This window comes from Leiobunum rupestre, chromosome 5, assembly GCF_980474605.1.
Source record: "Leiobunum rupestre chromosome 5, qqLeiRupe1.1.hap1, whole genome shotgun sequence".
Classification (NCBI taxonomy): Eukaryota; Metazoa; Arthropoda; class Arachnida; order Opiliones; family Sclerosomatidae; genus Leiobunum; species Leiobunum rupestre.
In genome coordinates this window covers 68,852,834-68,924,922 of record NC_143388.1, presented here as the reverse complement: position 1 = coordinate 68,924,922, position 72,089 = coordinate 68,852,834, and the positions used below count along the sequence as shown (strand labels likewise).

General features: G+C 37.3%; 2 protein-coding genes across 2 annotated transcripts; both read left to right on the top strand.

The window, feature by feature from the left end:
* The first annotated feature begins 7,158 nt into the window (after window positions 1–7,158).
* On the top strand, window positions 7,159–9,736 carry LOC149945682 (glutamate receptor ionotropic, kainate 5-like). The gene is made up of 4 exons (XM_090176676.1): window positions 7,159–7,254; window positions 7,531–7,745; window positions 8,317–8,594; window positions 9,493–9,736. The coding sequence occupies exons 1-4, from the start codon at window positions 7,185–7,187 to the stop codon at window positions 9,734–9,736; spliced, it is 807 nt and encodes a 268-aa protein (XP_090032802.1). The 5' UTR covers window positions 7,159–7,184.
* An 18,346-nt stretch (window positions 9,737–28,082) lies between these two features.
* Window positions 28,083–61,581, top strand: LOC149945681 (glucose dehydrogenase [FAD, quinone]-like). Its single transcript, XM_090176675.1, has 11 exons — window positions 28,083–28,164; window positions 38,858–39,047; window positions 39,115–39,246; window positions 41,422–41,543; window positions 42,591–42,764; window positions 42,891–43,023; window positions 43,512–43,574; window positions 56,633–56,778; window positions 57,446–57,620; window positions 60,283–60,505; window positions 61,433–61,581. Exons 2-11 carry the CDS (start codon window positions 38,912–38,914, stop codon window positions 61,572–61,574), a joined length of 1,446 nt encoding a protein of 481 aa, XP_090032801.1. The 5' UTR covers window positions 28,083–28,164; window positions 38,858–38,911; the 3' UTR covers window positions 61,575–61,581.
* The last annotated feature ends 10,508 nt before the right edge of the window (window positions 61,582–72,089 follow it).

The following is a 72,089-nucleotide window of genomic DNA, read 5'->3' as shown; positions in this document are numbered from 1 at the left end:
CCAGCTGCTCTTGATCCTCTCAACTGGCCTGAGGGTACCGTCCTATCCCGCAGTGTTAGAGCAGTCAAAAATCGGGATCCAGCCCTCTGGGGACAAAAAACTTATCCAACACACGCCCACCTTGCGGCGAAGGTGGAAAGACGTCTGGTAGTCTCCCATGCTCACATCAACACCACTGTCACCCAAGTTGAAACCCACCTACACCAACTTGGCCTCCATCCGCTCGCTAACACATTGGTACCGGGCTCCGGGCGGCAAAGTCACGTCTCTTTCCAGATAACAATTCCGGACCACGAAGAAAGGCAAGCTTACAAGCCCGAAAATTGGGCAACTGGCATAAAAATTAGCGCTTATCGCCCTTCCCCGAGCCCTCAGCCTGCTACCCAAACCCAGGAGGTATCAAAGCCCAGTAAATGACCTGCTGCGGTGGGCCAATCTATCCTCTATACCAACCTAAGTTCCATCTGCAACAAACTCTATGGTCTCCGCGCTTATGTTGAAGTCCACCAGCCCTTTGTCGTTGCAGTTACAGAAACCAAGGCTGATGACTCCATCTCCTCTTTCGAAATGTTCGGCCCGTATTGTACTGTCTACCAAAAGACAGGAACAGGCACGCTGGCGTCTCTGCCTTGCTGTCAGTTCAGCCTACAAACCGTACCCCATAGATCTCAAGACTGCAGTGGAAGCCGTGGCAGTGAGAATCAATATTGGTTCGTCCTGCTACTGCATTTGCTGCATCTACCGCCCTCCATCTGCTAAACCTACCTACACGAAGCACCTCAACGATCTAGTCACCCGTTTGATCACCATCTCCTCCTGCTAATCGGCGATTTAAATTTCCCTTCAATCAATTGGAGCACCCTCATGAGCTACTCCTCTGAAGCTACCAGTTTCATCCTCACCACTGTCGCTGCTAACCTTGCACAGATTGTGCTGGTCTCTGATGCCAATCTCATTGACCACATTGATCATCTCTCTGGTATTGGATCATGATTTCCTTTCATTGACTGTTCGTAAAGTGAGCGCGCCCCCAAGCAAGCCCCCACGCCTTGTTCACAACTTCAATAAGGCCGATTACCCTGCCATCACCGTTCCATTGTCAAATTTTCTCTCCGTGCAGCACGTACTCACAACATGGACCGGGTGGCATCGGTCCTCACTTCCAACAGACGACAGTCTTACCAGCTTGTCTCCCAGAAAACAAGTCACCTGGTATCCCCGATCTAAATGAACCGGAGGGTGTCCTCACCGGCGCTGGGGCTAAAGCAACGCTGCTGGCCAATACCTTCCAGCGCACATTCCCAGTTCACCCCTTTGAAACGGTTCCTCTCATGCACTCCCGAGCCCCGGTGAGGCCTCCAATTATTTACACGATACAGGGCGTGCAAAGTCTGCTGCAGAAAGGCAAACCCTCTAAGGCTGCGGGCCCTGATGATATTCCGGCCAACGTTTTGAAAAACTGTGCCGTGGGTCTGGCGGCTCCCCGACGGAGCTCTTCCAACTCTCTTATGACTGTGTGTCAGAATTTATAGCCCGGTGTACCTAGTAACAAAGACCATACCACCGGAGGCCTATCATCATAGTACCCTACGCCAGCGTCTACCTACCCCAGACAGGTGACAAATCCAGCATGGGTAGAGGAACCCTACTACTGATGGTCGCACCTTTGACGCAAGCCACTTAACCCAGCAGAAGGTGCAGCAATGGGTGGACCAATCCCCACTTCGCACACAGCAGTGGGATTTAGAATGGATGCTATAGCAACTCCAGCCGACACCCTACCTACGTAGGTAAGGAGCCAAACCCTTTGGAGAGAGCTCCTAAAGGGGAACGACGAGCACACAGCAGTCCAAGTAACCCGGCACAGCTGGCACCGGATATCCCGGTGGGCCCCAAAAGGCCGGGAAACAGGACCGCCGTGCCCGCATATGGAGGCTCGCCGCCCCACAGCAGGCTACCCAATCCGCCGAGGCAACCAGTTTGCCTGGACCCTCTCCGTTAGCCTGAACCGAAGTTCAGTATCCAGCCCAAACCTGACCGAAGTCGGAGGTGGAGATAGGACCATTTGATCAGAGCTAACATCTCCCATTGCGCCACCGCCCTTATGGGTTACAAGAGCCGGACCCCGACTAACCGGTAAAGCCACCAGTTATTGCACACTCTAACCCATTTAGGGCCCCTCGCCTACGAGAGGCAAAAATTCCCTCTGCGCGCGCTCTCCTCTCACGTCAATTTGGTTGTTTGTTAAGTTAACATAGGGACGTCAAAAAACCATCAGCCAAATCGAGACTGATCCATCCGTAGATCGCCCGATTGCGCTACTCTCCCTAGAGCTCAAGACCGATGAACACATCGTAGCCCATACTATAACCTCCCACCTTACAGCCCATGACATCCTTCAATCGTACCAACACGGCTTTCGTAGTGGCTTTAGTGCGGAAACTCAACTTCTCTGCTGCATTGAGGCTTGGTCTGTCGGTCTTCAACAGACTGGCCGAGTCGACATTATCCCAAACAGTTCCGTAAAGAACTTACTGTGTTCCTAGGATAATTAATTTATGTGTATTGCCTTTACCTTCCGTGGTATGAAGTTCCTCTACTCCTGTATATATTTTTCTCCGCTGTCTTAACGTGATGGGTCTTTGACCTTTTGTTATGCAATAAACGATCTTAAGAACTTAAGAATTCAGGTGGCTGGGTTACAATGCGTAATATATATATTATATATATATAAGAAAAACGTTGGTTGAAAAAACTCATTTCCTGAAGTATATATATAAATGAGTTTTGTTAACCAACGTTTTTGTTACGAGGGATAACTTGGAAAATTGCATTTAGGAATTCATATTGCAACAAGTGTTAGACAATTTCCATTTTGTATGCAAAACCAAGCAAGCGAAAGTAATAACTAATGCTAATTCTTCAATGAAACTGATTAATGATAACCTACTCTTTCACATTAAGGAATGAAATTAAAAAATAACAGGTCAGCGCATTGTTTAATTGTTCCATATAAAAAAGTTCTAAACGAAATAAAAAGTTCTTTCGTTTCCCCAGTTAATTTATAAAAAATTTCAAAATCAATAAAACGTGAGAGAACCATAAGCTTTTCAACTGCAAATAACTTGAACACATACCTAATTTTAAGATTGATGAAAATTGAGTTACATATAACGTTGCAAACTCCTAAACCGTTTAATTTCTTTAATGTTTATACACCATTATAATTTAATACAAAAAACCATGATAATATTAGCTGCGTTCAGTAACGCTCAACGAAATATCTAAATAATTATTTTCGTTGAGACCGTTGCCAAACGTGACGTAGGATCTTGTTGAGCGCTTTTTACGCTTGTTGTTAATTTAATAAAATATCGTTTGTCACGCCGTCTGCAGCTAGCCTTACTCCATGCTGTGACGTCACGTGGCCGTTCAGAACCTTACTATCTGCTCTTACAACCGATAACTTCGTTGCTCAACGGACGGACAACGTGAAGCAGCATACAGTACTAATCCGGACTCAAGGTTTACTCTACGGCGAGTCCGTTGAGTGTTACTGAACATAACAACTCATTAAAAGTTTAATACACGAAAATTATGAGAGCAAAATAAATAAAACAGTGGAGCAGACGACTACCTGATTGTCAATTGACGCCAGATGTAGAAATGTGGGCAAGATGAAGTTTGACATCTGAAAAACCCAGTTCCACGATGTTTTTACCCCCCTGGTGTTCAAACTGAGTTAAAATAGGTTGCCTAATATATATACCTGGATGCGAAATTTATTTTATGTTTTAAAATTATTTGCAAAAATCTGTCTTAATCTAAAATATCGTCAATATCTCGTTTTTTATAATACCAAATACATTACTTAACATGAATTACACCCGTATACCCATCACGGCAAATAAAAGAAGAACTCGCCGGAAAAGTGTCCAGAATGGAGGCGGCGTTCCCACGTTGGATGGTGATTGCTATCCGTTGAATGAGAGTGATTTACCGCCGGCCTAAGGCACAAGTGTCATACCATCAGGACGTTTACCGTCGTGCCTGGATAGACCTGGGGGTTCCCACACGGAAGGCATATCAACGGAAACTAGTGCACGCTTTAGAATGTCATTGATGGCGTCGTGTCTAGACAAACAACTCAAGCCACGCGTATCCATGGAGCCACACTTACAGTTGTGAGGTACACAAATTTTAGCACCCAAGCTTAATCCGACAGCTATCTTAAAGGTGTCGTTGTGCCAAGGGAAGAAGATGGCAAGGCGTTTAATCAGGCTCTAAACTCTTTACACGTGATATAGAGTAAACGGGCTTTATCCTGGTTATCGGATGCTTTTTCCAGAGTTGAAATAGCATGTTCTAACAGTGGGTGCTCCCATGCCCGTTGCGTGTCTTGGTGATCCCGGGAAGGAAGCTCTTCTTGACAAAGCTCAAGCCACTTAGCAAGCAAATCATTGCAATTCTTTAAAGATGTCGGAATAATTGCCTGCACCAAAGATTCGACACTGGAGCTCAAGGCTAGAAAGGCGACAAGGTGGGCTTCGAAGCGTGCCGAATTCCCAAACCTCTCTTAGAGACAGGAAGAGCCACTTGTTCCCAAGATACACCGTCCATCTAAGTTTTAGTTATGGTCTACACGCTCTGGTGCAAAACTTCGTCAAAAGTCGCGGCGCCAAGTTGGGGAACAGCGTAAGAGATACGCCAGTTTTGGAATCAAGTAAGAATTCTTCGAGAGGAAAAACCCACAATGATCGGGTATCAAAGTTTTTGACCAAGATGGTGATAACCGTGGTTTTAGAAGATAGCGAGGCACCAGTGTCAAGTAATTCGAGAGAGAAAGGAGTGTAATTCCTGGTCCTTCGACTTCGAAAAGAGACTTGAAGAAGCTGTCGTCTTTACCATCGTTGTTAAAGGGGCTCCAAAGCTCGGTGGCAAAAAAAAATGACCATGCTTTTCCTTCCCCCCAACCCCTCACTGGGCCTCGGCAGAGTCGGTTAGAGTCAACCCTAAATTTCGCACTTTACTGACTTTACACACATTTTGTCACCGAACTTTGGAGCCCCTTTAATTACTAAGAGCTCGCACTTTGCTGGGTTTAGAGCAAGGCCAGCCTCAGCCGAGAGGTGTTTTAAACTAAATCAATCAAAACTTTTTGAGGATCAGCTACTAAAGAAGAGTCATATTAGACGCCATGTTATGCACCAGCAGGCAAAAAAGGTCCGGGTCAAGCGGTCCCCCTTGTTGGACAGCGCGTTTAGAACCAGTGAGGTTCTCGTCGGAAGCCAGGTGCGAGGGTGACTTGTAACACTGCCGAAGGAAAAGGTACAGCTCTGAATTTCTTTGTAAACGCATTCGAAGGAGTGATAGCGTTAAGGAAGTCTTTTTTCAGCTAAACTTTCTGTCCTTGGTGCGGGTGGTTAACATAGCGTCTCGTGGCCAAGCGAGGACATGATGCTAATACAACCCAGCTTAGCCACCAAGCGACGGTTAGTATTCCCCACGGCAATTGGCCTCCGTCTTTCATTCGAAGAGCGCAAAGGGAAGCGCAATAAAGAGTTTGGCAGACCTGAGGAAGATGACCTCCGAGCATTAGGTTGTATAATTTGGTAATCGATCCCAGCAAACAATCCCCCGAGTCTGCTTTTAGATGTTGGGGCTTCAATGAATCAAGGCCGCCGGCGGGGAAAGACAGCAAAGCAGATCGGACTTTGGAGTCGGAAACAGTTAGGTGCGGCGTAGAAGACCAGGTAACGTCGGCTTCAAATGAATAATCAATGTGGTCCAACCCGGATGGATGTTTACTCAATAAAGTTGACAGAGTAGCAGTTGTAGGTTGAAAAAGAGTCATCTGAGAAAACGACACGGAAGACGCTGGAAATATCACCGTCCGCAAGTTTTGCCTCGCGGCGATTGCATGTTTCGCTCTTTAAGGGTTTTCGCAGGAGGCTTAGACGAACGCGAAGCGGTAGGAAGAACGAAGCCGTCCGGGATCTTGCTGGTATTGGATTAAATACGAGTGGCAAGAGACTGCTTTACCTTCGGATACGGACGATTCGTGCGGACAAGCCGCTGGGAAACAAGTGGAGAGAGCTCTAGCAGCCAATTGAATTCGACGCAAACCACGGCGAGAAGATTTTAAATTGGCAAGGAGGTCTATAAAGGGTACCTGGTTAAGGTCGGAAGACTCACCGTCATCTACGTTGGTTTCTGTGTTTGGTTTGGAAGTTGTTGAAGATTTACTGAAGTGGCTATTTATGATCTTGAAATGTTTACCACACTGGGAACATGCCGACATAGAAACTTGAGAAGACAAGAAATTTTTTAATGTTAAATTTTGTGAACCCCACCTCACCGAAAGACGAAACAATGTAAAACATAACAATGGAGAATACAAGGCATATAACCATTAACACTTCATAAGAACAAAATTAAAATTTAGTGGTAGGCTACGAAAGGGGAAACACGCGAAAATGAAGGCCGAAAGAGGACCACACTACCGTGCGACCGCACCCAAAGTTCGTAAAAATGCTTGCCACACTATAAGGTTGGCTCACGTGGACGCGCCGGGTGCCGGTTTGGGGGGGGACCTTTGGGGCGGCAAGAAAAGACGTCCCTCGAGCTTTTGACGTCCCAAATTCCAGAGAGAAAAGAATCAAGATTCCCCGCGTAAGGAAAATCCCTGTAACTTTTGGCGCGAAGCAAGGCGTGCAAAATTGTTAGGTACGCTGAATGCACCCCCCTTGGACCGCACCTATCTTTATATTTAAAACTTAGATATATTATACTATGTTATTGACAGAAAAAATATCGGTAAACTAAAATTTACACTAATAACACTAAAACGAGCGATGATTTAGCAATGAGCGTGGTCTTAACACTACTATGTATTAACAAATGAACAAAAAGTCCATATCTGGTCTTTGATTTGTCTCAATTCACCTGCCTTAAACCTGCTTTTCTACTGCATTAATAGAAGCATTTTTAAATTAATTTATTAATATTCCAAGAACCCATTGAAGTGATCACTTTTATGCTTTATCACTTGCCATTTATAAATATCATTTTCGAAAATCTTTTTAAAGGTATGGATTGCTTTACTTCTGGCTATTTTGAGTATAACTTTTACATTGTTTTTAACTGAAAACTGGTCAATTAATAATACATGGAATGAATGTAAAATGAATAAGAGGAAAAACCGATCACTAACAGTCTACAGCTGGATAGCTATCTCAGTGCTACTTCAACAAGGTTTGGACATTTTTGATTATTTGCAATTACCCTATTAAGTAAATAAGTATATTTAAGAACCCTAGCTAGACAGAAATGTTAATTGTAATTTGATCACGGTTTTGAATTTTAATTAAAATCTTTCTTGGAATTAAATAACTTTAAGTATAATTAATTAATCAATCAAACAAAGGTTAAATAATTCTGTTTTTTTAACACTTTACTATTGTTTTATAAAAAAAACAAGATCTGAAATAACATTTATACTCCAATCTATTAAATTATTTTGATTCGCAGAAGAAACCTATCATCCAGAAAGAAAACTTTCGAAGTTTGTGTTGATATTATGGTACTACGGAAGTCTGATAACGGCAATGGGTTTCTCAGGAACTCTGATTGCGCTGTTCGCCTTGTCCAGGGACGTCAAAATTGAAAACTTGGAGGATATCCTAGTAACTCCCAAAATAAGAACAACGGTTCCAAAATCTAGTTTATTTCAAGATTTTTTCCAAGTATGTAATTATCCTAACTAAACGTTGACATTGAGTGTTGTACTAATTTTACTTTTTAAAACCAAAAAATATTTTACAATGATAAGAAATTCACAAAGATTTGGAATATTCAAATTTTAAGTTAGTTTTAAAAATGTGACATGCAATTGTTCGTTATTGCACAGTCAACCATTTTTACTGTTTTAATAACTGGGCAATAATCAGCTAGGCTAATACCCAAGGCAACACCTTAGACCAAAGTTATCTAGCGACTAATAATGCCTTTAAACACGTGGGCTGGTTACAATGCGTAGGAGGGTGGTGCCAATCCCTTTATGTCACTCGAGCCAACAACTCCCTACACCAACTATTACCGTTAACCTCTACAAGTTCTTATGGTAAGGGGAAACCGGTGCGATAAAACTTTCTATTAATTATCGGTCAAAGCGTTCCAAAACAAACTATAATGAAGCAGATAACTCTAACTTCAAGCATAACTCCCCCAATTTTCAAAATATAATAGTGTACACCTTATATTAATAAAAACGGTATTCAAAAGGAATGAATAATTCTTAGTTTTTTTTAATTTTAGTTTTCACCTTCAGAAATACCAATGAAGGTATGGGAACAGATTGAAAGAACGAAAGGTTGCGTGAGTGTGCCACATCTGCTGACCGAGCAAAACATGGCGTCTATCAGAGCGGGGAAAACCCTGATGATCTGGGAAACTATTCCTGTCCATTTTCTAATTGCAAAGTCGTGCTTTTCGAATCAAATGTATCAAGTTTCTCCGCCATTGTTTTGGATTCCTCTTTCACTCGGTGTCAGGAAAGGTTTACCGCAACATCAGATGGAACAAATTAACTTTTCGTAAGTCGAATGCCGTAAAAGTGAATTCTTGCAAAGAGTAATAGAGTATATACTAGTGATAGGCACATACGCTAAGTTTAAGCAGTGCTCATTTAAGCAACGAAATCAGCTCTTCGCTCTGCTAATTTCGTTTTAGGAAATCGTTGTGAGATTTCCTATGACATTTTTAAACAAACATCAAAATCAATTGATTTAATATTTAATTATGCCTAAAGTAAGATCCTTCAGATTTCCACATTTTAATTATTTTATTGCTCATTTGAAATGCGACAATTTAATTGAAAGACAGCATATATGTCTTCTAGGCGATCTAAATGCTAACATTTAATTTGAAAATATAAAGGTGCGTGAATGCGTTAAAAGGTACGAATCCATAGTTTCTTTGAAATATTTTCGTGGCTTTCTGAAGTTCGATTAAACTAAAGCTACTCTTTACTATTCCATTCTTGAACTACGGCGCTCCACTCCTTACCCGATCATTTGAGCAATGAATTCGGCTCTCCTCTCCTTACTCGATCAATTGAGCAGTTAATTCGGCTCTCCTCTCCTTACTCGATCAATTGAGCAATTAATTCGGCTCTCCTCTCCTTACCCGATCATTTGAGCAATTAATTCGGCTTTCCTCTCCTTACCCGATCATTTGAGCAATTAATTCGGCTCTCCTCTCCTTACTCGATCAATTGAGCAATTAATTCGGCTCTCCTCTCCTTACTCGATCATTTGAGAAATGAATTCGGCTCTGCTCTCCTTACTCGATCAGCTGAGCGATGAATTCGGCGCACCGCTCTTTTCCGTTTCGCACTTTTAGTGACGGAAACCATTCTGGCCAATAAGGCTTGAAAAATTGCTCAAAATTACCTAATGATTACCGATTTAAACAATTAATTTTTGGTTATAGAATTTTGAATTACGTGGAAACTCAACAAATTTGGATCATTATGGAAAAGTTGTTTCAACCAGCTCGTCAATGTGTTTGGAAAAAGCAAGGGAAGTCAGTACTCCCACTCGGATTCAAAGAAGTTTCTGGAATATTTTACATCATGCTGATTGGTCTATTATTGGCGTGTTTTTGTTTCGCCTTGGAAAACGCGTTTTGCTCCATCTCAAAATATAAATATATTGGAGTTTCAGTAAGAACTTGAGTTAATAATATAGGGATTTTTAACTATAAGTGACACATTATGACTCGGCTTGCATCCAATGAAGTTCGAAATGAGTTACACTTTTCGCCACAATGCTAGTCCAATGCTGCGGGTTTAAAGTCCATGGTATTTTGATCGCTTCGCAGATCAAAGAAAAGCTTTAAAAATCAAAGAGTACTAAAAAATCAATTTTATTTGGCTGTTTTAGATTTTTTAGAAAAATTTTCATGTTGAATGACAATAAAATATAAAATAACTTTCCATTTGCTAAATTAAAAACTGTAAATTCTTTTATAATTTATTCTGATCAAAACTTCAATTGCGTATATTGGTGGTTCGTATATCAATGAGTGTATTATTTAGAATAATATTTCACAATAAAAAAAAATATCAAATTTACTGAAATTCAACACATTTTACCACTTAACGATTGATCGATCCTTTTAAATCAAAACGTAAGCACAGCGCCGGCGCTAGGGTAGAACAAGTGGAGCGGTCGCTCTAGGCGCCACGACAGCGGCCAGGTGGAAAGGGGCGCCAAAATTCCCTTTGAGAGGCGCGGGGCGGCGTGGCAACAATAGAAAAAAATATCTCGCTCTACCCTGACCAAGGGCTAGGGCCGGCGCTGCGTAAGCATTGCCAATAACTTTTATTTGGCACTATGCAAAATTATAAATAGCTTAAATAACTTTATAAATATAAGTCCCAGACTCCCAGTTCTTCAATTGACTTGATGTTTATGGAGGCTTATTTAATAAAGTGTGTTTTTCTGTTCCCATTTCAAATTATATATTGCACTACTCATTTGGTGCGCTAATGGACAAATGGATCGAAAAAGCGTTGTATATAGCGTTAAGAATTTATATAAAAGAGCTATACTATTAATTCTGCAGAAATTTAAGTCTTATTTTATAGCAATTGTAGCTTTAAAAATTTAAAGGCGATTTACTGAAGATAGGCACCCCTACGTTAATTTACGCGCTTTATTATTTGGGTAAAAAGTCAAAAATGTCTAATGAACATAAAGTGCATCATTTCAACTTAACTCTTACAGTCCTTACGCGGTGCCAGTTTTGGTATCATTATGGTAAGTACAATGTTAAGTATGTTTTCCTTTACGTCTAGTTGAAAGTCTTGCGCTCTTCTGAAAATCTGATTTCGTATAGCGCAAGGTGCACGAACGTATTTAAAGGTAGATTGTGAACCTACACACGTCTAACTAGTGCGAACGCAACTTTGTTAATTAATCTGAAAGAATTTCTCAAACAAAACTTGAGTCGTTACCGTCGATCAAATATATTCGTAAATAAAATAAATAAGGCACGTAACTAAAACGATACAACAACCGAATCAAGGGCTCAGAGATAATATATGAAAATACGATGCAACATGTTGACAGAATAGTCCTGTAAATGTTACCGGGTTTTGGTATTTGTTAAAGAGAATATTTACAGGAATAACGTATATTCTTTAAGAAAGGTATTTACCGTAAAAAGTATAGAAGAGGTACGTAAAAACCTTTAGCACACTTTAAATCTGTGTAAATTACAGGGAAAATGTCTGTGAAATTGTCAGTGCACATTGCAAAATTAACATAAATATAATGCTTTCGCTAAGTAAGTTAGCTTACGTTAAAAGTACAGTTTGATGTCGTAAATACGTTTTATGTAATTGAAAACTGTATGTTTTACATATATGGGAAGCTAAAATATACATGTTTGAAGGGAAAAATTCACAAGTTCAACAGAGCTGTCACAATTGTGAACAGTCGGGGGTAATATTTGCGCTCAATAAATGATTTTTAGTGAATGTGAGATTCCTTTTTCCATCTAAAACACTGCGACCTGTATAAATCAAAATTGCCACGCATATATGGTTCTTTTAGGTTCGTAGCCGTTATAAATCCTGAAAACCCCAAGGATGTGGTTAATACCAAAGTTATAGGATTAATAAATAAGGTATTAGCTCTCGAGTGGACCCAGCCTACGAGTACCAATATTTAAACGTAATGTTTTGAAATACTTCATGGTAGAAGTAAATGCATTTAAAGTGTACATTGTTTATACCGAAAAGGTTCCAAGCTGAACTTTTGCCGAAACAATTGAATAAAATATGAAAACATTATCATAAATGATTATTTTTTAAATAAGGTAGTTCACGTAAAAACACAGCTCCGAATTGTATATTTTACACATTCTTCAATATAATACACATACCTACCCGTAAATTATACAGTACTTCCAACTGTATATTTTACACATTCTGCAATATAATAAACATGACTACCCGTCAAATATGCAGTACTTCAAACTGTATATTTCACATATTCCTCGATATATTAAATATATCTTACTGTACAATATACAATTATTTGAGCTGTATATTTTACAAATTCTTCAATATAATAAACATTACTTACGGTAAAATATACAGTACTTCAGACTATATTTCACATATTTTTCCATAAAATACAAATAACTGTAAAATATACTGAGGGGCGAACTGTAGTTTAAACATTTTTAGCTAGAAACTGTACTACAGTGTATGTAAAATGTATAGAGTTAACTACTGTTATGTTTACATATCGTCCTGTAACAACAAAAACCTCTGCAGTAAACTTTTTAATGTAAAATCTACATATTGTTTATGTACATAAATTTCACGAAAAGATCCAGTTCAATCTACAGTAACGACATGGACACCCTTGGGTTCAAAATATACCTGTAAATTCGACAGCATATTTTTCTCTCAGTGCACTACGCAACTCGAAAGGAAGAAACCTGAAACATCACCCCGTTGGTGGGTACTGCAGCCTTCCCTTAAAGGAGCCCAGATTCACGAGGCCCGCGAAAAGTTTTGCGCTCGCCATTCAAAGACAAGAGATGAAAGAGAGATAATAGGGAAGGGCTAGTTAAGATTGGAAAAATTCGAAGTGATAAATTAATCTATGAAAGTGGTGTGCATCAAGGTACAGTGCTTGGACCGCTCCTTTTTCTAACTTATATAAATGCAATTTGTAAATGTAACCATTCTGATCACTCAGTCTCATTCGCCGATGATATGGTTATTCTATATCACGACAAAACGTGGTTTGATGTATTTAAGAAGGCAAACATTGGAATTAATAAGATAAAACTATTACTAGATGATCATTTATTAAGTTTAAATTTAACAAAAACATGCTACATAACTTTTTCGATAACACAAAGGAAATGTTAAAATCCATAGCTCAAATTGTAAATTTATTTCAAGATGTAATTGTAATAACTTGTAGAAAGTATCTTCTACTAAATATTTAGGCATTATTGTTGATGAGATTCTAAAATGGAATGACCAAATTTCTTATACCATAAAATCTTTAAGATACTCTATGTTCAATATATATAAACTCAGAAATATACTTGACTGTAGTACTTTACGCTCGGTTTACCATGCATCTGTAAACTCAATTTAATCCTACGGAACCATATGCTGGGGCAGCGCAACAGATACTGCCTTGCTACCTTGCATAATCGAATAATACGTGTTTGTCTGAAAAAGCCATGGTATTACTCTACTGCTAAACTATATAGTGAATACGATGTACTTAATATCAAACAATTATATATAATAGTCGTAGTTTCAACATATTTTACGGAGGCTAATTCTAATAGTATTGAACATAAATCTAATTACTTCACTCGATTTTTTATGAAATCAGAATGTTTGTGTTACGCGTAGGCGTGTAATATATTTAGGTCCAAAATGGTTTAACAATTTAATTTTGAACTAAAAGTGAGTACTTCTCTTAATTCATTCAGAATTAGCTTAAAACAATTTGTAAAAAACAACAACGATATTTTTCCTTAAGTAATTAATCATCAAACTATATAAATATATTTTATACACGGTCGAAATAACTTTGTGATCCACAAATTCCCCCTAAATACAAGCCCTGCTTAGGTAGGGTAAATATGCTGTGCGCAGCTTTTTATCTACTGTTTGTTGTAAAACTAAAATTATTGCACAATAAAGAAAGAAATAAATAATAATATGAAACCCATTAGAGAGCCTTTTTGAAAAAAGCAAACATAGGTTACAAGAGATAATATACAACTGCGTTGCCCAACATTTTGACTTGGTGCACGAGACTCAATCGTTGCTTAATCTTGATTTAAAAAATATCTTCCGCTAAAATTATGATTATTTGAGTAGATGCGAGTGGTGCAGGCCGTTTTTCTGGAAAACATTAATAATATTTTCTTTCTATTTATTTCTGTGGAGAACTTGGCCTTCTAGCCTCGCTTTCTCTTAGTTTTAGAAATCTACGAGCAATTGCCAATTGTACAAGTGCTACGACTTTACTGATAAAGCTCTGTCTTCCATAAAAACGTGTAGAGGTTAACGGTAATAGTTAGTGTAGGGAGCTGTTGGCTCGCGTGGCATGAAGGGGTTGCCACCATCCTCCTACGCAATGCAACCCGGCCACCTGTTTAAGGCATTTTAAGTCGCTAGATGACTTGGGCCTAAGGGTGTTCCTTGGGTTATTATTTTTATTAATTTAAGACCAAAATTTGAATATTTCTACTTTTAATTATCTTATTTTATTGAAGAACTATTCGATTGGAAATTAGTTTCACAACGCGTTACTCGGAAGCGTGTTATATAATTTTATTTATTTACTTTGTTTTTCGTTTATTCAAGATAAACATTAACACGGTAAGACATTGTTAAAGTCTGGTAACTTATTGTTGTTGGGAAATGTTTCATTTATTATATAAACGATAAAATTTTAATTTAAACTTAAAAGGTTTATATCCACTGCTATAGTTGCAACCCTAGAAAGTATTACATTCTAATAGAGAAAATACTTTTAAACAATACGCAGATGATTTAATTTTCTTGAATAAAACGCTATTAGAAACTGATAAACAGAAAACCAATCATATCTGGTACTCATATATTTTATGGAAATTGTACGATAATTTTTCACTTGTTTAAGGACCATTTTACAGTTAGGAGAAAAAATATATTTTCGGAATTTGGTTGTTTCATTGATCCATTTTAAAGGTCCTCATTTTTGAATTTGAGGCTCCTTATTTAATTATTTTAGAACCTATCTAATACTCAAGTAGGTATCAGCCTATCCCTGCCTATTGATGACGCTATCGCTGATAACTCAACGACAGATTGAACCATTTCAGGAAAGGTGATTTTACGAATTTGCACCTTGAAACAGGTTTTGACTTCAAGGGTATCTTTTAAAAGAATTGACCTAGTTAGAGATAGGTTTCATTATTTAGTTATTTGCCAATTTTATCATTAACTATTAATCTTAAATGTGAAAAATATTTAACCCAAGACCTGTGATCCCGAAAATTCCATATGTTTAATTGATTTTTTATTTCCTATTATCTTTGAAAGATATAAACATCATTAATACAGCTCTCAAGTACTTAGTTCCAAAGCTTAATAGAAAGTTTTCGGCCTTATATCTTTTGGGGGTCGTCCGTAAATATTGTCATTTTCTAAAGGTCAATAAAGGTTGCTTGTAGAAAACTACGTTGCCGAAACTGATCCAAGTGACGGTGAAGTTCATACTTTGAAAGCCGTTAGTTACTTCGACGGGTGTACTACCTAGTTGGCATTTGACCTCTAACTCTCCACTTGGCATCGTAAACGCCTGGCCAAAATTATGTAAAAAAAGACGCAATAAAAGGAATTATCCTTAGAGCTACTGCATCGCAGAATTATGAGCCGAGTTCGAACAAATTTCAATATGGATAATAAGGATTAAAGAAAATGGCAGCAACAAAGAATGGCGCGTAATCGTGTTAATATTTTTTTAAGGCACGGTAAACACATAATTTTAAATTGAAACCCATCGAATGTTTGGCCACTTTATGGAATATGAATTTGACTGAAAACTTTAGTCTACAGTTTCCATAATGATAATGGAGCTGTACATGCAATAAATATGATCCATGGCCCTTGCCAGGCTTTGCTTTTATATTATAAATTCGTTACTCTTAAAAATAACTGAAGGCTTCAATGAAAGCTTGTTGGATACTTTTCCGTTCTAAACCTAAAACACCTGTAAAGTATCGCTCCTATCGTAGATAACAGCGCTTAATATTTTCAAATATCACCCGACCAGAAGCACCGGCGATATCTTAGTTTAACTGGCCCAAAAATTACTTATAACTTCAAAGAATTTTTCTCACTAGAATCTCTGTTGTTAATCATAGCGGCTGTCCCATGGCAAAACCTTTTAACCAACACGATCATAATTTTGAGATATTTGACTTTTTCAAAACCTAAGTTAAAAGATTTTAACGTGGTTTTTAATGCGAAAATTATAAAATCCAAAACCATTTTTTAAGTCATAAATAGTTAAATATTTATGACTTTTTCCTGTAACTTTTACAGTACTTTTGTACATGTCGTAGTAATACTGATGCGTAAAAATCTAATTTTTCCAAAATTTGTTGGTTAGAAGGTTTTGCCATGGGGCAGCCGATAATGTTTAGCTGTGAGCATTTTGACATTTTAACTTTTTTTGTTTAAACGAAAAGATGTTTATTATAAATTACTATTAAAAGTTTACAATAAACCTTGATCAAAGACGGTGAGCGTGTTAAATTTGAGAGTCAAGAATTTGAATAAGAACGCCGGGTGCTCTGTCCATTGCAATTATACGGCAGTTATGTAGTCCCAGTTCGAAACTTTGGTAATCTCGCACCTAATACTCCAGGTTAGAGGAACTGCGCCAACGACATCTATCGTACCTTCCGGGTACTACACTAGAGCTGCTGCTTTCTATAATCGAAATGGGCAAAATATTGGTGTATTTATCGCTTTGGTTACACACTAGTTTAATTTCAACCAAATCGGTCGACTATTACGAGAGTTCTATAGGCCATTTTAAAAGATGGCGTCGAACCTAAATACAATCTCTCATATCTACTGGGTGTGACCAACACGAAAAACACGTACCAGCCAAAACAACGAGATAATGAAAGAATGATAGCAAACACTACATTTCTATTTCAATACAATCGACCGAATATAAATTTAAATACAAACTTTTAAAGATAAACGAATATGTTTGTCTTTTCTATCATATTTTGTTAAGTACACAATCAACAACCTTTGACTTTTAAAATACTTAGCTTTATAAGTAGTAGAGTAGTAATAAGTAGGACACCATATATGATTTATTTACAGTGCCAACTAACCCTTTCGAAATAGCGCCACCTGAGACCAACCACGCTCTCAGGAACTTATTAACTGCTTGAAAATTAAAACGCTTTCATTTCAACGAACTGTTGAATAGGAATGTAAATTTCAGTATTACGAAAACTGGGTTAGGTTATAGTTAATCGAATTTGCTTAATTATAACTAAAATAACACTGCCTAGCTCGCGCATGAACGATTGGTAATTTTGTTACTCATTTATTACTAGAAAATTTAATAGTGATAAGATAAAATGCAAAAACAAGGCTACAAATGACATTCTTAAAGATATTAAGTTACTTATGATACTTAGAAGATAAAATAAAATCGTTTTATTTGCTTTTCCGTTTACTTAATTGATAAATGAACATGTGCCCGAATTCAAAAGAATTTCGTATTTCATTAAAATGCGCAACACTTAAAGGAAACACCCCGATATACTTCCTTGTTCTACCATCGCTATAAACCAGATAGATCGGACTTAATAACAGTTTAACGTACAATATAAATCTTCGACTACCGGCGCTTTTAAAGAACATCTTTACCTTTACGAGCGTTGCACTTTGAATCGAAACTGTGGTACCGCTGTATTTTAGTGACAGCTACTTATAGAAAGAGCAGCGATGGCTTCGATGTCGGTTGTCGTTCTTCTTTTAGCATACGCTGTCTTCGGTGATTGTTTGAATACTATCAGAACGGAATATGACTTCATTATTGGTATGTCTGTCTGTTTACTTATTATGAAGAGCTAGGCTAACGTTGCGTGTTAAAAGATTTATCAAAACTAAATTATAACAGAAGTATATAAAGGAAACAAGAAGTGTACTACTTAGAATTTCCGTGCGCCATGTAATATCGTTTGCCTTCCCCCTTTCGCGCGGATGGAAATAGTTCGGTAACGCGGCTACAACGATCACGTGACTTCATCGGCCAATTTACTAGGTACATAAGAAAAGTAGTGGGGATGAGCCAAAAAAATATTCCTCGGACGAAAGGCGATTGGTCGATGGATGGTTTTTTTTTTAGCAGACCCCGGAATTTAGAAAAGTCGTAGTAGCCGCCTTGGATATATGTTAGAACTTGGAAAAAGGTATGTAACGGTTATTTTTTCTTATTTATATTTTTTTTATCAAGAGATTAATATAATAGTAATATTTGTATGTATATTATTAGGGAAATATGTTTGACCAACCCAAATTAGGCTCAACATTTCCTGTAGACTTACGTTAGTAAATTATGATGATGAATTTCTTACAACTGATGTCGATGATCTTCATTGTGGTTTATTAAATAAGTTAGATTGGGTTTTTGGAAGTAACAGAAGTTGTGCTGGATTGTTTTTACGTGGCATTTTAAATCGTCGAGTCTTAATGGAAGAATTAATTATGACGTAATTTTCATGAAAACTAACAACTAGTTTCAACCGGTTATAAACCACAACTTTACCACCAAGGCTTAGAGATTAGTTTGAATTAAATAGCGGGTTAAATTCCATTCAAAATAAAACACCGTGACAATAAAAACCTTTAAAATATAAAACGTGATTAAAATTAAGTAACACGACTTTTAAAATTATAACAAATTTTTTAAAAACCCTGTGACGCCATTATACGTGTTTACTGACCTCGGAACACTACTTTTTCTAACCTCTGTTCTCATTGGTGACCTCTATTTTTACCGTCGTCTGCTTCCAAAATTTCATGGAATGCACGGGGAAGGCTAAAAATTAAGCTAAGTAGTACACTTCTTGTTTCGTTTATATACTCCTGGTTATAATTATAACTTGAGTTGTTGTTGGGGTGGCGGAGCAAGAGGAGCCGGGTTCGATTCCAGCTTGTGGCACTGGGTGAAAATTACGAGCTCTTTGGTTTCCCCTTCCATAAAAATTGTTGATGCTTGCGTGTAATAAAGGTTTGCAACCACCCTCCTACGCATTGTAACCCGGCCCCCTGAATTAAACGTCCCATGATGACTTAGGCCTAAGGTGGTGCCTAGATGATGATGATTATTATTTTCCGGAAAACATAAAAACGGCTTCAAAAGTCGTTTGATGACTTAGGCCTAAGGTGGTGCCTTGGGTATTAGCCTAGCTGATTATTATTATTATTATTATTATTATTATTATTATTATTATTATTATTATTATTATTATTATTATTATTATTTCTTAGTTTTATCCATCGCTTTAAGATGGCGCCAGGTCACCTTTCAGTAACTTAGGAAACCGAACAGCCCAACCGTTCTCTATAGAATTCCCGCAGGCTTTTTTCCTACTAAGGCTTATGTAAGAATTACGAAAATAAACGATCCGTGATATCAAGACAGAAATTAGTCGCGATAACCGTTCCTAGGTGGCGTTATGGACATTAACAAAATTATTTTTATAGAGTTCTTAAGTCTAAACGAATATAAAATGATTTTCCTTTAAGTTTTTCTAACAGTGCCGTATTTCCGCCTAGGCCAACCTGGGTCGTGGCCTAGGGGCCCATCCTGTTAAGGGGCCCTCAAATGACCGTAATTACTGTATTCGAATGCATAAATCTATGATATCAATCGTAATTTATATAGGAGTAGATTTTGTTTTAAAATTAGTAAAATGTCTGCCTGGCAGTTTACGGACGCAGCATTAAATCTAATTATCGCATATTTAGTCGACGATTGTTAAGATCTTTTTTTTAGTAATATAACCGTAGAGCTCAGACTTCTACGCTGAATCAGGGAAATTCAGGCACAGCCTAGTTCCAGGGATAAGAGTAAATGCAGCGCGTGAAAAGGCGCCCAGACTCCTATGGGCCCAGGATCTCTAAGTCCAGCCCTGTTTACTAATTTTAGGCCAGGACAGATAAAATAAAAATAGGCCATATACGGGGAATTTTAGGTAAAAGCTGGATTTGGGAGTAGAAATAGAACTTACCATTCGAAACAATATACTGAAAGTCCCAAGCTGAAGGACGCTTGCGTTCCAAGATGGCAGACGCGCGATTTACTTTATTGCCTATAATTTCGGTTCTAATTGTCGGAATGATTCGTAATATATATCAATTAAATGCTACAACCATTCACTATATTTCATTTTCTATAATGTTATTAGCTGTCTGTAGCCATTTTTGATATTCCACGCTTTTTAAATTGACCCACCCACTTTCCTTTTGACAATTTTGAATATTATTCAAAACCCACATACAAATTAAAATATTTGTGTTCATTGACAAATATATTTAAAACATATCTTTCATTCGAGATATTGTGGAAGAAAATCCAACTAACAGGAGGAAAGATATTTGTAATTTAATGTTTCGAAATTTCAAAAACAAGCTGGTCAAGACCAAAATAAATAAAGCCGGTTGATTAATTAAATAACGAATTTATCCTCCTAGAGATAACAATGACGAAATAAATGCAAAAATTGACATTTTTATGTTAAGTCTTTAGCCTTCAAGTTCGCATCGTCGCCTTTTTCCAATATGGACGCCAATTTACAAAATTTTTGTAATAAATATATTTTGGCAACGAATTCGCTTAAAATACAATTTCAGCTGCAAAAGCATTTTTTTTTTCTGATTTCTACCAGATAAAAAATATCGAAAGATCCTCGCGGCGCCATTTTCCAAAATGACCGACTGATATTTTTGGAAAATTGATTAAAATGTATTTGTCAATAATGCAAGTTTATTGACATAAAAAACTAATTCTATAACATTAGTATGAGTTTGAATGTTCTAAATTTTCATAACCAAAATTAGTGCACTATCTAAAATTTTACATTATCCTCGTCGTCATAAGAAATTGAACCCACATTGTTGCAACTGTTCCCACGACAGTGTGTGCACATTGCTACGCACACAAGTCCACCTTTTTTGCATATGCAATTCGTTTTGCACAATTTTTCGCAAAAGATTGTCTGGAGCTGATGAAAGAGTGCTAACAATTGGTCTTAAGGTACCATTGGATGTCCGTTGCCATCGTCATTCTTCAGGATTTAAATCGGTACCTTACCATTTCCGTACTTGTAAATATACCCTGTAGGAGTGATGTTGTGCGGCCGCACTTGTTGGGGGTACTTTCGCTAGTTCAAACTATGATTTGAGAGCTAAGCGTGCTAAAGAACGATTATAAAACCATGTTAACACTAGACACTTTGGAACCGTTTTTAAACGGTTTCGAAAGATAAAATTGAACATTTTCGGTGTCAACTGTATTAATAGCCATACGATAAATACATTCGATATCAAAATTTTACAATTCGATCTTTTGAAATCGTTTTAAAACGGTTCCAAAGTGTCTAGTGTGAACGCGGCTTAAGTGTAGTACCTGCAGTCGTTTAAGGTGTCCAATTTTTTACCACCGTAAAACGAAACTAAAAACCTTTCTCAAGCTATGGCTATATCACTGTGTCCGTAAAGTGTAAATATTGAAACTGCTTTTTGTAATTATTTGTTAATTTCCAAAAGTTTGAGAGTGGATTTTTTACCCTTGTCATATAGCGCTGAGGTAGTGTCACCACGGACTGTACATTTTAGAGGACGAGTAAAGCGTTGCCTTCCCCTGTAGAATTTTGGTTTCCCCGTACATCAATCACTTCGAAATAGAGAGAGAGAGTCCGTGAAGGTCATTTGTACCAGGCATAGAGCTAGTCCCCCCCCCCCCACGCATGTTATCTGGAAATCTGGCCGACCGAAAGACGAGCGCTTTAGTTAATGACCTTGAGCGACTTCCGTTAACCTGATCGGTGAACGGGGCGTAAAATACCTCGGGAATACCGGTCCTCTAAAATTTACAGTCCGTGGTGTCACAACCAGTTACCGCGTGAACCAAAGAATATAAAGCCCCAGGAATGGAAGGATTGATATTAGAGGCCACGTCAAAGCAAATCAGAGTAACCGGAAACGGCTAACCCAACCCGGTCTCTCTTTAAAAACGAGAGGCGCAAAATTTCCACTAGACGGAGCTACACCTTCCATTCCTGGGGCTTTATATTCTTTGCGTGAACGAAAAGAAAATGCTCTTTAAGATTACCCAGTCGGTTTGGTATATTATAAATTTTAATTATGCCGCGTTCACACTAGACACTTTGGAACCGTTTTAAAACGGTTTCGAAATATCGAATTGTAAAATTTTGATATCGAATGTATTTATCGAATGGCTATTAATACAGTTGACACCGAAAATGTTAAATTTTATTTCTCGAAACCGTTTCAAAACGGTTCCAAAGTGTCTAGTGTGAACACGGATATAGTGTACTATAAATAGATGTCCGAATCGGTAAGTGATACTAAAAGTAGGAGCACATCCGTGTCTTCAGAGACTATGGTGACAGTGTCAGAATTTATACCCCGGTGTACCTAGCAACAGGGGCCATACAACCGGAGGCCGATCATCATAGTGCCCTACGCCAGCGTCCCCAAGCAGTGGCGGCGCCAGGATATTACTTTGGGTAGGCTACTTAATTCTTTAATTCCCCCCCCCTCCTTTACATACACTAACTAAACAAAACTGTGACAAAACCGGTTTATTTTTAATAATTTACAAAAGAAATGTACATGACTGTTTAAATTATAACCTCTCTCCGGCGCAGCGTTTTGGTGATTAGATGGAAAGTAATCAAATGATGTTAATAGTCCGGTGTTATACGCTCCCACCGAAAATGATTATAAAAGGGGAAACGGAAAGGGGAGGTTGTGGAATCTCAGACGGAAAATCTGTATGATCTCAATCAAAATTATCTTTATTTAATCCTTTTAATTTTAAGTACACTCTTAAAAATAATGTAATGTGGACATAAACCACAATAATGATATAATACGAGGGGACCTGGCAAAATCTTAAAGGGAACTTACTCTTTTCTTTCGGTTCTCGGCCTTAGTGACTGATAGCTCGGGAACTCGCGGGTAAAATGGAAATTTACGTAGGGTTAGGGGACTTGATTGCTTTGTTTGATTGGGTCTTAGAAGGGAAACTCTAGATTTGGGTTGATTTTGTCAGTTTGAAGGTGGGGGACTTTACTTGACTCGCTATTTGACCCAGTGAATTTTTAGAAGGAAACTTAGGAGAATCTACTACTTATCAATTGTCCTTTTGTCCGGCGTCTTCGTTTTTCTTTGGAGAGGAGGGATTTCTTCTCTTCTTTCGCGCGGGGGTCTCGTTCACACAGTCCGAGGGGGGGGGACAAACAGTCACAACACTTCGTTCAAACGCACGCGGAAGGGTTGCACGTTCCCCGAACGGCAAGGGATGAATCCAGGCAGCAGATCGCAGCGGCTCCCAGAGCCCTCTTTCTCTCCTGGTTCACGATGCGTCGCTTGACCCGAAGTTGCAATGGAAGGCTGGGGACTCTTTCTCTGGAATTTGACGACTCTGCTGTAGTCTCTTCGGTTTACGGGGTTCCGGGTTCCGGGATTTCCGGATTACGCAAGTAGGCTCCCAGCAGTCTTCGTCGGGATAACTCTTTCGGACATGAACGGGATTTTTGAACTCTGGATTGGATTTACGTCTCTCGCTCTCTTGGGATTTGTATTGGCCTTCTTTCTGGATTCATTGATTTTCGTAGCTGGATACGTCTGGGGACTCGCTGCACGTCATTATTATGAATGTTAAATGATAGGGGACCTCATGATTTCATTTCGACTTCGCTAAATTTCTAAGTTTTGGTTTAAAGTTTCTAAGTGAAAGGTCGGGCCATGGCGGAACAGAGCTTCCGCCTGCAAGTCTCTTGGGGTTCTCTTCTGGTTTCTTTTGGTTTTCTCTTTTTTGTTTTGAGGGTGCGGGGTCCTTTTATACCCTCGGTCTTGTCACTCATTCCTTACTGATGGTGCTCTTCTTGGCATTGGGTATTTGGGACGTATGGGGGTGGCTTACGCCTTTGACTATGCTTTTTTGGGGTCTACGTGACTTGACGAATTTGAGATCTTATCGCGTCTTTGGTAACCTTGACCTTGTTGCTGAGGGATCCAATGCACGATTTATAGTATGGCTATTTTTAGAAGTTTATGATAGTTTCAAGGTTTTTTGCGTGGGGCTCTCTCTAAGTGACAATAAAAACTCTCCTCCCTGCCTCCTTCTATTGAATTCTTTGGGGCTTAGGCTTAACACTGAAATCTACATTACTTTACATTTAACTTTAATATTTGACTAAAACTTAATATAGATCACACTTAAATTACATTTCTAATCTTGGGCCATCAGGTCATATAGTTCCTTAGGGATTTTAAACTTTAGAAATGACTAGGGGGCCAACCTTTATTATATACATGACTTAAACTTAAATTTGTACTTAAAATAGTTAACCTTTCTTAGATTTAGATATTTCCATATTATAACAGGGGGGTACTTTAGGAAACTAATTTATTATATCGATATTACGTTAGTTACGTCAGCTTAACCTTAAACACATACTAACGAAAAGTTCGAGGGGACATTCATAAAGACTTACTTCGCTTACCGGATTTCGAAATAAGGTGAGGAGTACGGAAAACCTAGAAACATTTGGGGACTTTACATAAAATATCAAATGGAATGAATATCAAAAAATATTACTGGGGCGGTTACAAAATGTACTCGGAAGTAATTTTTTTTAGTCCATGAGCATAAAAATGCACATATGGGCGGCTGGGCCTACAAATTTCTCCATAAACCTTGCATATGGGCAACATACTCCAATAACATTCTCCATTTTCACTTACAATTGTTGCAAAAACACTTGCCAGTTGCCACGCTTTACTTTATCTTTAAATTGGAAATTGGAACTTGGAGAGTCGGAAAACCGCTCAATTTATTATCTGTCTAACGACGCAACACTTTTTGAAGTAGCTAGTTTAGCAACTAAAACGAATCAAGGCTGCGTTCGAAAAAAAATTAGAAATCACTGTTCAGTGTTCGCAACTTAAAAACAGCAGGCTTTTAATTCGGATTTTGATATTTCTAGTTTCGCAAATCATTTTTCGGGGCCCCTTCATCTAGATTTGGGGCCCCTACAAGCAAAATAAAAGTAGGCTGTAGCCTGCGTAGCCTACCCCTGGCTCCGTCACTGTCCCCAATTTATTGCCCGGTGTACCTAGTAACAAAGACCATACCACCGGAGGCCTATCATCATAGTGCCCTGCGCCAGCGTCCACCTAGCCCAGACAGGTGACAAATCCAGCATGGGTAGTAATACCATACTATTGATGGTCGCACCTTAGGCGCAAGCACCTCAACCCAGCAGAAGGTGCAGCGACGGGGGAACAATCCCACTTCGCACACAGCAGTGGGATTAAGAGTGGATGCTATAGCAACTCCAGCCGACACCGTACCTACGTAGGTAAAGAGTCAAACCCTTTGGAGATAGCTCCTAAAGGGGAACGACGAGCACACAGCAGTCCAAGTAACCAGGCAAAGCTGGCCTCGGAGATCCCGGTGTGGTTCTAAAAGGCCGGGAAACAGGACCACCGTGCCCTCATACGGAGGCCCGCCGCCCCACAGCAGGGTTCCCAATCCGCCGAGGCGGCCAGTTTTTCTGGACCCTCTCCGTTAGCATGAGCCGAAGCTCAGTTTCCAGCCCAAACCTGACCGAAGTCGGAGGTGGAGATAGGACCATTTGGTCAGAGCTAACATCTCCCAGTGCGCCACCGCCCTTATGGGTTACAAGAGCCGGACCCGACTCCCCGGTAAAGCCACCCGTTATTGCACACTCTAACCCATTTACGGCCAGACTATGGTGACAGGAATATTATTTTTTTTTGCACTACGCTAATTGCAGTAACCACAATAAATCGGTCGGCTTCCTCTTGTGCCCCCCCCCCTTCGATGGCCGGTTAATTTAAATGAGGTTCTGAGCGCCAGACGTCACTAGCGTGCCGGGAAGACGTCACGAAAATCTACTCCTTTTAAAAATCGCAAAACCTTGGAAAAAGAGACCCAGCTAAAAATAAAAAAGCCGTCGAAAAATTATTCGATAGTAATTTTGCAGCTGAAATTGTATTTTTAGCAACTTCCGCTGCCCAAATATAAGCGTAAATTAGCGTCCATATTGGAAAATGATGACGACTAGAACGCTAAAGACTTAACATAAAAGTATAAATATTTGCATTTATTTCGTCATTGTTATCTCTAGGCGGATTAATTCTTTTTTTTTTCTTGACATCCACACATCGGTGTCGACCCAAGGCCTTAGACACCAGCACACAATAACTGATTAATCAGGGCGAGATATGTGTAGCGGCCACGCCAACGGGGGGATACGGGGGGACAGGGGTGGGGACACCCGTGGCGGAAGTATTCCGATCACCCGTTGTGGGATTGGTCGTCGTCCTCACACGGCCATCCACAAACTCTGCCTCCCGGACGCCTGGGATTACAGGAGTGAGCCACTACTCCCGGCTGGCGGATTAATTCGTTAATTAATTAATCAACCGGCTTTATTTATTTTGGTCTTGCCCAGCTTGTTTTTGAAATTTCGAAACATTAAATTACAAATATCTTTTCTCCTGTCAGTTGGATTTTCTTCCACAATATCTCGAATGAAAGATATGTTTTAATTATATTTGTCAATGAACACAAATATTTTAATTTGTATGTGGGTTTTGAATAATATTCAAAATTGTCAAAAGAAAAGTGGGTGGGTCAATTTAAAAAGCGTGGAATATCAAAAATGGCTACAGATAGCTAATAACATTATATGAAATGAAATATAGTGAATGGTTGTAGCATTTAATTGATATACAGGGTGTCCACTAAAAAACGATCCAGGGCGAATATCTCAGAAACCGTTTTCTCTAGGAATTTAATTTTTTTTATGTTACGTACCACGTGCAGGGGGCAAAGAAGAATGATAACCTCGATGACCTTGAACCATGTCTTCAAGGTCATCCAAAAACTATCTCGAGAACCGTAAGCGTTAGAAAGTTGGTTCCAATTAGAAAAGTGTTCCCCGTCACGTTTTATGCCTACATAGCGTGAACATGACCAATAATAAGTCGAGAAAATTGGTTTCAATATCACAAAGGTCGTAAAAGGGAAAATTGCAAGACAGCGCTATCAAGGTCATACTAAAATTATCTCGAGAACCATTAGGTTTAGAGCAAAAATTCCGAGGGGTGGGTCACTCCACGAACTCGGTGTACACTGTCGTACCTCTGTCTTTGCTAATAAGAGTAAGTGAACTCTTTAAAATCCGTACCTTTAACAGTACTAAGTACGCGAACTCGGTGTGCAGGTCATCAGATAGTGACTTACACCTCGAAAAATTCCAAGTATAAAGTATAATTTAAAGTTATTAATACATAAAATGTGACGAAGAACAACTTTCTAATTTGAAATTTTGCTCTAACCGTAATGGTTCTTGAGATAATTTTAGTATGACCTTGAAGACAATGGTTCAAGGTCATTCAATTTTCCAAATATTAAAATCTCCTACCATGATGCGGTTGTCTAGCAAATTTCGATAATCTAGCACGACTTGTTTTGGAGTTATTAGCTATCTTGCAATTTTCCCTTTTACGACCTTTGTGATTTTGGTAAAACATTTCTCGGCTTACTATTGGTCGAATCCGATCATGTTCACACTATGTAGGCATAAAACGTGACGGGGAACACTTTTCTAATTGAAACCAACTTTCTAACACTTACGGTTCTCGAGATAGTTTCTGGATGACCTTGAAGAGATGGTTCAAGGTCATCGAAGATATCATTCTTCTTTGGCCCCCTGCACGTGCTACTTAACATAAAAATTTTAAATTCCTAGAGAAAACGGTTTCTGAGATATTCGCTCTGGATCGTTTTTAGTGGACACCCTGTATAGTAAGAATCATTGTGACAATTAGAACCGAAGTTATAGGCAATAAAGTGAATCGCGCGTCGGCCATCTTGAATGGCCGCTATCTTGGAACGCAAGCGTCCTTCAGATTGGGACTTTCAGTATATTTTTTTACGGTAAGTTTTATTTACATGCCAAAATCCAGCTTTTACCTAAAATTATCCGTATAAAACTATAATTGCACTGGCCTATTTGGTTTTATAAATATTTCTTATTTCAGTTGGTGGTGGTTCAGCTGGAGCGACTTTGGCAAACCGGTTATCGGAGTTCCGTAGAGTGTCAGTCTTGCTGCTGGAAGCGGGCGATTCCCCACCTCTCATCGCTGAAATTCCAATTATAGCCCCATTTGTCCAATCAGGACCTCTGGACTGGAATTACTCTCTGCAACCTCAAAAATACGCTTTTAGAGGATTTGTGAATAATGTAAGTTTAACGATAATGAAAAAAACAGTATTATGATAATTGACGAACGCATTCCGTCGTGTAATTTGAAGAGTTCGAAGCTAAATCTGTTGCGAATGTTTAGTTCAGGCGTCTGACACTAGATGGGATAAACGTGTCTACATCTTCGCGCTGAATTGCCGTTTTAGGATGAAAGACTAGAGGCGTTTTAGAACCCTATTCTCGTACGCGTCTAAAACATCAAATTTTAAATAATCCAAATATTCACCGAAAAGAAATGGGCCGTTGCTAGAGATGATTGGGACCTGTTAAGAAATGCTATGTGGAATATTAAATTATAATTTTTCATTCGATGCAAATAGATGCCCAAAGTGTACTATTTAATAATAATAATAATAATAATAATAATCAGCTAGGCTAATACCCAAGGCACCACCTTAGGCCTAAGTCATCATAGGTGGTTCTTATTAACTTACCATTTACATGCCAATTTAAAATATAATACTAAAAATAAAAATAAGCTAAGGTAATACCCAAGGAACCACCCAGGGCTTAGTCAACTACTGACTTGTGAAGCCGGCTTAAATTGCGTAGGAGGATGGTCAGGAATCCATACCTCTACTTGGAATTATCGCGTTGGTAAGATCACTATGACGGTCCTGCCCCCCTCTCACGTTGCTGTTTGTTAAGTTAACAAAAAACCGTCGGCCACATTGAGACGAAAATCGGCCGCGATAAGCATTCCAAGTAGATATATGGATTCCTGGGATGGTGGCAAGCCCTTCATGCTACGAGAGCCAACAACTCCCTACACTTACTATTACCGTTAACCTCGGCAAGTTTTTATGGAAAGGGGAAACCCTTCTAACCAGCAGCGAGATAACTTACTTATTACTTCACAAATTAATTTTAAGGGCCTAAATGGAAAATGTAATTACTCTCGATTCTAGTCTATTCCAGTGGCGTAAATAAGGCTCCAGTAGACCCCGCTGTCATGGGGCTCCCAAATTGCCTATGGAACTGTTATTTTTCCTCTTTTCAGCTCAAATTAATATTTTGCTTGTCTCAAATATTTCTCTAGCTTTTATAATCCCATAGTAACAACAGGTGAGCCCAAAATTTTATAAATACAACAATAACCATCGCATAAATATCCAAACAACGTACATAGTGAAAGTAACATAGAATAGGGAGTTCTACTTTACTCAATTGTTAAAATTATAATGAGCTGACTAAATGAAAAGGCTGTCATAAGCCACAGTTTAGTTTTGATTGTTTCGCAGTTTTATCATTCTCTCACAGTCTCAGTCTGTTTCCCTATTATAACGTCGCGAGTAACATGTTACTTGCATTTTTATTATTGGGCACCTAATAGCCTGAGCCCGTTGACAAGTTGACAAGTAATATATTTAGGGTTAAATAAGTAAAAAATACACGTATCAAAAGTTAAAATGCCGCCTTTGCCACGTAAATATTCAAACGGTGCGCAGAAAAGAAAACTAAAAACAATGAAGGAAGAAGAACAGACACTGCAGCATTAAATTAACTCTTTGTTTCAAGCTACACACGCAGAACAGTCACGGAAGAAAGTAGAATCACCAATACCTAAAAGACGATTTACAAATCGGACCTGAGGTAGCATTGTCTCAGGTAACGATGAATTTAAACTTCGCTAGCGAATCTTCGGAAAATAATCGCCTTCGTGGCAATGGTGATGCGTTGTCAACAATTTACAAACTTGAAGGAGTTCAACGGCAGAAAATATCCACTGAGAAACTCCTATTAAGTACTGACATAGGCAAATACTAAAAGGCCTACCAACGAAAAGGCCTACCAGTGGCCTACCTTTAGCCAAGATAATTGCGAATTGAATCAACTTTTTATGATTGTTTCCTTTGCATTTTACGCTATGTTTTAAAAGATTGGCTTTATTTAAATTAAATTAAACTTATTATTACTTAATATTTTGTATATTTAAACAACGCATTAACAATTTCAAAAGGTAAAATTTGCGATACCTTTAAAAGGGCCTACCAGAGACATACCGACGATTAATCGTTTTTTTCTTCTGTTCGTCGATTGTTTTAAAATTTCAAACGAATTTTCTCTATTTATGAAAGGATCTACCAGTGGCCTACCTCCCGTTAATCAATTATTTTCCCATTTTAAACGAATTTTCGCTATTAAAAAAAGGGCCTACCAGTGGCCTACCTCCCGTTAATCGATTATTTTCCCATTTTAAACGAATTTTCGCTATTAAAAAAAAGGGCCTACCAGTGGCCTACCTCCCGTTAATCGATTATTTTCCCATTTTAAACGAATTTTCGCTATTTAAGAAAGGACCTACCAGTAGTACCAGTGGCCTACCTCCCGTTAATATATTATTTTCCCATTTTAAACGAATTTTCGCTATTTAAGAAAGGGCCTACCAGTGGCCTGCCTCCCGTTAATAGATTATTTTCCCATTTTAAACGAATTTTCGCTATTTAAGAAAGGGCCTACCAGTGGCCTACCTCCCATTTTTAGTGTTGTTGTGGGCAAAGTTCATTAAACAATGCAGAAATCAAATTAAATGAACCAAAATTTATTGAAACCGTTTTGATTCCATCATTTTTGCTTTTTCTTTTTAAAAACCAAGAATCCCTCGTGCTTATAATTTTATTAAAGCACGCGATCTCCGCGGGTGGCAGCTCCTTGTAATTACGAGGTTAGAAAAGAGTGATATAAAATAATATGGTAGATGTTACATTTCTACATTTTTGGCGAAAATAACATTTGGTTTAACAGGTTATTTGAAGAGGAAAAAAACCAAAACTAAAAACCAAAACACTTTTTCTTTCCTCGTCCTTTTTTATGAATTAGGATGGTTCGGCGATCTCATGTTTACTCTTGGGCGAAGTGTAATTCTCCCATCGCAATTTCTCTGCATTTCAGGTGCGATATGTTTCGACGAGGTCGCCGTCCTTGAATTATTACACCCTGAGCGTGTGGGTTTTGGTGTACTGGTGCTTGATTCCGTTGTGGGTTTTGATGTACTGGTGCTTGATTTAGATGCCGTTGAGGGTAGATTCGTGGCAATCCTTTGGGGTCATCATATGCATTCTGATAAATGTCAATACATGGTTGTTCGTTTTGTACAGTTGCGGTAGACTTGAAGGGTTTTAGCAAGGAACAATTCCTAATTAGACATCTCCCTTGGTGTTTTATTGTTATGCTTGATCCTCTGATTCAACACTTTTCCACGGTTTGGTGTCATACAATGGGTGAAATTTATGTCGGGGAATGAGTTTAGGGAGGACCTTATCTCCTAGATTGAAAGAGTGTGCAATTGATCGCCGGATTACGTCGGCTTGGTTCATCATTTAGATCGGTGTAAGACATGAAAAGTTGCTTCAGTAGATAGAGTTAATTGAAATTGTAGAAGCGAATGTGCCAAGAAGCGGTAAGGGTTCCTAGGATGCAAATGGGTTAGCCTTGAGTTTTGGCGCATTAAGAGTAGGTGGTGGTGCTAGCCTCAAATATTAGGGATAGTTTATTATATTTACTGAAGCATCGGTATCGATAAGTGCCTCCATATCTATATTGAAGATTTTATTCAGTTCAGACTTCGTGGCCACTGGACTATGTACCATTTGATTGGTAATCAGAGTTTGGATCAACGCTTCCTGGGGTAATTCCCGGACAGATTCACCGACTTGTTCGCCCTACCATCGCCAATTTTTGTGAAAACTTGTATTGCAGGTTATTTGGGCCGTAGTAGTCGAATGTTCAATTTTCAAGAAGATCGGTTGAGCGGTTGTAGAGTTACAGAATAGTCACATTTTAGAAAATGACCTTGACTTCTAAATATAATCTCTATGTTGGTTCAGTTTGGCTTTTTTTTTCTTCAAAGTTATTCAAAATGGCCTAGTCGTCCACACCAACTACAGTTTGTAGTTCTCAGTACTGGCTGGGCAAACTAAACGGCTTTGTGAGTGTAGAAATGGTCCGCCAAGTTGAAACATTTGTGAGTTGTAAAAGGCATACCTCCATCAGTTTGTTGTGAAGGTGTAGTTGCACGATAGTATTGCCCACACGATGGTGTCTGTTGAATTCGCGCCGTAAAGGTGCGGTTGCAAAATAGCTGGTTACTAGGTTCTGCGAAAATGGTGGTTGAAGGGAATTAATAGGGACGTAGGCATTTTTTAGAGCATTATTTCTTGCAGTTTCTTGCCTATCCCGCTTTTCCATCGTTTTTCGTCCATTTTTTATTTCATGATTAGCGATCCATAGCTACTGATTTTGGGAGAGTTTCGTTTGGCCGACGTCTCATTTGGCCGACCACAAAATACACGTTACGCCGACTGTCCATTTGGCCGACTTCTCAGAGAAGTCGGCCAAATGGGCAGTCAGACCAATGGACAGTGCATTTGACCGACTGATCATTTTCCCGACTAGTCAATTGGCCGACTGCTCATTTTCCCGACTAGTCAATTGGCCGACTGCTCATTTGGCCGACTGCTCATTTGGCCGACTGCTCATTTGGCCGACTGCTCATTTGGCCGACTGCTCATTTGGCCGACTGCTCATTTGGCCGACTACTCATTTGGCCGACTGCTCATTTGGCCGACTACTCATTTGGCCGACTACTCATTTGACCGACTGCTCATTTGACCGACTGCTCATTCGGCCAAATGAGCATTCGGCCAAATGAGCATTCGGCCAAATGGGCATTCGGCCAAATGGGCATTCGGCCAAATGGGCATTCGGACATATGAGCATTCGGACATATGAGCATTCGGACATATGAGCATTCGGCCAAATGAGCATTCGGCCAAATGAGCATTCGGCCAAATGAGCATTCGGCCAAATGAGCATTCGGCCAAATGAGCATTCGGCCAAATAAGGACTCGGCCAAATGCACCCCATCCCTGATTTGTGATGTGGGGTGCTTCCCTATCCCTCCGCAGCTCTGGAATAATTTATTTTTTAATTTTAAATTACAATGTTGATGAGTAAGTCTATTATTGTTTGCATTGTTTTTGCCTTTTTAATTGTTCTTCAAACTATAATAATAATAATAATCAGCTAGGCTAATATCCAAGGCACCACCTTAGGCCTAAGTCAACAAGCGACTTTTGAAGCCATTAATTCAGGTGGCCGGGTTACAATGCGTAGGAAGGTGGTGGCTAGCCCTGCATGCCTCGCGATCGAGCCAACAGCTCTCTACACTGCCATAGGTGAGCAAATGGGCGATCCTTTTAGTAAATGGCCATGTCAAATTTAAAAGTTTTTATCTCTAAAAGATAATAAAATCTTATAATACATTAAAAAGTTACTTTAAACATGGCGATTTCAACCTTAAAAAAGGCTCTCTTTGGGATCACTAACTTGGTGTACAAATAGCAAGAAATACAAATAATTATCTAGAAATCCACAAGAAATATAGGAAATATTAGAAATCCACGAGAAATATTAGAAATATCGGAAATATTTGAGAAAAATCGGAAATCAGAAATCTGGTGTACAATTATTTTCCTAGTGGCTACCCCCTCGACCGCTGTATTAGACAATAATTTTAACAATCTACTTACCGAACAAAAGTTCTGTGCCTAATTCTTTTTGGCGGTGTAAAATACACCCTCGACGCATTCGAAACTGCGATTAGACTCCCTATAGATGAATAAGTTTGTTTGTTCAATTAACTGGTGTAATTAGGTTTAAAAGAATGAAAAATAGGTAAATTAAAAAAATCAAGAACTATAGATATTTTATCGTAGTTCAAGTGATATTTATTAAATAAATTATCATTGACGGGTTTCACAAATTATGTAACGCCCAAAAATCACATTCCCCGTCATTGAAAAGAAGGGAACAAACACCAACCGGAAGACTCACATTGGTCGAAAGATTTTATGAAAGGCGAACCGAAGGTCGCGAAAAAGAATTCGGTGAACCAAATATCATCAGATGATATTTGGTTGAACACAACGTTTCGGTGTTTCTTTGACGAATGCGACACTTTGACGAAGTATGGTTAGGGTTGTTGAGTTTACGGTCAATGAAGTTTCAGTGTATACTAATAATAATAAGTAGCTAAGATTATTTCCAAAGCACCACCTTAGGTCCAAGCAGTGGCGTAGCCAGGATTTTGTTTCGGGGGGGGGGGGGGCACACCATTGAAAAAAAAGGAAAAAAATCAAAATATTTGTACGTACGACCATACGTTTCGGGGGGGCATGTGTCCCCTGTGCCCCCCCCCTGGCTACGCCACTGGGTTCAAGTCATCTAGCGACTTTCAATGCCTTTGAAATTAACCTTATATCCATGTTTCTTCCGCATAAAAACCACACAAGCAATCGTCCTCCACCCAAATGTCGCATTCGTTGAACAAACTCTCACCTTCCTAAAAACTGTATTCACTGATTTCTTTTTCGCGACCTTCGGTTCGCCTTTCATTAAATCTTTCGACCAAAGTGAGTCTTCCGGGTTGTTAATGTTCCCTTTTCAATGACGGGGAATGTGATTTTTGGGCGTTACATAATTTGTGAAACACGTCAATTAAATTAGGAAATATCACTTGAACTACGATAAAATATCTAGTTCTAGAATTTTTTTAAGATTTACTTTTTTATCGTTCTTTTTAACCTAACTACACCAATTAATTGGACAAACAATTTTATTAATCTATAGTGAATTTAATCACAGATTTGAATGCGTCGAGGGTGTATTTTACACCGTAATTTAACGAATAAAGCACAACACTTTTGTTCGGTAAGTAGACGATGTTTAAAATTATAGTCTAATACAGCGGTGATCCCAAAGAAAGCCCTTTTATAGGTCAAAATCGTCATGTTAATAGTAATTGATCTGTATTATAGGATATTATTATCTTTTAGAGATAATAAATTAATAAAGTTTGACATGGCAATTTACTAAAAAGATCGCCCATTTACTCACCACTGGCATAGTGTAGAGCTGTTGGCTCGATCGCGAGGCATGCAGGGCTTGCCACCACCTTCCTACGCATTGTAACCCGGCCACCTGAATTAATGGCTTCAAAAGTCGCTTGTGACTTAGGCCTAAGGTGGTGCCTTGGGTATTAGCCTAGCGGATTATTATTATTATTATTATAGTTTGACCACCAATTGAAAAGGCAAAAAAGCAAACAATAATAGACTAAAATTTTGCTCGGAAATTTTTCCGTATTTTTCCGAAAAAAAGTTTTCATTCCATGATTAGTCTAATTATTGTTTGCAAATTTAAATAAAGCGGCATTTTCGCCTAATTTTTTCTAATCTAAAAGTAAAACTAAACCTCTAGACTAGTTTAAACTGATTAACAATGTAACACTATAATGTTTTTTAGTATGTTTACTGATATTAGACATTTTACATCGATAAAAAGTTAAAAACATTAAAAACCCTTAAAAAGTAATTTATGTTTCAATTTTTTATTTTTCGATTTGTGGAAAGTTTTACGCAATTCGGAAAAATTTCCGGGAAATTTTCTGGAAATTTTTAAGCGTTTTATTTTTCCGGAAAATTAACAATACTAAAAAATGGACAAAGCGGTATATTGGAATGTTCCATAGATAAAATATATTCGAAAAGATAGATGTATTCTATATATATATATATATATATAGATAGATATAAATATATAATTACAAAGAGAGGGAGAGAGATAAATATTAGTAAAGATTTAGAAAGATAAAGTTATAAATTTATAGATAGATAAATACAGCAATAAATAGATAGATAGATAGATAGATAAATACAGTAATAAATAGATAGCTATATAGATAAATACAGTAATAAATAGATAGATAGATAAATACCGTAATAGATAGATAGATAAATAAAGATATAAATAAATAGATAGATAGATAAATAAAGATATAAATAAATATATAGAAAGATAGATAAATAAAGATAAACATAAATAGATAGATAGATAAATAAAGATATAAATAAATAGATAAATAAAGATATAAATAAATAAATTGAAAGATATATTAATTTTCGGATATAATACTACTAACAAATTTCCAAAAAAATGGTTTTCAGAATTTGTAAACAAAATGTTTTAATTGAATATAAAAAATCTAAAGCTCAACGTTTTCACATTAAAATTAAGTAAAATCAATCGATTGGAAGCGAAAGTATGAATTTTAAAAATGGATCGAATTGGTGCTAAAATAGTTTAAATTAACGTTAAATTGAATAGTGTTCATTAATACTTTAAATAACGCGGCATTAACTTGCTAATCTTATCTTCGCTCAAGTAAAACACGAATTAAACCGAAGTAAAGTTAACGATAAAATTGGGTGGGACTCGTATAAAATAAATCCAACGCGATGTCTTGATGGTATGCCTTTTCTCCTCGTAGATACAAACGGGAGGTAGGCCACTGGTAGGCCCTTTCTTAAATAGCGAAAATCCGTTTAAAATGGGAAAATAATCGATTAAGACCGTTTTAGTATTAAGTTGAAAAAATGCCGGGGACAGGGCTATGGCGGCGCGGCAAACATGAGCGGAAAATACACGGGTTTGCAGGCTCGTATAAAGAATCGGGTACAAAATGCAGAGTTTGCGCATTGCGCTGCTCACAATTTAAACTTAGTGCAAAATGACTCCGTAAAACCAATTTCCGAATTGAACCAATTTGACGAAAGAGTGCAGAGCGTTGATGTGTTTTTCAGTGAAAGTGTAGCTCGTTGGCACGAATTTCAAACTACTTTGGAAAATGACAAATGCGTAGCAAATACCCTAGAAAAATAGTGCCCAACAAGGTGGTCTTCTCAATATGACTCTCTCATAGCGATAAAATACAATTTCAAAAATGTTACGCAATGTTCATCTTACATAATTCTTAAAAGCCAAAAAACCTAAGAAAGACAAGAAGCCGCCAATCTTAGAAAAAACTAGAGACTTTCGATTTTGTTCTATTACATGTATTCCAAAGCAAAGTTGTAGAAAATATAAATTTAGTTTCAAAATTGCTTCAGAGTTCGAATGCTGATCTCCAGAAAGCTTGCACACTATTGGAAGACGCCAGGGATAACTTGGTTACGGTGAGGGCCAATTTTGCAAAAGTAGTAGAGGAAGTAAGTGAATTAGCGAAGTCATATAATATAGAGTGTAAACTAGTTTCGAAACGAATATCGCGAGTGAAGTGATTTCACGACGAACTATCATCAGATGAAAAAATTGAAGATGCGGTAAAACGTTTCCAAGTAACGGTTTTCAACGAATCATGTGACATTATAATTCAGCAGTTAAACACACGTTTCATTAGTATGAAAACCATTAATGACAACTTTTCGTTCTTAAACCCAAACCAATTATTGAACATGACCAATGAACGTGAATGACGAAGCTCAAATTAAAGCTACGAACTTTGTAGATAAATACGATTCGGATTTATGGTACGTTTTAGTTTAACAAGTGATAAGTTTCAAAACAATAATGACACCAGAAATAAAAAAGAAAATTATAGTCTATCAAGGAATTAGCAAAACGTTTATTTGTTGAGAACACTTATCTAGCAAGTAGTCTGCTTGATATACCTACAGCAATTCAGCTATACTATTTAACTTTACCTGTTTCTTCTGCGTCAGCTGAAAGATCATTTTCTAAACTCAAGTTAATAAAAACATTCTGAAGGAATACCATGACAGAATCTAGATTAAGTGCTTTAGCCGTGATGAGCATTGAACATGAAACTTGTCGTAAACTCGACTTAAATGAAGTCGTAGATAAATGTCTGACACTCAAACAAAAACGTTTCGGGAAAATGTAATTAAGAATTAAAATGCTTCTTTTATTTAAATGATTTCTTAGTTCACATTATTTCTAAAGCGAACCGAAGCATTTGCATACGTCGACGCATAATAGAGGGGTCTCCACTCGCCCCTTATAAACTCCACTGTTTATAGGGCCCCCAAAAGAGTTTCGAGGGGGGGCGGAGATCTTAGCTACGCCACTGGTCTATTCCCAAAATAATCCCACCAGTTTCCCCAAGGATCTCCGTAAAATGAACAAATATTATGTTTTCCGGAATTCTCCCCATTTTGTTCATTTCGAACACTTGACTATGGCGCTACCTATCGTGCAAATACGAAACTTAATAAGCGATGAGAAATTTGGAGTAGAATCTAGTGGTAAAAAAATAATAATTGGAAAATTGTTCAAATATTTTGAGAAATCGAAAACGTGGTTTTCGGCGCAACTGCTTCCTTTTTGATGTTGTGTAATTTTCTGAAAACTGACCGGAGAGATTGTACCAAATTGTAAAAATTATTGGGCAAATGATATTTAAATATATCATTGTCTTTTACGCGATGCTTTATTGCAGGGGTTCCCAAAAGGTGTTCGGTGGAACCATGGGGTTCCGTGGAAGGGTCACAGGGATTCAGAGAATTCGCAGCGTGGCCGTCTTTGTTTGTGTCAAGAGTCTTTTAAGATAAATAAAAAAAAATAATTGGGGTTCCGCCAGAATTAGGTTGATAATTTAGGGTTCCATGTAAAAAAAATTAGGAACCGCTGCTTCATTGGACAGCGGGTTTGGTTTTGACTAGAGTTAATTCTACTCCTTTTTTAAGGTCTAGTTGATTTTCGTAATCTATTAGTCAGTGATCGCTTTATTTAAAATCAAAATTGTGTTACAAATTGGCCAAAAATTCGGGCTTTTGGAGTTTGAAATTTCAATTCTAGTTTTTAATAATGGCAGGTAACAACATATCCAAGAGGAAAATGCATCGGAGGATCAAGTAGTGTTAACGGGATGATATACGTTAGAGGGAACAGAGTCGATTACGACCTGTGGGCGAAAGGTGGAGCTACCGGATGGAGCTACGAGGAAGTACTTCCATACTTCCTGAAATCTGAAGGAAATCGAATTTGGTCTACAATTGACGAAGGTGGGTTGTTGTGGGCGCTGTCAGATATGTTTTAATTAATATTTCTGATTTTAAAACTAATTTTTAGGATACCACAACACAGACGGGCCATTAACCGTTGAGACGAGTTCCTTCGCATCGCAACTGCAGGGTCCGTTTTTGAAAGCCGCTGAAAGCTTTGGTTTCCCAACAAGAGATATCAACGGCGCAATACAAAGAGGTAAGAGTTGATTTGTCCGTATTATTTTGAGTTCTCAGGGGTTATTCTAAAATAAGCCTTTTATATAGAACGTGACAAGCTCTTAAGCTGAGGGATTTTCGTCTGCAAAGCTGACGCTATGTTATTAATTGCCTGCTTAGCAAACGTAAATCCAACAGTTCATTATCATATCTCGTTTAGCACTACGGAGATCTATGTAACCCGAAAAGGCTAGTTACGTATATTCTTTGAAACGTAAAAATATCTGTTAGTTCGACAAAATTATATAGAAATGAAGTAATTGTTTTACGAATTTGAAACTAAACCGCGTTTGAGCTGTTATGTCGCCAACGAACTTACCTGGCAGCAAGAAGCAACAAACGCAACACCCCACCCAAGGAGAACGCAACCCATCAAAAGTCGTCTATTTTATTGTGTACAATTTTAATTTGTTAGACGCTTTAGCGCCTGTGCCTTTGGAAGGGAAAAATTTGGAAATTGTCTTCCCCCTTTCTGTAAAACGTGCAGCGTAAAGGCTCGTCCAATGAAATTAATAGACAACACTGCGTTAGCGTGTTTAAAGGCTAGCTGCGGTCTCCTTGTGTGGGGTGTTATGTTTGTTACTCCTAGCTGGGAAATGATTCTGGGAACAAAGTATTCCGATCACTTCAACGTAGTAATTCTTCGTAAAATATAGTATATTTAGTTTCACAGTAATTCATAGCTCTACTTGGAATGCTTATCCTGCCGTATCGCGTAAGGTAAGATCACTCCGTCGGCTGTGGCCTCGCCTACGAGGTAGTGTGTCAGAAATTATAGCCCAGTGCACCTAGCAACAGGTGCCATACCACCGGAGGCCTATCATCATAGTGCCCTACGCCAGCGTCCCCTAGCCCGGACAGGTGTTAAATCTAGCATGGGAAGTAGTACCCTACTACTGATGGTCGCACCTTAGACGCAGAAGGTGCAGCAACGGGTGGACCAATCCCCACTTCGCACACAGTGGGATTAATAGTGGATTCTAAAGCAACTCTAACCGACGTAGGTAAAGAGTCAAACCCTTTGGAGAGAGAGCACCTAAAGGGGAACGACGGGCACACAGCGGTCCACATAACCCGGCACCGCTGCCACCGGAGATCCCGGTGGGCTCCAAAATTCCGAGAAACAGGATCACCGTGCCCTCATACGGAGGCCCGCCGCCCCACAGCAGGCTACCCAATCTGCCGAGGTTGACCAGTTTTCCTGGACCCTCTCCGTTAGCCTCAGCCGAAGCTCAGTTTCCAGCCCAAACCTGACCGAAGTCGGAAGTGGAGATAGGACCATTTGGTCCGAACTAACATCTCCCTATGCGTCAGCGCCCTTATGGGTTACAAGAGCCGCACCCCGACTAACCGGTAAAGCCACCAGTTATTGTACACTCTAACCCTCGCCTACGAGAGGCAAAAATTCCTTCTGCACGCGCTCTCCTCTCACGTCAATTTTGTTGTTTGTTAAGTTAACTAAGTGGCGTCAATAAAACCGTCAGCCAAATCGAGACGAAAATCTTCCGCGATAAGCATTTCAAGTAGAGGTATGGATTCCTGAGATTCATTATTAATAGGAAATAAATAATTTAATTTAGTTTAATTTTAAATGAAAATTAAATAATTTTAAGGCTAATGGCGCAATTCAAATGTGATCCATGGTATTGGTTGCGTGCTGTCTTTAAAATACTATTTTCTACATTCTAGGTCTGACGTCACATGCTAGCACAATTTATTTTTTAATCATGCCTATTAACTTTTCAATAAAAATAAGAGACAGAAACCAGGGTTATTTAAATTTTCGAAGGTAAATTACAACACTAAAGCTCTAATAGTTATAATGTGTTTCCTACTAAACGTCAGCCTCCCCCCCCCCCCCTCACGACTGAAAAAGGGTTATTTTATGATTATTTTTTAACAGCTCATACTATTCGAGATAAACAGAAGTTCGCGGAAAATAAGTAAACAACAGTGAGGTCGATTTATTTTGGAAATAATTGAACCAAATTTATTTACTTTTATAAATTAGAAATAACTAATTTATTATTATTTAATTAAAATAAATTAATAGTGATAAAAGAGGGCAAATTTAAAGAAAGCAAGTCTGACTTACGTGCGCTATTTGAATTTAAGCTGTTTAAATCCAATAGCCCTGCAAAAACTTCTGTTCCAGGCTTTTCTAGAACACCTCTAAACAAAAGAAACGGATACCGCTGCAGCACCGAGAAAGCGTTTTTGAGAGATGCCAGCAGAAGGAGCAATCTCGTTGTGATTCCGAGAGCCTTTGTAACAAAAGCAAGTATTCATTTTCTTATCCTTTGTCAGGGACATACAAGTTTCATAAAGTGGTTAAAAGGAACTACCTATGGACTGTAATGCAAAGGATGAATTCGTTAATTTTTTCATATAGTGGTCCCCATAATTAAATATATGATATTTTGGGAGTATTTAAACATGGAGCTTTAGTCTATTCACTGCGCTAATAGATATCTAAAGAAATTTGACTTACGTCCATAACGCCCTTTTGTACCGAAATTTTCATCTTGCTGGTAATTGTAACCTTTCCATATGTAAATATTACGTAACATTCTAGTCTGCTATATAATTCATATCTTCATTCAAATCATAAAAGAATCCTATATCATCTTTGAATTTTTGGTATTGGAGCTAAGGACACACACTCATACCACTTTCGATTGCGTAGGTAACTTGGCATAGTTTGAAAGATTAAAATAGGATTGCTTTATTTTTGAAATTTGATTAAATTTGATGTGATTAGCATGCATTAACTTATCAACCAAAATTTGATCCAAAGGCTAACAAAGAAAATATTACACTCCCTGATACTTTTCAGATTCTAAATCTGTGTATTCTTTTAAATATGACTTATTGTTGGAAGTTATTTTAAGGAATGATTCCAGACATTTTTAGTCGAACATGGTTCAGCATTAAGCATAAGTTAATGGGTCCATGTTTCAAAGACAAAAGGGCGATGTCGAAGGACACAAAGAAGCTCGTAGCCTAGAGGCTCAACCATAGGGGCTCTGCCATAGGAGCTCTGCTATAGATTAATGCGTCACTGGTCCCAACCATCAATATAAACATCAAAAGCCTTAAAGGTTTCTTTAAAATCGTTATCTGAATAATGAGTGTCCAATTCGCTTGATTTGGGCAATGAAAGTTACGAACCCACTTTAAGCTTTTTTTCAACAATTTTCAAAACTGAATATTGTGAATTTGTCACTAAAAAAACTAAAACTTAAAGAAGTATTTTCCATAAAATTGGTTTTGTTTCCTTAACTGATTTAACATTGTAAGATATCTCTTAATGTTTAATTTTAGATTAAAATCAATGACAGGAAAGTCGCGGAAGGTGTATACGTCGAAATTGCAAACCAAGAGGAGCAATATTTCAAGGCAAAGAAAGAAGTGATAATTTCAGCCGGTGTCATAAATTCCGCGCAACTCCTTATGCTTTCCGGAATTGGTCCTAAACGTCATCTGCAACAAAAAAAGGTAGCCACGAAAAACTTCAATTTCTGTCTGGTTTCGAAATGATAAATTGTTAAATAATTTAATTTAAAAATGATAAAATATATTACTTAATTTAACACTCGGGTGCTTGGCTGCCCCTTTAACCAGATTAAGGTAATAGCTGATCTCCCCGTTGGAAAGAATCTGCAAGATCATGTCATTGCAAGCTTATTTTATTCTGTAAATTTGACAACTACACCTGTCGTGGAGCAGCTTTTGAGCTCGTCGCTTCCAATTAAAGGTAACACGTTCGTAAACATTGAAAACTAATTTTAAAATTAAATCGGGTGGTGCGGTGGTGGGAAGGTTAGCACTTTCACCCGCAGCAAGAGTTGTCGGTTTTTATCCCAGCTTTTACGTTGATGTGCAAGCTCTCTCCCCATTGGTTAAAGGGGTTTTTCAGTGATTTCTTCGGTATCCCCTTTCTATAAACCCTTGTAGAGGTTAACACTAACTAGTAGCCGTTGGTTCGCATGGCAGGAAGGTGGTGCCTTGGGTAAAAGAAGTTCTACTTTTACAGAAACCCGTTAACTTTTCTTTTCATATATTGACCATCTGTTTCTTTTTTTCATTATGCCTTCGGCAATTATTATAATCCATTCCTAGAACTCCCGGAGAGTAGTTGGTCAAATTAGATTATTTAAAAAAAAAAATATTTGAAAAATTATTCTTGTAATTTTTCACATTCAATTTTAAAGATGAATTTTATTTAGTGCTTTAATTTTTTAGTAATCGATGGAAATCCGGTAGCAGACTGGGAAAGAATCTATTCTGAAAACGTTCAATTAAATGGTAGGTAGTTTCTGAAAATAAATATTCTTCTTTGAAGGGAGTGTTATGTAGAACTTTCGTTGATCGAGTCACAAAGTTCCGGTTTTTTCGCTAGGAACGCTGTTGATTATAATGTTTTAGGTGAAACGCCTGTGAGTGGTGCTATTCCTTCTGCTTTATGAAAAATTGTTTTATATTAGTGAAAGGTGATTCTTTCAAAGAAGATCCTACTTTGCAACTCACGGCACAAGTTTGAAGGAAATCTTCTGCAGCGGAGTTCAAATTTGACTAAGGGTGAAATGAGGATTTAAAATGAACTTGCTACCTCCAATTATCCAAACTCTTTATACTCTCTTAAGGAAACCTCCCGTTCTCATAAAATATGTTTCGTAACACCAATCATTATTAAGATATAAGGACTATTAGATCCACTAAATAAATTCTACAGCAGCAAGGTAAATTGAATACCTGACTTATAAGGTTGAAATTCACTACTATATCTCCTCTTAGTAATCATTTCAATTTGCTACGTCATCGGTACCCTGAAAAGCCCAACGGGTAAAAGACACAGAGCGGGATATCATGTAAACAAATTATTTGTTTAATACTTTACTCTTTCGTAAAAGAAATATGCAACATTAAAATCTGAGACGTCTAAAAATTGGCAAATATATACGCATTATGAAGAAACTGCCATAAAGCGTGATCTAAGCAGTGAACAAAATCGGTATATTACGGTGGTTAAAAAAATTTGTTGATGTTAATTTGAATGTTAGTTTATTTACGAGCCTTATAGAAAAAAATTGGTATTCGTCAGGCTGTCAAGTTATTGTAGTATTGTCCATTCGCTTTTTATTTTTCGTGTATCCGGTTTTACTGTACAAATAAGACAAAGAAATAGCTTTATCCGTCAGAACTACACCCCGAATCCTCTTCGCGTATCTTCCCAAACCCGGCAGCGCAGCCAAACCTGGTATACAACAAGTATCTTGGAAACTCGTTGGAATGTGTAAATAACTATCGAGATATAAGATTTTAACTGTTTTGTAAGCATGGCTCTAAACGCCTATAGATCACCGACAACTTCTACCGATACGGGTTTCAAATCCTTGGTTCGTTTATTCATTTCCATTAAAAATTTTAACAGAATCAATTTCTTAATTTAAAAATACCACTGTCATATTATATAGTTCGGAAATAGCATTGTTGAATTAACGTGTTTATATATAGTTGATACGGTTGATACGAACCATTTACTATCAGAAAAGATATACGCGTAAAATCTCATTTCCTTTTCTACAGTTTCTACAAATTTAGCTTAAAGAGAATATTGCCCTTGCAGGGAAGGTCAAGCTTCCTTCATTGCTCATAGGTGGCGCGACAGTCTAGAACGTCGATATTTAACATTAAGAAACACCCGAGTTCAGACCTGGGCAAAATTACAATTGAATTTCAACTATCCACTCTCACTCTAGAATGAGAGTGAAAAATATTAAAAAAATTCACTCTCACTCTAGAATGAGAGTGAAAAATATTAAAAAAATTCATTCTCACTCTAGAATGAGAGTGAAAAATATTAAAAAAATTCACTCTCACTCTAGAATGAGAGTGAAAAATATTAAAAAAATTCACTCTCACTCTAGAATGAGAGTGAAAAATATTAAAAAAATTCACTCTCACTCTAGAATGAGAGTGAAAAATATTAAAAAAATTCACTCTCACTCTAGAATGAGAGTGAATAAAATTAAATAGCTTCACTCTCACTAGAGAATGAGATTGGAAAAAATTGTGATTTTTACTATTCCCCGATTTCACTTTTACCGTTTTCCCACTCGCCGAGTGAACTGGCGGGGAAAGAGTGAAATTCTTCAAGGTCATTTTTTTCACTCTAAAGGACGGCGGGAGATTTGAATATCATATTTTAAATTATTATTGTATGAAGTTTTAGTGTTCTCAAAATTTCTAAACCTCAGTTGAATTATTTTTAAGAAGTTTTACAATGTTCTAATTATTTCTAAGCCGCAGTTGAATTATTTTTAAGAAGTTTTACAATGTTGTAATTATTTCTAAAGCTCAGTTAATTAGTTGAATTCATTTAAACTGAAACCTTGAAATTGTGACGCTTTATGCCATTCATAGAAATCGGATAACAAACTAGAACGATTTTTGAAATTTTGTCTTGGGTTCCGATTAGAACTTTTAAAAACCATGCCTTTGGATCATGCTTTTCGTTTCGCTGGCAACGAAAGTTACGCCATCGTTGCCAAACTGGTTAACTAACACCCTATTTCGCCTAAAATTAAATGTCCGACTTTAGCTCGACGCTAACGCGGTTTTTTTAAGTCTTTAAAGTAACTTATGTTTAATAGGCCTTTCAATGAAACCTGTTCAGCACTCGCCAAGGAGTATTAACATTCCGCGCCTGGACTAACAGATTCCTTTTTGTATAGTCTTTGTCACTTGTGGTCGCTTGGTGCCTGAAATAAGGAAATATTTTTGACGCTGTAAACGTTAGGCCTAATTTGGAATTCGGGATCATAGATACAGATAATAAGTCGAGATTTCATTATTCTAAAATGCCTAAAAAAGCTACGTGGGTTGTAAAAATATATTCCCCAAAAAGCAAAAATAGACTTAGAAAATACATAATGTTTTGTCTGCGTCACGTAAAAAGATTGAAGATAATGAGCACGCGCTGACAGTGGTTTTAAAAAAGTGTGCACGCGCAAAAAATTAAAAAAACGTACTAGCAACCGTCAAAAAGAAATATATTTTTTTCTCTCCGTAACCCTAATTCAATTCTGTATTTATCCGCATTTTTAATCTCTTACTAACATTAAAAGTATCTATTTTAAACATAATTTTAGTTTTTTTCTACTATTTTAACTAAATACGCGCGCAAAAATATTTCATGGTGCCGAAACCCGGGACCTTAGATTGATAACGCAACGAAATTCAACAGATCAATCGACGGTCTCAATTACGAACATCAAGTTTAAAGGTTAGTGGAATTACGTAACGAAACGAAAATGCCAAACGAAGAAGGGGGCGCAGCAGCCTTACCAGCGGAAACGAAAGACTCCGTAATACGAAAGCAGTCAAGTTATAAAGGAGTGATAACAAGGGCCGTAAACATAATAGACGGAATGTTGAATGATCCGTTAGGTATAAACATACCGACGCTCACTCTCGAGTTACGAAAACTTGACAAGAAAACAGAGACGTTGAAAGAGTATAACCGTAACGTACACTTATTCATAACGAACCAAGACGAAATGAATGCGGAAATATAAGATAACGAAATAACGTTCGATAAGATTTTCGAATGTAAAGAAAGAGCTAATGCTAGATTAAGGCCACTGGATAGATTACCACCGAACCGAAATCTTAATTTTCCAACCGGAGAAAACGTAAGCGGAAATAACGCCGCGGCTATGCATTTACCAAAAATCAATATCGGACATTTTAACGGTGATAAATCGAAATGAGAAGATTTTTGGGGACAATTCGAAACATCCATAGAAAATACGAACTAAGACGCACCAATCAAGTTTGCCTATCTGAAATCTTTATTGGGAGGAAACGCCGCGCCTGTGGTCGCAGGATTTAGCAATACCGCGGAAAACTACGAATCGGCCGTGAGTTTGCTCAAGAAACGTTTCGGAAGAAAGGACGACATTATCGACGCCCACATGAATAATCTTTTAGATTTGGCCTTGACACCCGTGGAATCGTCTAGCGACGTCGTAGCTTTGCGAAAATTCTACGATAAATGTGAAGTAGAAACCAGATGCCTCGATAACTTAGGATGGGGACCGGACAGATACGATGCCATTTTAATTCCAATTATCTTGCAGCCGTTTGAAAGACGACGAAGAAGATTGGGAGGTAACAAAACTCTCGCGATTCCTCAGAAAGGATATAGAGAGCCGCGAACGAGCCCTTATATATTCAAAACGGAAAGAAAAAGATAAACGGGATTCACGAGACTCGAAGAGTCATCCGAACCACGCTAGCAACTCGAGTAACAGACAACCGTCGAAACGATACAACAGTTCATCATCAACCTTAACAGTAGAATTATCAGATTCTTGCGTATTCTGTGATAAAAACCATAAACATATCGACTGTCCCGAAATAAAGGAATTAGAAGCGAGAAAAGACATTTTACGTAAGAAAAACAAATGTTTTAAAAGTCTAGTTGGTACGCACCGATCGAGAAATTGTCCAAACGACCTGAAATGCGCGAAATGCGGCAGATGGCATCACGAAGTCATAGACGAAGACTACGCTAAATTTGTAAAATCCAAGGAAACTTCCGTTAAGAACGTTACTCCTGTATCGACTTCAGGAGACAACGAACATAAAGAAGTACTGCTACAAACAGCCCGAGCAACTCTACCAGGAAAAGACGGTCTAGAAACACCAGTTCGTTGTTTCCTTGACAGTGGAAGCGAAGTCACCTTTATACGTCAAGACGTAGCTAGATCCGTAGATCTAGAAACAATTGCAGAGGAGACTCGCCAAGTATACGTATTTGGGAAAAACTCATCAGAAGTAATAACGTTCGACAGAGTGAAACTCTCCCTGAAAAATCCCATTAACGGCAATCAAATCGCGATCGAAGCCTTGGAAACTTAAACCGTAAGCTCCGCAAATTTGAGAAGTCCTGGGCGCAACTTTAAAGACAATTTAAATCTCAACGGGCTGCATCTCGCTGACGAGATTACGAAGGAGACCACCAACGACAACAACGAAGTGGTAATCCTCATCGGCATGGAATTTTATTGGCGGATCGCTACTGGAAAAACCGAGAGAATAAACTAGGATCTGATGCTCATGGAAACATTACTAGGATGGGTACTTTCCGGATTCACATCAGGATCGGCAATTTCACGCATGCATTTGGGAATGAAATTCACAACGGTGAAACACGTGGCCATCCAAGAAACAAACCAAACGCCTAGAGACGATGTGAATGATATCTCAAAACAGTTAAGAAGTTTTTGGGAATTGGAAAATCTGGGCATAAAAGACGCAGACGGATTATCGCTATCAAATTCTGAAGAGTCGATTGTCAACTTTTTCGAAAGCGAAATCAAATTCAATAACAACCGATACGAAGTTAAGCTACCATGGCAGAACGAAATACGCAACCTTCCAAGTAACTACAATAACGCCAATGGAAGATTACGCTCCATGTTCAAAAGATTCAAACGAGAGCCACATCTCTTCGCAACGTACAAAGAAATCTTCCAAGACTATGATCGAGACGGTATAATCAAGGAGGTCCCTTCTATCGAAGATAACAAAGACGGACAATTTTACTTGCCACATCAGCCTGTGATTCGAGAAAATAGATCTACGACAAAAGTACGAATCGTATTTGATGGTTCATCGCGCACTAAAGGAGCAAATTCCTTAAACGACTGTCTTCAGTCTGGTCCCAACTTGAATCCAGACTTACTGGACATACTGATCAAATTTAGAAATTTCAAGGTTGCTTTTACATCCGACATACAGCAAGCATTCTTGCAACTTTCATTAGCTGAAGAAGACCGAAATTACGTACGCTTTCTCTGGGTAGACGAAAATGACGAAAAAAATCTTAAAGGTGACCTCACGATCAAATGTTACCAAATGACTAGAGTATTATTTGGATTGACGTGTAGTTCTTTTTTACTCGCCGCAACGGTAAGATTTCACACGAAAAAGTATAGAGAAACATATCCTGAAACTTGCAAGAAATTGGACGACTCGTTATACGTAGACGACTTTCTTTCGGGAGGAAAAGACAAGGAATCAGCATACCAACATGCAAATGAAGCAAAAATTATTCTTAAAGAGGGAGGTATGCCCTTACGTAAATGGCAGACAAATTCCCCCGAATTAAGACAACGATGGGATAACGAAAATTGGAATGGAGGCGAAGCGACCGAAGGCAAATCCATTATCGCTCCTTCTACCTTGAAGGTATTAGGTATTTCTTGGAACCATCAGGAAGACATTTTCAGATTTGAGGTACAAGACTTGATAAACTTCATCGAAACTTCCAAAACAACGAAAAGAGGGATTTTACAAACGATCGGAAGAATCTTTGACCCTGTGGGATTCCTTTCTCCGTTCACAGTCCGAGCAAAGATTCTCCTACAAGAGTTGTGGAAAGCAAAAAAGGATTGGGACGACCCTCTACCCATAGAACTGAGCGAAAAGTGGAGTAAATGGTGTTCTGAAATACCAAAAATTCAGAAAATAACAGTTCCAAGATTTTACGAGGCGACATGTAACAACGAAAGGGTCATAGAATATCAGTTACATTGCTTTTGCCAAAGCGCATATGCAGCGGTAATCTATTTAAGAATGAGAACGGAAAAGGGCGAAATAAGAACAAGTATGATAACGTCCAAAACACGTGTCGCGCGGGACTAGCAAAATAAATCTAACTTTACCAAGGCTGGAGCTTATGGCTGCTCTAATAGGATCCATATTAACTTCTCGTATGAAAAAACTTTTTGAAGTTGAAGATTCGAAGGTCTACTACTGGACAGATTCTTTAATAACCATAAATTGGATCACAATGAAAAAGAAAAGAAAACCATTTGTTGCGAACCGCGTTAGAGAAATCCTACTACTTACCAACCCTGAAAATTGGAATCACTGCAAAGGGGAAAGTAATCCGGCTGATCACCGCAGCAGAGGATTATCGGCTGATCAACTTGTCAAAGGTAGATCATGGTGGTTGGGACCGGAATGGCTTCAACGACCGATAAATGAATGGCCAATCAATTCCAGAGAAGAGTACGAATCCGACGTAAACGAAGATGACGAGAAGATCGAAGCCAACGTATCGACCGTCTCTATCAAGAAATCAATCAAACCTCTTCTAGAATTACACAATTTCAGCGATTTAAACCGAGTAATTAGAACAACGGCGATTTTTGCGCGATTCACAAAATACATCAAAGAGCCCGATAAGAACATCTCTGGCCGTTTGACCGTAGAAGAACTTAACGACGCTGAAACTGATTGGGTAATTCAAACGCAAAAAGAAAATACGCACGTGAACTACAATTCCTCAAGCAAAATAAAGATATCCCTAAGGATTCCAACATAAAACAATTTAACGTATTCCTCGATGGCAAGGGGATAATACGAATTGGAGGGCGATTACAAGAATCAGGAGCGAGCTACGACCAGAAGCATCGGATCTTAATACCGCCAAATACGAAATTTACCGAACTCCTGATAATTAAAGCTCATTTGAATATACTACACCAAGGAACGGCTGAAACGCTCACTGAGTTAAGAGATAAATTCTGGGTGATAAAAGGGAGACAACAAATAAAATCCGTCTTAAACAAATGCGTGGTTTGTAAAAAATTCAAAGCAAGACCGTCAACAATTATGGAAGCGCCACTTCCTAAAGAAAGAGTCAATGAAGCCCCGCCCTTTCAGGTGACAGGAGTCGACTTCGCTGGCCCAATTCTCTACGTCAATGACACCAAAGAACGAAAGAAGCGCAACACACCCGAAGAAAAGGAAAATAGGAAATGCTACATCGCGTTATTTTCATGCGCTGTAACAAGAGCATAAAGCCGGGTTTTCATGGACGCTTTTAGCTTGAAAAAGTTTGGCTTGAGCAAGAAATAGTTTAAAGTTCGCGCTCACGCTGCAATCGCTTCTGTTTTCAAGAACACTTGTGTTTTGCACTTGGAGCGTGCGCGTGTGAAAATAGATTGGAACACGCTTCTAGCGCCGATCAAAACCAACTAGATATTTTTACGCCCAAGCGAAAATTTCGCGCGTGACGTCGGTCCATGTGGTTATGTAGTAGGTGCTAGTGTTGGTACCGAGGCTTATCACACTATTGTACGCTGTTCGAAACAAATAACAATGAGTTCAACCACAACCAAATTAACCAAAAAGCAACAAAAATAAATAGAAAAAGAAGAGAAAACAACAAAGGGAAATAGAAGTGAAGAACAATTTTATAAGCCATGTAAAGGATAACCCAATAATTTGGAACCGAAAATTAAAAGAACACCGAGACAGAGATGCAGTGAATGTTGCATTTATAGAGTTGAGCAAAATTATGTAAATAGGGTGCACATCGTTTTGTTTTACACCTTCTTTTATTGTTTTTGGCCTTAATAATTACTAAAAGTTTAAGTAATAACATTTTTTTCTTAATCAAAAGACGTCCGCGATTCGGAGCCGCCATATTTAATTAACGCGGCAACCGCCAGCTCAAACGGCACGCTAGAAATATCTAGCATCGTGAAAACGCGAAGCGCTTTCCTTGCAGCTTGAGCGCGAAATATAAAATAAAGTATACGCTTCCCACAAAATGGAAAAATCTCAATCTTTTCTTTTTCAAGCTACAAGCGTCCATGAAAACCCGGCTTTACACCTCGAACTTGTTACAGACTTAACGACAGAGCGTTTTTTATTGGCCTTTAAACGTTTTATAGCGACGAGAGGGATTTGTAAAGTCGTTATATCCGATAACGGAAAAACCTTTATCAGAGCCAATAAGGAATTGGAGATTTTGTGAAAAAATCTTCAATCAGATGAAGTCCTGAAGTTCTTCGGAACAAAAGGCATAAAATGGGAATTTATCGTGGAACGAGCTCCCTGGTGGGGGGGTTTTTATGAGCGTATGGTTCGCTCTACAAAAACCATACTAAAAAAGGTTTTTGGAAAAGCGCAACTAACCTTTGAAGAGATAATGACCATACTCAAAGAGGCTGAGGCGGTGATTAATTCCCGCCCAATGACGTACGTCAACGACGACGCCCAAGACCCAAGTCCCCTAACTCCAGGACATTTCCTAATTGGCGGACGTCTAACATGCTTGCCGGATCAAAATTTCCAAAACCTTCCACACGAACCGACTCGAAACGATATCAAAATGAGATGGAGACATCGTCAAAGTCTCATAACACAATTCTGGAGAAGGTGGCGAAAAGAGTACCTTTTGGACCTAAGAACAGCACACCGAATAAAAAACTCAAATGATCCAGAATTTAAACCAGGAGATGTCGTTATTCTATCAGACGCTAACCAACCGAAACATCTATGGAAGCTGGCCGTAATTCGCGAGACATTTCCAGGACGAGATGGACACGTACGGTCTTGCAATCTGCGTGTAGCGGGTGGAGCAGTCATCAAGAGAGCAATCAATTTGTTATGCCCAATCTAACAAAACTGAAATATTAAGAACTTCTACAAGTTCATCGCGGGGGAATGTAAAAATATATTCCCCAAAAAGCAAAAATAGACTTAGAAAATACATAATGTTTTGTCTGCGTCACGTAAAAAAGATTGAAGATAATGAGCACGCGCTGACAGTGGTTTTAAAAAAGTGTGCACGCGCAAAAAATAAAAAAAAACGTACTAGCAACCGTCAAAAAGAAATATTTTTTTCTCTCCGTAACCCTAATTCAATTCTGTATTTATCCGCATTTTTAATCTCTTACTAACATTAAAAGTATCTATTTTAAACATAATTTTAGTTTTTTTCTACTATTTTAACTAAATACGCGCGCAAAAATATTTAATGGGTTAAAAGAAACACTTCTAATGGGATCAGTTTTTATCGTTTTGAATTTTCCTTCAATATATTCGTAGATTAACTGTACTTTTGCTGGTTTTGTGGTTTTATTACCTTCTAGTGGCTCCATATCTTCTCTATTTAACTGAAAACTAGAAATAACTAAGTTATTTACATTAGATTTATTTAATTTAATTAAAATTTTAACTTACCCAGCGTTAAATATCTTAACGAAGGACCACAGAGAACGGTAACGCGTGTGCCGAGGCGTACAGTTTAAAGCGATATCTTGGATTGAAGTTGGCTGTTTCAAAGAGGGTTGACTGTACAACTACCCGATAAAATCTGGTAGTCGTGTAACAGAAATTGAATCACCTAGTTCCGGTTTTACGCGGCGGGCGGGATGGAAGGGGGACGTAACTTTTATTGAAAGACCTATTAAAGTTGAAGAATGGCTCAAAACTGCGTAATCAAATCGTGTAAGAGTACACACTCAAAAGAAAGCATATCTTTTCACAGGTTACTGTTAGAAATAGTTGTATTACGAGAAATGGGTATGGGGGAAACCGGTTTATCGCGAATATCTTCGTTAGTATTGTATGTACGGCGGGCTATAAAACCAAGTATGAACATTAGGGTCCGGCTATTTCCCACAAAAATGTTCTATGAACATTTTACATACGAGCAATCGTTGTGTCGTATTCGCGGTTTTAACATTGTACCCGAAACGCGTCTTACAATTTTTCGCCTTCGTTGACTTAAAACGCGCCCTCCGCTCTTCGTGTAACCGCGTTTTATTTTACCACCCAGCTAACTCTTGTTATTTATGCAATAAATCTCTTGAAAATGAAGCTATTGTGATGGTTGTGTGAGACAAAATGATGGGAAAGTCGGAATAATGGGTCACTTCATTTTAAATTCATATTTTCTGCCGTAAGGAATAAATCCAAAAGACCACTATTAATGCTTTGAATAGAAAACACGACACCGATGAGACTGTTCGACATTTAGAACGCCCGCGAATCAACCTACCAAATGATATAAGAAATATTCAACATACAAATTTTCCCGTTTATATGAACTTAAATGTAATATAAAATCGTCTTGAAAAACCGTGTATTGCTTTATAACCATCAAAAATAATATTAATTAAAATTATTAACATTAATAATATAATAAGTTTGCGTTGTCAACGCGCGTATTAGAAAGCAAAATGTGATTTTAGAAAGTAGGTTGTAATTCGGAACGATATTAATACTTTTCGGGAATTTGGTCATCAGTGAATTATAAATATAACTTAAAATAAGTCTCAAGGTTTATCTAAAAGCTAGTTTCATAACTTTTCATCCATTGGTTCGTTCAGAATTATTCTTTAAAGTAGACGAAAATTTGAAGGCGGTGAATCTTGCCCAGTCTTAAGCCTTGGTTTATTCTACTGTGTATTTTGAAACGTAATCGGGTTTTTCCGTTTCAAAGTTGACGGGTTACGGTCATAAAAGCACGCAAAGAAGGCTGTGTGCCCAAGACATGTACCTGTAGTGTCACGCGCTAAAACGTCATTTAAAAATCCGTCAATACGCAGTAGATTTAACCGAGGCTTAAGACTGGGCAAGATTCAGCGCCTTAAAATTTTCGTCTACTTTAAATATACATTCTGAACGAACCAATGGATAAAAAGTTCTGAAACTAGCTTTTAAATAAACCTTGAAACTTATTTAAAGTTATATTTATAATTCACTGATGACCAAATTCCCGAAAAGTATTAATATCGTTCCGAATTACAACCTACTTTCTAAAATCACATTTTGCTTTCTAATACGCGCGTTGCCAACGCAAACTTTACCTAGACGAGCAGATGCTCGGTTATCTACATGGTGCGGGAAAAATATTATTTTTGAATGTAATAAAGCGATTAACGATATTTCAAGACGATTTTATATTACATTTAGTTCATATAAACGGGAAAAATTGTCAGTGGAATATTTCTTATCATTTGGTAGGTTAATTTACGTTTAATTATCGCCACATTTACATTAATTTCAATGGGGGGGGAACCTTTAACCAAGTTACGCGCGAGCTCGCCTCTAGAGGCAGCGCAGATGGCGTTACTGTCGTTTTAGCCAAGAATCTAATCGGTGCCTTGTCAGCCATTCAATTAAGCGTTCTAGTTTATTATCCGATTTCTATGATGCCATTTTGTCGAGGGGATACTGCTAGACCGCTTATTTTTTTTTAATAAAACACGAAGAGGGTGTACAAGCTTATTTAATGGAACGTTTTTGGCAGATAAAGATTTCTTAAGCCTATTTCACGCCTATTTGAACTAAGCTTAGTTGCATATGCTAATTTCTACGTTCGCTTGCTAGTCGACGAAGGTTATTAAAAAACACCCGCGTATAAATATTGTTAAATATAAACGGCAGTGGTTCAGCTGAGCCTTTGGGAGCATTAGAAAACTAATAAATGTTTACAAATAATTTGAAATAAAATATCAAATTCAAATTTCCCACTGAATTTTGGAGTGGAATGAGTGACAACAAAGAAATTCACTCTAGGAAGAGAGTGCTTTACGATAATAGTGATTTTTTTATCTCACTCTAGAGTGAGAGTAAAAATATTTTAATTCTTTCACTCTAGAGTGAGAGTAAAAATATTTTATTTATTTCACTCTAGAGTGAGAGTAAAAATATTTTATTTATTTCACTCTAGAGTGAGAGTGAAAATATTTTATCTCTTTCTAGAGTGAGAGTGAAAATATTTTACTTTTTTCACTCTAGAGTGAGAGTGAAAATATTTTATTCCTTTTATTCTCACTCTCTTACGCTAGCTCTAATTAGGGGAGTGACGATTAAGCGGAAAATTCACTCTTAGGAGTGGAGTGAATTTTCAAAGAGTGGAGTAAAAAAATTGGAGGACGGCAGCACTCGCGAAATATCACTCGGAGTTTTGCCCAGATCTGCCCGAGTTTCTTCATTAACGAATTAATAGTTGGCCTTAGTCCTCTAAAGTTTTTTAAAGGCGCATTTTGCAAATAACAGCACCCACAGATAATACATTATCTTACAACTTCCGGACTTTGCACTCAAGTTTCGCAATCGTTTTCCCTTAGTTGTAATATATTTTAAAATAGGGTTTCCGTGATCTTTTTAAGGTGAAAGCGGGTGTTATTACGAATGACGGTGGTTAAGTATACTTACGTCACTGTGTTACTTTATGTTAAATTTTTAAGTTGGAAAATATTTTAATTACAATAATTTTTTTTAATGTCCTTTCAAGCTCTTACTTCATATTAATTACTATTATTAATAGTATTAATAATATTTCACAAATATCACTTTTTCTATCGGACTATATTTCCGGCGGAAGTCGAAAAATCTCCGCCTTTGGTAGAGGTCGTAGGTAACAGTGATTTCGAGTTATAGTTTACCTCAAAAAATATTAATAAGAGTTACTATTACTTTCTTTGGTATGAATTCCACTAAAATTAATTGTTTATGAAAACATTTTTAATGTTATATTGTTTTAGAACCCCTGACTGGCTTGTTTACGACGAATTTCGTGAGTGTCGTTGGATTTTTGAAGACAAAGTACGAGAAAATACCCGGTGATTACAACGATCTGATGATTAACTTAATTGAAGCCGTGCAACTTTCATCCAGTCTAAAGCCAGAGGTAACACTTGCATCCTATTAAGATTAATGAAAATGACTACAAAATCCCAAGTCCCACTAGCATGTCGTGTATTATCGTGTAATATCCTGTATTATAAATATTGTCTATTAATGCAAATAACATCGTGTTCTTTTCAAGTATTCGGAAATAATTATAAAATATAAAATTTCATTTAGCTCATATCCAGTGACCGAAACTTTTACTATATTTATTTTTGGGGAAGCTAATGCCTCGCCCTTATAAAAATTTCATCCCATCTTGGGTCATTCGGTTATGGTAGGATGCCCAATTATGCATTTTTGGGGTTCTGAGCATCCCTTTAAGCCCTCTTATGTACGGGCCCGAGTTATGGGTCATGCTGTGTTGTGTGCATTCTTTTGAGCGCTATTGAAAGATCAGAAATTCTTACGAGTACTAGCTATATTTGTACGTTTTTTGAGAATTTTCTAAATTTTTCTCAATAAAACGTTTTGTCAACCATCTACCATTGCAAAAAGACAATTCACAGTAGCCGTTATTTTTTGAAGTTATCTGAAGTTATAGAGTTACTTTTTTGAAAATTTGGTAAATCGAGTTATATTCTTTTTGAGAGAAATGGTTTTTAAACCCAGAACCAACCGTGCACGACTATTACAACTCAGTATTGTTATGATTTATTTCTTAATAGTACTTGGAAGTTTACGGTCCTTACGTAGCCACGAATGCCATTACAGTGACGTCGGAGGTTTTGCGTATGCGATCGCGAGGAGAAGTGACGTTGCAAAGCGCCAATCCCAGAGACAGTCCATTGATCGACATTCCCTTTCTCAAAGACGAAGTTGATATCAATATTGTGATTTCAGGTAAAAACTTTTAAATAGTTATTCGCTTTTTGAATATTTCTATAAAATATAGCCTTCTATGACGGTTTTAGTTATGTCCAACTTAATTTTGTTTGTCGTGTACCCTGTTTCATTTCATTGTTTAGTGACGAAATGACAGCGGTAAAGGAAAACTCACGAATTAACTTTGTTTGTTTGGACAGTACTATATAAAAATTATTGTTTCGAAAATATTGTAGCAAAACCGACAAACCAGTTATCAATAAACATGCCTGTCAGCTTTGTCAGTATACGTATCTCGGGGTTTAAAAAATTTCACCCGACCCAAATTAACTAAACCCAACCCTACCTAGCCTAACCTAACGTACCATTTGAATTGAAGGCTCAAAAGCCATTTTAACTTAACGCTTAATCTAAGTCAAAAGGCAGAGAAGCGATGCATTCTTATCGACAATTCAATTAATAAGTATTTAAGTTAAGTTAAGACGAACCACCAATCAACTATAATTCCGACATTAGTTAAAAATGCCAAAGGATGGAGAAGTTCATCATATAAGGAACCAAACAACTAAACCCTAGAAATATTTCAAGATATTATAAAACATAACAAGGCCGTCGACAATAAAATAAATATGCGAAACTCATACTGAATAAATCATAGTCCAAAACAAATTAAAAATTAAAGAAATTACCTAAAATCTCTAACATACAATCTGAGGTGTGACATACAAATCAAACCGAGAAGTTTAGCCTAACAATTAACAATTATGGTTGTTTTTTTAAACTTCTGTGATCAAAAATCTGTGTGTTCGATTAGATCGTTACGTTTTATAATATCTTTAAATTCTTCTAATTTAGATTTTTGATGCCTTACCTGATGGACTTGAGGGCTTCTCTACTGTTTCACATTTTTAGTACTCACTTAACCTTAAGCTGAACAAAAATAATGCATACTTATTTACCATGTTATTGCAGCGCTGCAACGCAGTTTATTTAATAATGGAAACAGCAATTACCAAATTCATCGTAATCTAGAATTACATCATCAATTTTATCCACACAATAAATTTGCTTTTAAATGGTCCAAACAATATTTGGCTTTAAAATGGTCCAAACAATAATTTTGCTTAAAATTGGTCGAAATAATAATTTTGCTTTAAAATGGTCGAAATAATAATTTTGCTTTAAAATGGTCGAAATAATAATTTTGCTTTAAAATTGTAAAAGCAATAAAAATGTTCCTTCATACGTAGATTTAGTGCCGAAACTTTATCAAGTCTAGTAGTAGTAAAAAAGGCTCGAAACTGATTCGTAGAAAACTACGCGACATGTCGCCAAAACGATGAACGTATTTAACCTATGAATATATTTAACTCTCTCATTACCCTCCAAAGGCGAAAGTTAATACCTATTTTCGCTCCTACACCCGCGACCGATAAAACGACGCCCGGTAGCGTGATATAATTAACTTTCCTTTTTATAAAACTTTTAGAATATGTATATACCTAGTTATGTAACTATACACATTTTGAAATACAAAAAGGTTTCGATATTAAAATGTTAACTGGAGTTACGAAAAGTAAAAAATCATTCGACCGAAAACCGCGGTTGAAGGCGGTTTTAGGGACATTTTTGTCGTATACTCTATAAGCATAGCATACCTTGCCCAACCCAACAAAAACAAACCTTATCCTAACATAACCTAACCTAACCAATCCTAACATAACGTAAACCAACCTAACAACACCTCACCTAAGCTACGCTATGCGAATATAACATGTTACCGAAACATTCAGTCGAGTGGGATTCGATCAAGAGGTATATAAGCCAAAAATATATTTTTAATTTTTTGACTATTTGCATAGTGTTTCGACTCTTTAAGGTAAACAAAAATAAATATGGAATCATATTGAGAGCGTTGAAAATCACCAGTTTTATCGAAAAGTTTTTTGAATTAAAATTTTGAGAGCCGATATTTGGTATTCCAATTGAATATTCATATGTCAAATAAGTTCATGCTATAACTAATTTATTTAAAGCTATCTTTCCCAATTGTCTTTCAGCGGGCGACTAAATAATTTTCAAGCAAATCTAAAATTTAAGACTACCGGAAGTTTCTTTTTGCGGTCATTTCCGTTATCTGGTTATGGCGGGAAATTGACTTAACTAAAATTGTTCAATTTAAGCCGAGTTCAATTCGTACCCAATTTTTTTTAAATTATCTAACTTGAAGCGATTTTAAGATTACTAATTATAGTTTTAATATCAAAACTAATTAATCCCAATATTTCGTAGGTTCTAATTCAACAGTATATAGTGAAATATTATAAATTACATTTAAATAAGTAATTTAATTTATTTCATTTTCCATCCAATTAACAAACAGAAAGTCTTGTTATTAATTTGGAACTTGTAATACCCTTTTCCGACGAAGTCTAAAAAACAGGTTTATTATATAAAAGTGTATTTTTCATATATAAGTATGAAACGTTAACTGTGGTAAAAGGAGATAATACCCTATTTTATGGCGCCCGTTTGAATAGAGTATGACAGACTTATACAACTACGAATTCTATTCCAATTATAAAATATTCAGAGAATTTCATTAAGACAATTAATTCCTGTATTTCATTGATTAATAACGAGTATGTCTAAATACGTATTTCAACCCTTTATTTTTCAGGCTTGAAGTTAATAATCAACTTGATGAACTCTGCGCCTCTGAGAAAGTTTAACCCGCAAATAATCGGTGGCCCAGTAATAGGATGCGAGTCTTTTGAGTTCCTTTCCGACTCATACCTGCAATGTTTAGTTCAAACCATTCCCAATATCGACTACCACACTGTGGGCACGTGCAAAATGGGTGCCATAAGTGATTACACAACGGTTGTTGATCCATATTTAAGGTAAGACCATCAAGAAGATTTTAATGTTAGACATATGACATTTTCAACTAAAACTCTTGAGGTTACCATGCAATGATTCGAAAAAGTGGTGATTTAATCATTTGAATGCGCTCTTTTCAGAACCTTTTCGCGTATTCAAAACAGTCAAGGGGAAATGAAAACCCAAAAACTTCTTAATATCTTTAATTTTTTATATCAAATATAATTGTTTTTATATTTTAATAATACGGACTTGGCCACATGTCGTCACGCCGTACCTTCGGCTATGACCGCCATGCTGCTATGTTTTGGTTTGCAATTGGAAAAAGCATTGGTGACGTATTATCTACGTCATGCTGTCAAGTCCCTATTATGGAATCTGTTTAAAGTTTAAACTTCGCGAAAACGTAATTAAATAAATCAGAAAATTGATCTCGGATATTAACACTAATAGTCCAATGATGACCAAATAAACATGTCACAAGGTACAATTACCACTAAATTTGGAGCAATCAAGGAATCTAACTATTTTTGTCATACCACACCCAATAATTACACATGGTATTGTGAAAGGGGTTATGTATACGCAAATTGCTAATAGATGGGGTATCTTTCAATCATGTACTTAGAGCTTGCTTAATGGGTTCCCGGACGTGACGTCAGATGGCTTACTTATCCCAAAAGCCTTCACTCTGGCCGGTTAGACAAACGATAAAAATTGTTCAAAGTATAATTTATAAGATTTAAACTATATATTTACAATGAACACATTAAGCTATTTAAAACGGAATAAACATTTATCTGATTTTATCCTCGGTTATTAGCTTTAATATTTTAAAGCATTAATAATAATACATTCAATGTGTCCGGGTAACCACTGACAGAAGAAATATTTCCCATGCATTTATTTATAGGTTTAAGAACAGAAATAATGATTTAATTTTTCAGGGTAAAAGGAGTGAAGAATTTAAGGGTAGTCGACGCCTCTATAATGCCACGAATTCCTTCCGGAAACACCAACGCGCCCACAATAATGATTGCGGAAAAGGCGGCGGATATTATTAAACTGCAACATGGATTTTTAATATAGTCTCATTCATAAAATACGAATTCAAATAAAGATTTATTAATTAATATCAAATTGGGTTTTAGTTGACTTTATATTTCAACCTAAGTAAGGCATAAGTGTAATTCACAGTAGCGGCTACAGAATTGTTTGGCGCAGACGAACAGAGCGTAGGCCCCTAATAAGAAAACTTTTTCTAAATTTATCAATCTCCAATTAAATAATGAAGATGATTTTCCATACAGGGTTAACCGATATTTGGGAACCAGTAAGTTTTCATTTAGTCTAATAAAATAGTACTATATTTTACCGCCTAGATCATCTGAAAACCTGTACAAATGCAAATTCATTGTCAATTTTAAAATTTCTTAATATATTTAAATTACAAAAAATTTAAATGATTATTTCTTCGGTAACATTATGCTGCGGATTTATATTAAATATTGTTAATAAATCGTAGTTTTCGTATAAAAATTAACAAGTTTTAATATACAATATTAAATTTACAATAAGATAATTTTAACGGATCATCCTGAGAGAGGGGAATTACCGTCTGGTGATTGGAATAATCAGTCTGATATCTTATTCCAATCGCCAGATGGTAATAGCAAGATCCTCTCTGCTTCCTCCCCCCCTCTCAATCACCAGATTCTATCTGCTCTCCCATCCCCATTCGCTTTTTCTTATCGTTTCCATTCACCAGAATTTCCAATCACCAGATTCTCTCTCTGCTTACCACTCCCCCCTTTCCCCTTCCCTAAACTCCATAAATTTATGGCTATATTTTCTAATATCTAATCACCAGATTCTCTCTGCTCTTTCCGTTCTCCAGAATCAGTTTTCCTAACACAGTTTTTACCCCTACCCCCCCGATCACCAGAATTCTTTAACGCTTCCATTCCCTATATCTCCCCAAGCCCTCTCTTTGTTCACCCCGTTAACCATAATTTCTAATCTCTAGGCAATAATGACAAGTTATTTACATTTAATTTTTCATTTTAGAATTTTTTTTACATGATTACGTAAAAATGGTTCTACGACTAATCCGATATTATATATAATCCGTTTGCATCGTAATTTATCTATATAATTGTAATTAATTCGATCTTCGTAAGGGATATAAACAATTTCATTTAAAGGGTTGAAACGAACTACCTTCTGCAAGTGCAGCTTGTATCAATAATTTAATTAAAAGTTCTACCTCACCACGTCTGACCGGAATAGAGATGAAATCGTCCTCCTCCAGTGCCGCTGACCTTGGTGGTGCCGGGACCTCCCATTCTTGTGAAATGTACTTTTTTTCCGATGGTGAATTATCCCTCGACGGACAGTGTGGAAAGAATCTGGCGTGTTCCCATTCTGGTACGTCTCCTGATTCCCAGTCTACTAAGATTCCGTGGCATTTGTAACATCGTACTTCATCGCCCCGTTGAATATAGTAGAATCCAGCCTCCGCTAGTTTCTCTTTAGTGACGTGCGGATTTTTCCAGTGACGAAACGTTTCAAGTCGATACGCTTCGATGTCCATAACTGATCTAGACCAAATACTTTTCTATAGTTTCAAATGATACATTCTCTAAGCCTACATTTATCACTAAGCCTACTAAACCTAGTTTTATCAATATGGTTAAATTTCTACGCTAAAATTCTCAATATAAACGGTTTTTTCAATATCCCAATTGTTTTAAAATTATCTAAAAATATACGGGGGAATTCTGCAGACTTTCCTAGGAAAGTTTGACACGCCTTCTTTCTTTCAACTTTTTTCTTGAGATTTCATTGGGCGCGAAATCACATGTCGCATTACGTCCTCAGGGACCGTAAAAATACGACCCCTTCGCTCCGATTGGTTGTCGTTACGTCAGAGAATGACACCACGTGAGTGTGAGGCAATAATCGCCATCTATGCGACTCCGAAGGAAAAAGTTCAGTTCAGTTCAGCAGCCAGATTCAGGGGGCCCGTGTTTAAGAGTTCTCATAGGCTGAAGTGGTCCTGACGTATGCCTATTGTAATTGGCTCCTGAAAATTGAAGCGGGAAAGATTTCCCCCGGGAATTTGCCGTTATCTCTGACGCTATTCCGGGTAAAAGAACTTTTAGCTTGGAGGCGCCTTCTGTCTTTGAGCGCGAAAACTAACATCATGAAATTTCGAACGAAAGTGAGTTTATCAAAATGTCATGGTCAACCAGAAAGAGTGCTGAAGGTCAACTTAAATTTCAAAATGGCGAGTGAAGCTGTGAAAAATGTCCCCCGATCGTGTGTGCTAGTGTCGTGTATTAATTTCTAAAAATGTCGATAAAAATTATATGTAAACCGTAATTTACACGATCTGGACGTTGAAAAATTAGGTATGGAGTGCAAATTTTTAAGAAGAAGGTATATTTGAAGGTTTCAGGTTACTGGAAGTCTTGCATTTGTGTATGCGTGTAACCCTTCCCTTATTTCAAACAAATTAAGATCCTTTTTAGCGAGCCGAAGAGGTTTCATCTGCAAAAGTAAGATAAGTACACTTGTTATAAGGTTCAATTCTTAGACTAATTAAGTTCTTTTAGATATCGTTCGTGACAATGTACTGGGATTAGATTCCAAAAATGTGTGCTTTTGTTTGTACATAATCTTAAAGCGCAAACAAAATAACGGTACGGATAAGAATGGAAATTAATTAATACACGAAGAACTGGTATGAACATTTTCATGTTGAAAAGTATTTTTATTTTAACATTTGTAATAATGGTACCAAAATGTAGAAGGTAGCTTGATGGTTTGGGTTTCATACAATGGCCTGGTCTCATTCTCTAAGAAGAGATGGTAAAAACCCTCATCTTCTTATATTAATTATGACTTTTTTCTTGCAGAGTTACAAACTGCCAGTTCATAATTGACACTATTGACTTTTTGCGTGTCAATATCAAATCCTCCGCAGTAAATAATAACAAATATGGATAAGAGAGGCTACTTATTCAGCATTTTCTTTTTGATTATGTTAGGAGTTGATAGGCTACTGATATCGTGATTATTGTCAATAACTGGTTCACGTCTTTGATACTGATATTTTCAAAATTATTTTATCAAAAACAAGGCAGATGGCGCCACTAAACTTGATATTGGAAAAAATCACTTATAATAGTATTGTAAATTTTTAAAATCAGTATAGGTTAAATTACGATATCGGCTAGCATTTAATTGAATCCTTAATACTATGTTGAGGTGAAATATTCTATGGTAAATTTGTTCATTTTGTAACCAATTTACACATATGTTGGTAGAAAAGTCTTAAATCTGCAAAATTTTTCAAAAACCTCCTATGTTTTGGCAATTAGGTTTAAAAAATTCACAATATTGCATAAGTATGTATCTTTGGTAACGCAGCCTGTTGTAGCGTATCTCTTGTAAAACGTTCGCATATGAATAGGTAGTGTCATACTTATATAAATCTTCTAGACGTAGGATTATCAATTAATGCTTTCAAAATTATTTTACACAATTATTAACTATGTCACAGAAGAGAAAAGCATATTTATGAAAAGGTGATTAATAGGGTGTTAAATATATTCCAATTTATCTGACCCCGATAATAAATTTTCTCGCTGTTATATCGGTAGCGATATATATTTTCAGTTTATTACTGATATTTTACGATGCATAACGTTAAGAAACTAAAAGCTGAACATTGCTTTAAAAAACGTAACTCTTGGATCATACAAACTTTCAAGGAAACTACGCCATCTATCCCGTATTTGAAAAAAAAATAAGCAAAATCATTTGTTTGAGTTCAAAAATACACTTTATATATTTTTAAAATACTAATTAACTTTTTAGATCTTTGTTGAATAAAAACAATATATATTATTTTTAAAGGATAATCTAATTAAATAATGAAATATGATGATTATGTAAATAAACAAAGTTCAGCTGGTCATTTCTTATATCTTAATGCTTTATAATCACATTCTGGACATAATGCGAAAATTCAAACAATACTATTTTACCAATTGAACAAGCCATAAGAATCTCCAGTTAATTGAGCCTCACCATCCATGAAATATAACTGGGAGCTATTGACACTCCTTACTCTAAAGAACTTTTCAGTTAATTCAATTGAAGTGTCAATGGAGATTGAAACATTTATATCAATTATACCTAAAGTAGCCCCAAGGAATTCCATTCCAATAACCTTGACATGGTTGCAACAGTCACGTCAGTTGAACGAATCGTAGATACTTTTAGAGCTCTGAACTGGCAAGTTTGCACCTCTACTTGCTTTACTGCTGTAAACAAGAAAATCGATTTTTGAAGAGCAGCTCTTAACAAGTTTGTCGATTACCGTCATGTGGTCACTCTTTGAAAATGGTGAGACCAGCCTGTAAGAAGAAAATTGGTTACTTGTTCACATAGAGTTACGAAAAAGATGAACATCATACTTAAGCTCGTTGTATAACGTGACATTTTCTGTCTCGAAGCGTGTCAAGTTTTGTTAGAATCAACAATGAAAATGTTGGGTAATCACAAACCATCAAGCCACCTTCTAAATTTTGGGATCATTATTACAAAAGTTAAAATAAAAATTGTTCTCAACATGAAAATGTTCATACCAGCTCTTCGTGTATTGAGAAAATTCCATTCTTATCCATATAGTAGTACATTGTCATGAACGATATCTAAAAGAACTTAATTAGTCTAAGAATTGAACCTTATAACAAGTGTACTTATCTTACTTTTGCAGATGAAACCTCTTCGGCTCGCTAAAAAGGATTTTAATTTGTTTGAAATAAGGGAAGGGTTACACGCATACACAAATGCAAGACTTCCAGTAACCTGAAACCTTCAAATATACCTTCTTCTTAAAAATTTGCACTCCATACCTAATTTTTCAACGTCCAGATCGTGTAAATTACGGTTTACATATAATTTTTATCGACATTTTTAGAAATTAATACACGACACTAGCACACACGATCGGGGGACATTTTTCACAGCTTCACTCGCCATTTTGAAATTTAAGTTGACCTTCAGCACTCTTTCTGGTTGACCATGACATTTTGATATACTCACTTTCGTTCGAAATTTCATGATGTTAGTTTTGGCGCTCAAAGACAGAAGGCGCCTCCAAGCTAAAAGTTCTTTTACCCGGAATAGCGTCAGAGATAACGGCAAATTCCCGGGGGAAATCTTTCCCGCTTCAATTTTCAGGAGCCAATTACAATAGGCATACGTCAGGACCACATCAGCTGAATCTGGCTGCTGAACTGAACTGAACTTTGTCCTTCGGAGTCGCATAGATGGCGATTATTGCCTCACACTCACGTGGTGTCATTCTCTGACGTAACGACAACCAATCGGAGCGAAGGGGTCGTATTTTTACGGTCCCTGAGGACGTAATGCGACATGTGATTTCGCGCCCAATGAAATTTCAAGAAGAAAGTTGAAAGAAAGAAGGCGTGTCACAACTTTCCTAGGAAAGTCTGCAGAATTCCCCCGATAGCCTATTACAAAGAAAAAAATAGTTACTTACTTTACGGGTGGAAATCCTTTGTCGAGCTGTAAAAAAGACGGAGCGATCCGTCAGCAGGTCTTTACTCGTCAATGCGCCGAAGAGAAATGACGCGTGGGAGATTAATTTATTCCTATCTTGTCGAGATTAATTCATCACGTGATCAAAACTACAACTAACCCTCAAATTCTATTGGCTGTCTCTCTCTGACGGCCGTATTCTGCAGACTTTCCTAGGAAAGTTGGGATACGCCTTCTTTCTTTCAACTTTCTTCTGCGGTTTTCATTGGGCGCGACGTCACCAGTGAAGAGGGACCGTACATTTGCGACCCCTTTGTTCTGATTGGTTCTTGTTACGTCATGCAATGACGCCACGTGATAGTGATGTTGTATCTGCCATCTGTGCGAGCCCAATGGAGCTAGATCAGTTCTGTTCAGTACAGCTCGTATTTTGCTACCTAGGTTTCACTTATTTTTAGCCCTATGAACTCTATCGCCATCTATCGATTATGAAGCTATATTATGTCGTCTGATTTTTTTCAAAATGGCGTTTCCTGGTGCTGCTGCTGTAATTGTTGCTGCTGCTGCTGCTATTGCAAATAGAGAAGAAATTTATAGAAGAACACGTCGAGATGCATTTCAAATGCCCGATAGAGAATTTCTCAATCAGTTTAGAATGCGGAAGGACGATGTCAGTGTTCTTATTGAGGAATTGAGGCCTCTTTTAGAAAGAGAAATCATCAACAAGTATGTGATTACTGTGGAGCAAGAAATCTTGGCTGCTCTTTTATTTTATGGCTCTGGGTCATTTCAAAGAGTTGTGGCAGCGAATTACGAAAATGGTATGAGCCAGCCATCCGTAAGTCGGGCGATAGAACGAGTGACAACTGCCATAACTCAAAAGCTACGATACTTGATAGCGTATCCATTAGGAGATGAAATGACTGAGAATACCAAGGTAAATTTCATAAACTTTGTAGGCATGGACAATATAATATATTGCTGTATATTTTCAGATTTCATTTTTGAGGTGGTGTAAGTTACCCAATATTCTGGGCGCGGTAGATTGCACCCACATTAACATGGAGGAACCGAGGGTTAATAGCCAAGAATATTTAGATCGTAAAGGCAACTACTCGATCAATGTTCAATTGGTACTTTAATTAGCTTAGAGTATCACTATTTATTGTAACCATAATTGTACACTTTTTTGTAGGTTTCTGATAATGATACACGAATTTTGGATGCTGTAGTCAATTGGCCCGGATGCGTTCATGATTCGTTTATTTGGTGTCACTGTGGGCTGTACCAGAGGTTTGCAGATGGAGAAATGCCTTCTGGTTATTTATTAGGGGATAATGGATATGGACTACAGCCTTGGCCTGTAACTCCAATCCTAAACCCTAGTACACTCAAAGAGTTGGAATTTAATAAACGCCATAAGAGAGGTTAAAAAATACTTCTTTTTATGAACAATTGTACTATCTATTATGAATTGTAGAAATGTGATATATATTTAATTATAGAAATATTTAACAGGTAGGAATGTCATCGAAAGGGTCAATGGCAACTTGAAATCAAGGTTTAGATGTCTTGATACCACAGGAGGAGCTCTATGTTATCAACCAGACAAAGTCGTAGCAATAACTTTCGCTTGTTGTCTGCTACATAACTTCTGTCTTGACAGAAATGTTCCAATTCCTGTTCCTCCAGGTAGCAAGATTTTAAACAAATGGTAACATTATTATTATTTCCATACTTACAGGTCAACTTGAGGTTGCAATTCGTAGGATTGCTGATGATCATCACATGACTCCAGAAGTAATCGCTGTTGCCGAAGAGGGTAATAACTATCTTCAGAGGGGGCGTAGATTAAGGCAAAGCCTGGTTGACCTGTGTGTAGAAGCAGAGGTAATGTTATATTTAATTTCTGCAACAGTTTAGCAAGCACAATAGGGATATTTCTTTTCCACACCACCCAAGAGGTAGAAATAAAGGCGCGTTTTTTTTAACGAGGTATCCCATTATAACACTATCGTGTTCAGGCCTATCCTCGGGCACTATTACCAGAAGAAATTAATGACTACTCATTTGTAGGTTGAGGTTGCGCCACCTGTCCAGTAACGGCTGCCAACAGCGTCCAGAGGACATCAATCTGCCTCTCCAAAGCAGTTGCTTGCCTCTCCAAAGCAGTTGCTTGCCTCTCCATAGCAGTTGCTTGCCTCTCCATAGCAGTTGCTTGCCTCTCCATTGCTTCAGTTTGTTTTTTTGACTCCTGAAGTAGCGCTTTCTGGTTTGCACTGATTGTTTCAATGCCTACCAGCAATTCTTTTTCGTCTTGGACAATCTCATCAAATGTCGCCGTAACCTTCTCTTTGAAAGGGAGTGGGCGTTTTCTGTTCTGGTTACCTACAGATCGTAATGGCATTATGCTCTGAGGTGGAACTGAACCTACCTACGACTGACGACGGCCAAATAGCCAGAAACTATTGGGGAGAGTGTCCTCAATAGTCTCGTAGCGGATAGCCAAGACGCCTTGACATTGCAGGTAACTGTAGTAGCCATTTTTGGTCGCCACCATTAATTAAAACCCTTACCAGTAGATGATCCTGCCTTGGAAATGGGAGTAGATGTCTGGCCCACTTTTTGACCGACGGCAAACTGCGCTTCAGAGCTACTTCCAGCCACACTCGTTTCATAACGATACCCTTTGATAAAATAAACGTGAATGAAAGCAATGACTGTGAAGGCTTAGAATCTTACCAGTGATCTGCTCAGTAAAAGAAGTGATAAATGGCTCAAAGATGTTGTCTCTGAAAATATTAATGCTATTTGACGAATTGGATACGAGTTAAAAATCAATGGACTTTCTTACTGTGCACTATCATTTTCACTTTGCAAGATGTTAGCCGTGTCCCTTCAAATATCAAATGTATTATTACATTGTGCAATGTTTAACTGAGTTATTTTGAATTCAAGTATATGTAAATTTAGATTAATTTGATCAACAATCTTCTTCAGTAGGTGTAAGTCTCAATCTACCTCCTAATTTCTTACTCTTATTTATATTTGTATTCAATTTGAAGGTCTATGTTATGTTAAATGCAAGGGGAGATAACATTTAAAATCACTGGAAATGGCATCAACTATCACCGGAAATGACATCATCTATAGCTTGAAATGGAATTGAATATCGCATAGAAATTAGCTGGAATTGACATCGACAATCGCTGGAATTGACATTGACCATTGCTGGAAATCAGTAATAAGATAAATATGTCCTAGTGACTTCCAATCTGCAAATCACTTTTGAGGTGACGTAGATTTCCCTTAAATGTCGTACAACTTATCAATATAAATTATCAACATCATTTGTTCATTAGGGGTGTGCAAAATATTTGGTACTATCAAATTATTTGGACCAAATACCAAATCAAATAACCGGTTTGCCAAATCAAATAGTGCTTAAAACTTTTTGTCAAATATTTGATTTCTTGATCAAATAATTTGATATTTGAAAGTAGCTATAAAATGTATTTGATAATATCAAATAGTTTGGTATTTGGTCAAATAGTTCCAAAATCAAATACTTTGGGGTCTTCAAATAGTATTTGTTGATTTCAAATATTTGATTAATTGCTCAAATAATCAATTGACAGCTAGAAGTTGTCTGGGTTTCCCCGCTAAACAATTTTAAAGCTGGCGCACGTTTGCCATTGGCTGAAAAGTGGAAAATTTAAAATGGAAAAATGAAAGCAAAAATAAAAGTATAAGCTGGACCAGTGTAAAAGAAACTTGGTCTGAGGTCTCTTTACTACTATAATACTATTTAGTTACTAGTTAGATTTATTAATTATTTAAATTTATGTTAAACTGCCAAACCTGCATTAATAATGCTGGATTAAAAGCTTTCATTGTCTCATTGAGTAATTGACTTATTGTTAAATATAAATGAAATGGAGGTTAAGTTACTTTACTAATTTGAATTTAAACTTGTATTTTACTTTTTATTATTTTAACCTTTAAAACGTTTCGGGCGTTTCCCTTAAATTTTGGCATAATTTCAATAATTTATTAATTTGCAAACCAAATATGCATATTATTTGACACTATTTGAAAACCAAATAGTCAAAATATTTGACACTATTTGAAAACAAATAGTCAAATTATTTGACACTATTTGAAAACCAAACTATTTGATATTTGATCTAGTATTTGATATTTGAATACTATGAAATATTTGATCAAATATTTTTGACCAAATTATTTGACTTTTAAAATATTTGATTTTATATTTGATTTGGTCTCCGAAAAAAGGTATTTGCACACCCCTATTGATTATTATTAATCAACGAAGGCTCGTAAAGATAAATACATATACTTACTTTGACCTTTCAGGCACTCCAGACTTTTCACCCAAGTACATGGGATCGTCAATATTACTATCATCACAGCTATATAGCGAGCGTAATATATCAAACCACATTTTTAAAGTAATATGTATAACTAATATTTACATTTTATTTGCAGTATCCTCTGGATCAACTCCCCAAGAATCTTCCATGAACTCGGAAAACGTAAAACTAACACTAAGGGATAGAATTGGTCCTTCAAACGATTCACTGAAACCAGGACATTTTGTATAGGATGGCTAAATTATTTTCATATCAAATCTTACCATGTACCACTAGTCAATTCAGAACCCTCTGCAAGGAAACCACTACTATTACTAGAATTTCCAGCATCAGGCACCGTTGATTGTCCACTGTTTTATAATAAAATTCTATAAACTTTGTGTTGATGTCAGCGGTGTAGCCACGATTTTAGTTCAGGGGGAGGTAGCACATTTATTATTGTGAAATAAAACAATTTCATACGCAAACATGTTTTAGGGACCACATACCCCTCTATGGGCACCCGCAGGTTGGAGCAAATGGTGCAACTGCCCCGCTTCGACTGTCTGTGCCCCATTGATCTCCCTTAAATTAACGTTTTCCCTATGCAATTACGAGGTTTTATATTACAATTTTTGCACTACCCTGGACATTG

Excerpts from the sequence above, each read along its gene's own strand:
- LOC149945682 (XM_090176676.1), top strand. The coding sequence starts at position 7,185 with ATGAATAAGAGGAAAAACCGATCACTAACAGTCTACAGCTGGATAGCT. Across the intron at positions 7,255-7,530 it reads CTCAGTGCTACTTCAACAAG|AAGAAACCTATCATCCAGAA; the intron begins GTTTGGACATTT and ends TTTGATTCGCAG. Across the intron at positions 7,746-8,316 it reads TATTTCAAGATTTTTTCCAA|TTTTCACCTTCAGAAATACC; the intron begins GTATGTAATTAT and ends TTTTAATTTTAG.
- LOC149945681 (XM_090176675.1), top strand. The coding sequence starts at position 38,912 with ATGATATACGTTAGAGGGAACAGAGTCGATTACGACCTGTGGGCGAAA. Across the intron at positions 42,765-42,890 it reads GTCATCTGCAACAAAAAAAG|ATTAAGGTAATAGCTGATCT; the intron begins GTAGCCACGAAA and ends CCCTTTAACCAG. Across the intron at positions 60,506-61,432 it reads GTTGTTGATCCATATTTAAG|GGTAAAAGGAGTGAAGAATT; the intron begins GTAAGACCATCA and ends TTAATTTTTCAG.